The 72,089-nt window shown below is 37.0% G+C and overlaps 5 protein-coding genes across 5 annotated transcripts in view; 2 read left to right on the top strand and 3 right to left on the bottom strand.

The window, feature by feature from the left end:
• The window catches only part of LOC114371405 (transcription factor MYB1-like), a 3,278-nt gene extending 3,270 nt beyond the window's left edge, over positions 1-8 (bottom strand). The window contains exon 1 of the mRNA XM_028328864.1: positions 1-8. This exon is cut by the window's left edge and continues 606 nt beyond it. The gene's annotated coding sequence lies outside the window, so the exon portion shown is untranslated.
• A 26,488-nt stretch (positions 9-26,496) lies between these two features.
• On the bottom strand, positions 26,497-27,505 carry LOC114371404 (uncharacterized mitochondrial protein AtMg00860-like). Its single transcript, XM_028328863.1, has 2 exons — positions 27,322-27,505; positions 26,497-26,777 (listed from the first exon to the last, which is right to left on the bottom strand). Exons 1-2 carry the CDS (start codon positions 27,503-27,505, stop codon positions 26,497-26,499), a joined length of 465 nt encoding a protein of 154 aa, XP_028184664.1.
• Positions 27,506-33,035: 5,530 nt separating this feature from the next.
• LOC114371403 lies at positions 33,036-33,473 on the bottom strand. The gene has a single exon (XM_028328862.1). The coding sequence runs from the start codon at positions 33,471-33,473 to the stop codon at positions 33,036-33,038; it is 438 nt and encodes a 145-aa protein (XP_028184663.1).
• Positions 33,474-36,344: 2,871 nt separating this feature from the next.
• Positions 36,345-41,793, top strand: LOC114371402 (MATH domain and coiled-coil domain-containing protein At3g58270-like). The gene is made up of 6 exons (XM_028328861.1): positions 36,345-36,401; positions 37,586-37,631; positions 37,749-37,840; positions 39,037-39,107; positions 40,414-40,574; positions 41,045-41,793. The coding sequence occupies exons 1-6, from the start codon at positions 36,345-36,347 to the stop codon at positions 41,791-41,793; spliced, it is 1,176 nt and encodes a 391-aa protein (XP_028184662.1).
• A 3,238-nt stretch (positions 41,794-45,031) lies between these two features.
• Positions 45,032-69,833, top strand: LOC114371400 (the record flags this gene model as incomplete). Its single annotated transcript, XM_028328860.1, has 6 exons — positions 45,032-45,602; positions 47,211-47,644; positions 53,303-53,464; positions 64,494-65,093; positions 66,392-67,111; positions 67,818-69,833. Coding segments are annotated over exons 1-6 (4,503 nt in total), but the record flags the coding sequence as incomplete, so codon positions are not given.
• Between the last annotated feature and the right edge of the window lie 2,256 nt (positions 69,834-72,089).

Here is a 72,089-nt window from a genome sequence, read left to right as displayed (position 1 = left end):
GAGGTGCATGCAAGGGAGGAAAAGAAAGAGAAACGGAGAGAGAAGGTGTGAAGGAAAAGATTCAGAAATAGAAAGATAAAAGATAAAAGAAAAAGAGGAGAAGATTGAGAAAGAGAAAGAGAAAGAGGGAGAAAAAGAAGATTGAGGAATAGAGAGTAACGTGGAGAAGATTGAGGAAGAGAGAGTAACGTGGAGAAGATTCAGGAAGAGAGAGAGGAGAGTTTCGATTATTAAGTGAAATTAAATGAAGAGTTGAAAATCCGCCAATCAGGGAGTGACATATGTTTGAAACTCCACATGCAACGCGACACGTGGCGGGGGCAACAGAAAAAAGGTGCAAAAAAATAAAGGGGCAAAATGACCAAAAAACCGAGAAAATGGATAGGTGTCACAATCTTAGGTAAGGGCATTTTAGAATTTTCCAAACACTTCTCTTTTATAGATAATATATAGATATGATGATTTGGATCTCCTGCAATTGTTGTTCACAAGGTTTTTTAAATTGAGATCTTAATTAGGATTGGGTGAAAACTCGTAACTTAATTGGATAGTAAAATTCTATGTTCTCATACGTAAAATGTTTTTATTTTGTAATCATAATTGCAAAATATCTACTATTTTAACTAATGATTCATCTTCGATGAAACTTATAACTTAATTGTGAGCTATTTATTTTCAATTAATTTTTTTATATATAAGATTTAAATTTAAGTCTTTACTCACTATTGTAAAAAGATGATTCTACATCGGTTCTATGACACTTTTAAAGACGATTTTAAATCATTCGTGGAAAGTTAAAACTTTCTACAATGGTTCTTAAAAAATTGTCTTAGAAAAGTTACATATTCTAAGACAGTTTTTCAAAAACCATCTTAGAATATAATTTTTTTAAAAAAATAAAATAAATTTAGGATTTTAAGACGATTTTTTAAAGAATCATCTTAGAATCATTCTAAGACAGTTTTTCAGATAATCATCTTAGAATGTTTTTCTTTTTTAAAAAAATATATTAAAGATTCTAAGGATTTTATAAAAAAAAACTGTCTTAGAATGTTGACATTCTAAGATGATTCTATGATAGAACTGTCTTAGAATATTTTTTAAAAAAAATTAGAAAATGTTAAAAAAATTGAATTGAGATAACGTTGTTAAGCAAGGGTTTGGTGGTAGCAGTAATAAACACATCATAATCGTTAAAATAAAATTATATACAGAAGATAGATACAAACCAAAGAAGAGGATATATACAAACCACGTTAACATGCCTTTTATAGATCTCATGAAATTAACAAAAGATTATTATTCAATTGAAAAATATGTGAAAAATTAATTAAGATTCTTAAGCATAATAAAATTTATAACTTTCACCTTGGTAAATAAAATTTCCAAAAGGGATAACAAGGCAAATGAAATTTATAACTTTCACCTTGGTATAGCAGCGATTGATAACATAACTTCTAGCCACACGACATCATTATTAACAGTGTTTGCAGCAAAGGCAGTAAGTAAGTGAAGAGAAGATAGAGAGAGGTCATAGGTGTCTGTAGCAAGTTTAAATAGAGCTTATATGATTCGATTTCTCTAAAAAAAAAAGTATATACATGCATAGCCTTTGCCCACAAGTAAAGTACCTGAAGTCCAACAGTGACACTAAGCAAGCTTATAGTATTCGTTCCATGCTTCAACTTAATCTTCGAGTCAAATTTATCGTTGTGAATACCATATGTGGCCCAATGGGAATCTATTCATCAAACAGGTTATTGAAAATTTGTCACGAATATAGTAGATACAATATTGATTTAGAATATGGTTCTAAAATGTTACCAATATGTTCTCCATTGACGAATGCATGAATTACATGGTTGCCATTGTTAATCCTAAGAGTCACATTTTCACCCCAAACTGGATCATCGTGCTTGACATCAAGTCTTTCATAAAAGGAAAAAAGAAAATTAAAAAAAAAAGTATGATCAACAGAACAAAGAAACAAAAGGAATTTAATTAAAAACATAAGTTAAGTAGGGAGGATTACTTTGTCATGTACCAAAGATAGTCACTAGCATCATTAGCCACATCTTTTTTTTTTTTTTATCAAAAAGTCTGTGCGCAGAGACATTACTTTTACCATTTGTGGCATAAATAGTGGCCTTAAATTTAAAAGTATGTTATAATAAGAACTTTTACTCTTTAATAATAATAATAATAATAATAATAATAATAATAATAATAATAATAATAATAATAATAATAATAATAATAATAACACGAGCCATTAAATTTGTTAGTGTGTTTCAACTTTCTACCTTTCATTTACCTTAACAGAGTTGCCTACATCAGTCTCGGTTACGTTCCTACTTGTAAGAGCTTCCTCCATTGCCTTCAAAGCACTGTGAAGTTCATTGAGGTGACCCCATTTTGGTTGGACAATGTTACCTGCAAATAAAACAATAAAATATCAAAGGATTATATTCAATAACAAAAAAAATGTAATTCTAACCATTTAAATAAATTCAATTACCATATTCATCCAAAGGAGCATCATAATCATATGATGTGGTAATGTATGGACCCTTTTCTATCGAAGTTAGTGCCACCATGAGACTGAACCAAAAAATCGTATACATACATCTTAGTAAAAATTAACTAAGATCGGGAACATGACGATTAATATTTTGAACTATGAATTGTTTATCATATAATAATTTTGGAATGTGTCTCTGATTTGGAAAAATCTAGCCAATACAAAAGCAACATCTTCAACAGTTCTATGTGAATCTCTGTCACCCCAATTTTTGAACCTTGAATAATTCACCCAAAAAATAAAAGCTCAAATATAATATCTGTTAATAAAAAATATAAAGATAAAATTGTTTTTTATTTTAAAATTAAAAATTTAAATACACGAGTTAAAGAATATTAGACGTACCCGCCTACCCAATTTTTAGTCCACATTTTAGGACTATTAAAACTATTAGGTTCAAAGTTGTATCAATACCAACCATTGCAAGTATTGATCTATAACATTAAAAATTATGTATTTCTATACACTATTAAAAAAGTAGTATTTTAGGACGCACATTCTAAGACGGTTATTAATAACCATCTTAAAATGTGCCATGATGACATTTTTGTAATTAGATGTAATTTATTTTATTTTTACGACGATCGAGTTTAAACACCCGTTATAGATTATGGCACATTCTATGTTGGATTTCTAGACGCGACCGTCATAATATGCCCCACAATCTATGACGGGTTGTGAACCATCATCGTAAACTACGTTACAATCTACGATGCTCATTACGACGATGATTGAAGACCCATGTAGTATGCTCTACATAACTCATGTAGAATCGATGTAATAGTGATAAAAATTATCCCAATAGTTATATAAATAATGATTTCTAATAGTGTCCAAACAAAAGCTAATAGTGTCAACTCACGTCGCACGAATTTTGCATATAAAGCCTACCACTTTTGATTTCCATTAAAGTTTTTCTTTATTTTTTAATTTAATATTTGTCCACTAATACATAAACATGTGGATTTTGTATTCGCTACACTCAAAAAAAGGTTTCTTACGTATACCATCTTTTTTTTTTAATATGTACTATTTGTTGAACTATTTTTCTTCATAAAAAGCCTAAAAAAGCTAACAAAAATAAATGGTTACCGAACACAAAATTAAAAGCTATTGCACTAAACTGGTCGTATCATTTAAATGGTGGCTTGCTACTTTCGTTCATTGAGAGTCTCCAGTGAGACATGGACGGAGTCTCCAACTTCCTGCCAACAAATTTTATTTATTTCAGTCATAACAAATTATTATTATTATCATCGTCTTAGTTGCACGGAAGCATTTCTACAAATAACTTGTTAGAAGAAAAAGAGAAAAAAAAACCTGAAATTGATGGGCTCAGGGGAAGAACCCATTTTGGAGCGAACGACGAGACTGGTGGTCTGGAAGGTTGAATTGCTCACTGTCAAATAAGGGAAAAGGGGCTTTGGAAGACATAGAGGAGATGAATGAAGAAAAGAAGAAGAGAAAGAGAAGAGAGGGGTTGAAAGTACCATTAGAGAGTTTCAATTCGCGCTATCTCTATCTCTATGCTGCCGCTAAACCCTCAACTACCGAGGTTTTGAATTATTGAAATTGGCTACCAAATAAAGAAATCAAAATATTCTAACGGGATTATCCAAAACTAAAAAGGAAACGTGGCCTTACCAAGTCAATAATAAAATGTTAAATCAGATCAAGTGAGGTGCATATTAAGTGGCTAAGACTCACCGCTTAATTCACTATTTTTTCTATAACCTCAAAATACAAAATAATAAAACCCACTTTTTAATTAATATTTTATTAACAATTAATTTTTTCACTTATATTCTATTATTTTTAAGAGGAGTAACTAAATTGGTGCCTGGTACTGGACCTGGAGCTGCCTAATTTACTTTCGTGGAATCTATCATGTTGCATCAAACTTAAGAATTCATCATTTTTCACTTTAATAGTGCAATCATTAACATGCGTCCTGCATTTGCTTCTCATATTAAAAATATTACAAATTTATTTACTTCTCTCCTTCCAAAAAAAATAAAAATACTTCTCAATGATAAAAATTCATCTCACTGCGTTCAAAACATTCACCAACTCATTTTCTTTTCGTCAGCTCCATCTAACTTGCAACTTGCCACTTGCCACTAATAGGCAAACTATGACCCCCCTCCAAACTTTTCAATATATATTTATATTGCTAAAGATTTAAATTTTTTGAAAGAATATAAAAAGATAATTTTCAAATTTTAGTCATAGTATAAAGAATGTAATCATATATTATTATTTAGGCAATTTTATTTTAATGAGACATATTTTAAGTGACTATTTCTTCCATGATAATTGATAGACATTTAGCCCGCGGCCTTACCAAGTCAATAATAAGATAAAGATAAACTCTATAAAGTAATAGAAATGCAAAATTGAATAAATTTCAATTTCATTTTTAAATTTGTACATGCTGTATAAATCATCTAATCACAATGTGAGAATGGGAAAAAAGAGATTAGGATTCTCGACAGGTCTGTGGCCTGACTTCACTACATTAAACTAGAGACATATCACAAGTGTTAAGTGTACAAATTTCTAGAACATGTCAAGAGCCTTGAGATTCAACATGGATTTAGCAATTATCATCATATAAGCAGAGGCAATGGCCAAGATACCACGAGCTTCAAATTAAAAAAGCTATTGAACTATTTGTTATCCTAAAGATTAAGAGCTATATTGCACAAAATTAAATTTTTAATTAAAGTGGATAGCTACAGCCACATATCTAAATAAAAGTTCATTATGATTTTAGACACAACATAATTTTGGACAAAGAAGCCGAGTTAATACCTATGGTTCACCTGATTTATGATCGGAATAAAATCACACATATTGTTTCATTTCTCAACTCTACGTTTCCTTAATATTTCTTCCCTGGCATTTTCAGTTCTTGACTTGAAATCCTGCAGAGATTATTAAACTGGTTGGTGATTAAAACTTAAGGAAAATAGCAAACATGTCACCTGCAAGAACGTATAAGAATGACCTGTTTCAGCTCAATATTTAGTTCCTGGCAAAAGAATGACATGTTTCCTCTTTTCTTCATTATCATCAATTTCCTCTAAAGCACACCTTTTGTCCTCTTTAGCTGCCAGAAGAAAAAACCAGCACATACCCAACATTGATATAAGACAACAACATATATCAGAAAAACACAAGACTTATACTCTCGCAGTAATTTTAACAAACACTTATAACACAATATATCAGAAAGCTCATTATTGTTATTGTTGATATACAAGTAAGTAGTAAAAGATTAGTTTCATCATTGTTATTGTTGATATACAAAACAATTGATGAAGGAGGTACATGGAAAAGGAAGGTCCATCATCAGCACTAGGCCCCTTACTCATGTCCTCTGTTTTCTTCTCGTCGTTCATCTCAATAGTTTTTGCACTCTCAGTGCGGTAGACGGGTGGACGAACGTACATGAAACTAAGAACTTGCATGAGCTCCACCTACACATAACCCTAATTTCAAATTCCAGAAATGAGGAAAGACGTAGAGAGGGAGAGAGGAAGTGATTCAGACCTTTTCCTTCTCTTTTTTGGAGATGAGACTGGTTGGTCTCAAGAACTCTTCCTCTTGAGTGAACTGCAATTATAAGATGCAAAGAGAGAAGGATTAGCAGATGAGTTGCTGTTAAGGAAGGAAGAGAGAAGAAGAAGTTATAATATAGTACCTCGCGAGAAACCTCTTCTATGTAGACAAAGGATCAAGCTGAAAGGATTACATGAATCATATGCTTCTCAAAGATTTACTCAAGACAAAGCAATTAGAGTTAATCAAGATGGATGATCAAGACAGTCTATAGAGTCTTAGAAAGGATATTAAAATGGAAGGGAATTCCAATTGGATTAGCAAAAGGTTTGGCCAAGAATTTTAAGCTAAAAAGTGTTTTTCAACAAATTTACTCTCTGGTAATCGATTACCAGAGGATGTAATCGATTACCAGTGGCCAAAACTGATTTACAACAGCTATTAAAATTTGAATTCAAAATTTGCACTGTGTAATCGATTACACATATATGGTAATCGATTACCAGCAGTTTCTGAACGTTTTAATTCAAATTTTAAAGAGTGTAATCGATTACACACTTATTGTAATCGATTACCAGAGGAGTTTTTCAGAAAACATTCTCATCAGTCACATCCTTTCATGTGGTTATTGAATGGCTTTCATAAGGCCTATATATGTGTGACTTGAGACACGATTTTGACAGAGATTTTCAGAACAACAAGTGTTTATCCTCTCAAAGAGCAAATTCATTTTATCCTCTTAAGAATTCCTTGGCCAATTCAATTGCAATTCATTAAGGAATTATTTGAGTGCTCAATCTGTATAATCCATCTCTTTCTAGAGAGATTTGTTCTTCTTCTTCTTCTCATTCTCTAAGGGATTAAGAGACTGTGAGTCTCTTGTTGTAAAGGATCTCTAAACACAAAGGAAGGATTGTCCTTGTGTGTTTAGAACTTGTAAAAGGGATTTACAAGATAGTGGAACTCTCAAGCGGGTTGCTTGGGGACTGGACGTAGGCATAAGGGTGTGGCCGAACCAGTATAAAACTGAGTTTGCATTTTCTCTTCCCTTAATCTCCTTTATTTATTATTGCTTTATATTCATATTCAAATTGTTTCATTTGAATTAATATTTAAGAAGATTGTTTTTAAGGGAATTCATAACTTGAGTAAAAAGTGAAATAGATTTTCAATTAGGAGAAATAGTTTGGAATATCTTAATTCAACCCCCCCTTCTTAAGATATCTGAGGCCACTTGTCTAACATTCTATGTGGCATTGGTGATTTGTGTGGGTCTGTTTGGCGATCCACTTGCGACGTTGGCTGGGGTACGAAAGGGGGTGCCATGGCTTCTGGTTGGGAAAGGAGTGGCTCTAGGTGGGTGCAGGAGAGGAAGAGGAGGCCAAGGAAAAAGAGGGTGCAGAGGAAGAAGAAGTGAAGGAGAAAGAGAGAGGATGTGATGGATGTAGGGTTTGTCGAGAAGAAGGCACGCACGAGTGAGTTAGGGATTTGAAAGTTGAACTGGTGGTAATTTCGTAATTAGAGGGAATGAAAACTAAGACGATTTTACATAAAACCGTCATAATTTTCATTCCTTCTAATTATGAAATTGCCACTTCATGATATTCTAAGACGGTTTCGAATAACCGTCTTAGAATGTGCGTCATAAAAAACAATGTTTTTAGTAGTGTAATGATTAGAATCTAATACGTGCAACTTAGATCTAAATGTCGTTGGTACCTAAAATACTTGTAATATATATATATATATATATATATATATATATATATATATAATTTTTTAGTTTATTATTATTTTTATTGTTGTTTCCTTGAGGATCACCATGGATCACAAATAATACAATTTTACATGTAAAATATATTACAATTTCACTATGATCCTACCTTTGAGTGATCTTATACAAAATTCAGCACAGAAAGCCCTTCCATGACTCATAGTAAAATTGTGATTTTATTATTGGTATCAATTTGATTGATCAATTGTAAATTTGTGAACAAGCCACAAATTACTAAAATGGTAATTATATAATTGAATCCAAGGTGCTTTATGGTAGCACACATGATGATAATTCTCAGTTGTTTACTCTGCCATGACCATAAATAGAAGTCATGCCTAACGCTTTCTCTTGTTGGGTTATACAATCCAAAACCAAATTTCAGTCATAGGCCACATGGCATTATCAAATATGAAATGTTGCTTAAAAATTCTTGTTCTTTAAACAAAGTAAACAACCCCCTTAAGGTGAAGCAAGGTATCAAATGGTGCATGTGTGACTTAGCTATATTTATTGGCTATTGAAGGTAAAGGGTGGAATTTTATTTTCCTACTTAGTCCCTAAAATAATTCTAGCTCTTTTGGGTTCTAAAGTGTTGTATATTTACAGACGGTGGACAGGTTCATGACAAAGACACACTCATCCTATTTTTGAATTGAAAAAGACAATGGGTCGCTTAAGGGTGGTGTACTATTGTCCTTGCTTATGTGTTTTAAACTTCACGTGGTATGTTGGAATATTTTTATATGCATATTTAATTTTTGAATGCCACATTATGAAGTGTTAATCTAATAGAACAATTATAAGAATGTATTTGGTTTAATGTTTGGGCATTTTAATTGAGGTTCAACTCTCTTTGAATGTCCCATTTGCTTGTTTGACAAATTGTTTTTGTTGAGTTGAATGTAACTTTCATTTAAATTGAGATTTATTTCAAATTTACTCTTCTCTTGCTTCTATTGAATGTGGAAAAATCCAAACAAATTTACAAAGTTCAACCAAACTGTATTTTTAATACAACTTAAGTTTTCAAGTTTTTTTTTATAAACAAGTTTACAAAGTTAAGTTCAACCAAACAGTATTTTTTAACTATAATCCAAATACACACTAAAATCCTCCTACTTTCTTGTATAGTAAGAATTGAAAATATTGCCAATTAGATATGTAAAACGTTCAACATAAAAGTATACAAAGTTTATATTAAAGGACATATGTTGCTGCCAATTAATTTGAAAGAATGAGTTGAAAATATGATTGAAATTTTATATGCATAAGAAGAAAGGATTGTCAAAAGGAAAACGTATACAAGGAAAAACATAACTAAAATTTAAATTCGTTTATAAAAACAAGTGGTACAAATATATGCCAACATTTGGTGACAAACATTTCTCTCAATGGATTATCTTGCAAAATCAACTAAATGTTATTTTCCACTACTTAAAAATAGACTTTTAACATCAATTATTAATCAATGTTGAAACTATCAATGTTAAAAGTATCAAAGTTAACATCGGTTTTTGAAAACCAATGTTAAACTAAACTATAAAAAATCGGTTTTCTAAAAAATCGATGTTGTATAATAAGAAATAACCCAAAAAAAATGTAAAATATGTATAAACTAACATCGGTTTTTAGAAAAACATATGTTTTCTTCTCATCAACATCGATTATTTTGAAAATTGATGTTTTTTTTTGGACATTTTTAATATCTTGTCTATTTTTTAATTATCCCAAATTAACCTATAAATTGAATAATAGGACCAATTCAAACCGTTTTTATCAGGCAATTCAAATTTTGTCCATAATAATTGAATAATTACTATCAATTAAAAGAAATATTTAAAGTAATGAAAGTCAATACATAAAATCATTTGTAACCTAATCTAAATTAACATAACTCTACAATTCTAAAATTACTTAAACACCTAGTGTTTAATTTTTAACTTTTAGATAAAATCTTGCCCACTTAATTAAAATTGTCTTCATTCTCTTTAGTTCCAATGGTCTTGGATCAGTAAAATACTGCATGATATAATAAAACATAAGTCAATAAGTATAAATAATAACAATTATAAAAAATTGAGTTGGTTTACAAGTAAATAATTATCATTTTCCAATTATCCTTGAAACCTCTTACGACTATCATTGATATCGAATGCATTACGTAGTACCCGTACTTAGTGCTTCATTTTTGTTTATTACACTAAATTGAATAGAATATTCATATATTCAAAGTTAACTGAAAATTACTGCATAGAGTAATAAAATGTAATTTTAAGGCTTCAAACAATGTTTAAATCACATACTTTAACTAAAATACATTTAGTCGCAGCCTTGGATTTACTTCCTTGACTATCGTTAAATCCTTTCAAAGCACTGATTAAGAGAAACATGCATATGTATTGTACAATTAAAATATTGATGTCAAATACTAATTAGCAAGTAAGTGTATTAGAAAATACAACTCATCTGTTAATAATTCTTTTCAAGTAGCTATCAGCTTATTGTACAAGGAACAAAATCAAATGACAACATTGTCCTTATGACATATAATGACCATTTGTCAATGTGCACCGCATTAATATTGGAGAACATTAAGTTATTATAGTGCATACATTATTTAAATTAATTTATTCAATTTAACTTACCCATTCAAATAGGCTCCTAGGTAGACATCTCTATATGAATTCTGCATCTATTTCTTAATATATCTTCTGATTCAAATTGTGATTGTCCAGATTTCTGTATGGACTGTGTCTCGTGGAATCCATACACAGAGGCATTCCCCGCTCACATACTTGTCTCAGTCATATACCTATTGTTAAAATAAATTAAATTATGTATGAATTTAAAGCAATTAGTTAGCTAATATACAATAATGTAAAGTGACTTATAGAATCCACAATTGTATAACAGAGATGTTGAGATATTGACCACCGTGTGCTATTTCAGAAATATCTCAATGCTTTATGTAAACGGGGAAGTTATCATCATACACCCCAAATAGGGTAGCATCCCACAACACTTGCAAAGGCTCGAGGAAAAGCTGCGAGATGATCAATGTCATTAGATATAAGGGACTGACATTAGGATCTGACCTATATATAGGTTTCGCTGGTCCACCAGCTCCCTGTTTATCCTACACAGTTAATAAACATAAGTGAATTACAGTCAACACTTTATTTGTAACAAATCCTTTTTTAATAATTCTCAAAATCAACAAAATGAAATACATGTTCTGAAAAAGGCTTTACAAGATGTGTTGGCCAAGTAAGGATGGTTAAGTTCCTGCCCCACTAACTAAACCTCTTGAATGGGTACAGGAATGCAAGCATTAGCATCTTGAACTTCCTCAACACTGACATTGACTTGATCATTGCCCAAAGGGACATTGTGTACAATCATCAATCCCTCATAAACTCTTCCAAGGGCAACCAGGTGAGGATGATTGTCATTGACATAGAACCCACATTTCTCTAAGTCACCTGTGTATGGGTTCTGCCTCGAGGGATTGACACAACTTCCCTTTGTGTTGACATGAGCAGCAAAGGACCAACCTCAGGCTATAGAGGCATAGTGAGTTCCTGTGATTGCATCTGCAATTGCATTTGGGATTGCATTTGGTTGAAGGAAAAAATTAGTTTTCGAGTCACTTTTTCTGTGATCGACTCCTACAGTTAGTCCCTAATTTTTTATGTATGTTGCTCCAGGTCTTCGAGAAGTAAACGTGCAGGAGCTCCTTGAAGCCAGTCCAAAGTATTGTTTGATCGTGACACCAGCTCCAACAGCACGGACAAGCTAGGGTGCTCTGGTCGCCCAATGGCAGCAGTCAGTTCATCTTGACGTCCATGGCGCAAGCTTCCCTATGAGGCCTACTCTTCCAGGGAATCCTATAGTCAATAGATGAAAAAAAATTGGTTTACTGATCCAAGAATTATCATAAAAAATGACTACTGACAAATGAGAGTCACTTATAATCGTATCTATAATTTCCTTTGTTTCCTTAGATGTCATTTGACCAGATTTTTTTTGTGCAGGCCATTCATGTGTTGTCTAATAGGAGATGGAGGATCAACAATTGTGTTAGTGCTCCCACATTGGGTTTCTTCCTCCAATCATTTCTTTTTCTTGTCCTCCATCAACTTTTCTTCTAGAAAATTATAACCCCTACAAGACAACATGTGAGGGACAATGTTATGTTTCTGAATGGCCTACGCCTTTTTTTGAACATCCTGTAACAATTACTCATTAGGCTAACTTAATACGCTTGACAATAATGCGTAAATATGAAGTTTAAAAAAAGAGAATCAACTAACCTTCCATGAAGGGTCTCTACGGCTCTAACAAAATTGGTTTCACTTTTGTTTGCTTGTGTCATACTTTTCACATACTTTATCATCCTTGCCCTCCTAGCCGTTTGCCAGAGCCCATTTGGAGGTCAAATCTGACTTAAACTACCTTCATCGCTCTCCTACGGTCTGATGTATTTTTTCTTCATCCTCAAATTGGATGCCTCAGGAATATCAAATTCAGCCTGTGATACAATAAATACATTTTATAGCTAGTCAATTACAATATAAGATTTTTGGTACGACCAATTACAACAACATTCAACATTTAATTGAAATACCTGAATATCCTTCGACATCAAATCCTTTTGAGCTACAGGGACTTGTTTCCAATTATCAATTGTAACATCCCCCTTATTGCTAGCAACGGTCCCCAAATATGTTCTTAATTTCTTTCTGTAGGGACCATCAGTTTTCCCAGTGGCAGGATTCACGTGAACCACTGGTTTCTTCACCCCAACTGGTCTAGTAGCCAATGATCTAAGTCGTGTTGCTTTTCTTGTCTTCTTCGACTTAGACGACAAAGGTGTTGATGACTCAAGAAGAGGAGAAGGAGGAGAGTTGGGTGTTATAGCTATGTGTCTGCTACAAAACAACATTAATTAAAGTCAAATCAAAACTATATTAAGTTATGTAATGGAAATTATGAAAGCAAGTAAATATAAAATAAATTACATTATACAATGTTAATTAATTCTCTTTTATCATGATCATTCATCAACTTCTTCTTCTCCGTTGATGATAGGTGGCATTTGTGTCGAGAAAGGACTAACACAAGTATTAATAGTTGAATCATCATCTTCAACATTAACACCAAATGTTTTTCCATGTAGAACCATTGACCACCTTTCATCACAAGGATCTTTAACATAAAAAACTTATTTAGCTTGTTCTACCATGATGTAAGGCACATTCTGATAAGCAAGCTTCTTCAGATCTACCAAAGTAAATCCAACATCATCAGTTTGCATACCGATATTGCTATTAATCCACTTACACTTGAAAACACAAACAATGAATTTTACATAATTAAGCTCCCAAATTTCTTCAATGACTCCAAAGTAAGGCATGGAAGCTAGACGAGGATTGTCATCATGTACAGTAGCAAAGCGTTGAGATTCAACACTTATACTAACCCCATTGTTTTGCATTGTACACTTGTTGTCTTGTGATTTTGTGTAGAACAAATACTTGTTGATATCGTATCCTTGTCAGGTTATAACATTTCTTTTAGGTCCATCTGCTAACTTCCTTAACATTTTCAAAACATTATTGTCACCAAAGATTGTATCTTTATACCAATTTAGGAAAGTCTTGTTATGCTCTTTCAACACCTTATTCTTGGTCATTTTTGGGTTACTTTCCTTGACTAAAGCTTCGTGACGAACTATGTATGGCAGAACTTCATTGTTGTTATTCAACATATGGAAATGAGCTTTTTGTAATTCTTCTAGAGTTGAAGTGATAACATGTAGTACTCTTAAACCCTTACCTCCCATTCTTTTGTTATGTCGAGACTCGGGAAGCCCAACAAGTTTTGCCTTTTCAACATACTCTTAACAAAATTCAATAGCTTCTTCTGCAATGTACCTTTCAACAATTGATGTTGCATGGCAGTGTAGATTCTTTGTATACCATTTTTAGATCTTCATGTATCACTCAATCGGATACATCCACCGTAAATAAACAACACCACATAATTTAATTTCCCCCACCAGATGAACAATTAAGTGAATCATAATGTCAAAAAATGAAAGAGGAAAATACATCTCCAACTGACACAAGATAATAGCAGCCTCATTTTCTAACTCATATAACTTGATAGGATCAATCACTTTGCTACATATGGCGTTGAAGAAAAAGCACGTGCAAGTTATGGTCACAACTAACAGTTGTTGCATCTAGACATGACTACCATGAGACTTTAAGCCAACTAACTTTAGATCTTTAAACTACACAAAGCTATTCATATTTGAAGAGTATCCCTGTGGCACTTTGACACGGTGCAAACACTGACAAAACCTTATCTTCTCCTTTTTGGAGAAAGTCTGACAAGTTAGAAACAAGTATATTTTCTTACCATCGGACCTTAGATGTAACTGGTCTTGTATACCTATCTCAATTAGATCTTGACGAGTATTTGTGGAAGCAATGACTTCCAAGATTATTTTGATGATGCCAAAGAATCAAGAGTTAAGCAAATTCCAAGGATTTAAGAATCAAGTTTCAAGGATCAAGATTCAAGAATCAAGATTCAAGAACAATCAAGATCAAGATTCAAGAATCAAGAGAAGACTCAATCAAGATAAGTACTAAAAATTTTTTTAAAACATTGAGTAGCACAAGAATTTTTCACAAAATCTTTTATCAAAGAGTTTTACTCTCTGGTAATCGATTACCATAAGGTAGTAATCGATTACCAGTAGCCAACATTGTTTTCAAAACTGATTTACAAAGCTGTAATCGATTACCATGAGCATGTAATCGATTACCAATATTTTAAAACGTTAGAATTCAAATTTCAAGAGTCACAACAAGTGATAAAACATTTTCAAATCATTTTTAACTTGTGTAATCGATTACACAATACTTGTAATCGATTACCAGTGTTTCTAAACGTTTTGATTTTCAAATTTAAACATGAAAAGTCACATTTGTTGATGTGTAATCGATTACACTTTAATGGTAATCGATTACCAGTGACTGATTTCAAAAAATAAATTATCAAAAGTCACAATTCTTAAAGTGACTTGTTTCTGAAGAATTTTTCAAAGGTCACAACCTTTAAGTGACTAGTTTTCAAAAGAGTCACAATCTCTTAAAGTGATTAGTTTTAAAGAAATTGCCAAGAGTAAAAAAATTTAACTTGAGTCATCAAATGACTATAAATATGTGACCATGGCATGAATTTAAAGAACAACCTTTTCATAGAACAAGTTTTTACATAATTTTTTGATTCATTTTCTCAAAGAGTTTTTGTTCAAAACTTTCTATTCCAAGAAAAGTTCATTGTTCAAAAACTTGTGCTATTCTTCTTCTTCATTCACTTCTCCATTTGCCAAAAGAATAGAATGACTAACCGCCTGAATTCTTTTGTGTCTCCCTTCTCTCTTTCCAAGAAGATTCAAAGGACTAACCGCCTTAGAATTCTTTTGATTCTTCCATTCCCCTTAAACAAAAGATTTCAAAGGACTAACTGCCTGAGAATTCTTTGTCTTAACACATTGGAGGGTACATCCTTTGTGGTACAAGTAGAGAGTACATCTACTTGGGTTGTTGTACTGAGAACAAGAGAGGGTACATCTCTTGTGGATCAGTTCAAGTGGAGGATACATCCACTTGGTTGTTCAAAGAGAACAAGGGAGGGTACATCCCTTGTGGATCTTTGGCTTGTAAAGGATTTTACAAGGTTGAAAGAAATCTCAAGAACCGGTGGTTGCTTGGGGACTGGATGTAGGCACAGGTTGTTGCCAAACCAGTATAAATCTTATGTTTGTCTTTTCCTTCCCTACACTCTTTAATTTCCGCTATGTACTTTTAATTTCTGCTTTTACTTTTGTTAAGTTATTATTTATGTTCTTTACTTTCTTAACTTAGTAGTAAAAGCCTAGCTGAATCTAGTAACATTAAGAAGGATAAGTTTTTAATTAGTCAAGTCACATTAATAATTAACTCAATCCCCCCTTCTTAATTATTCTGAGGCCACTTGATCCAACAGTATTCAAACCATTATTTATCTTTCCTTGAATGTTAAGAAGTGTGTCAATGACACTATCATACACATTTTTCTGCACATGCAGAACATCAATACAATGTCTGACATCTAGATCGGATCAGTATGGAAGACCAAACAATATCGACCTCTTCTTCCATATGCAAGTTTTACTTTTTTCCTTCTTTTGGGTCTTTCCAAATATAGTATTGATGTCCTTAACCCGATCAAGAACCTGCTGATTAGTTAATGGTATTAGCAGACTTTCATGCTCTTAACTTCCATTAAAAGTTTTTTTAATCGCCGGTAAGGGTGATAAGCTTTTAGAAAACATCGATGCCAAGTGTATATTGTTTTTCTTCCATGTTTCAATTGTACGTAGCTTGTGTCTTCTTCACAGGTAGGGCATGCATGATGACCCTTAACACTGTATCCACTCAAATTCCCGTATGCTGGAAAGTCATTAATGATACAAAATAGTATTGCACGCAACTTGAATGTCTCATTTTGATACCCCATTAAACACGACAACCCCCTCGACCCACAACTTTGTCAAGTCTTCAATCAAGGGATTGAGATAAACATTGATGTCATTTCTTGGTTGTCTTTCGCTCAATATCATCATAGACAACATCATATATTTTTGCTTCATGCACAACCTAGGAGGCAAGTTGTAAATTACTAGCAAAACAAGCCACGGATTGTGCTGAGTGCTTAAACTATCGTAGGGATTCATTCCATCAGTGGTAGGTCTAAGCCTAAGATTTCTTGTCTCTTTTCCAAAATCCAGATACAAATGATCAATCTTCTTTCACTTGGAGGAATTTGCCAGATGGCGAAGCATTCAATCGCAGTTTCTCCCATTTGCATGTCATGTAAGGTCTTTTTCATCATTTCCATTTGCCGATAGACGCTTAAACCTTGAAATGATCGGAAGATACCATAACACATTCGTTGGGGGGTATTTCTTTGTGCTTTCATCATTGTTACACTCATCATCATCCTTCACTTTGTACTGTGATACTCCACACCTCGAGAATTTATGCATTTCTTCAAATCCTTGCCTATACAGTATGCAATCATTAGGGCATGCATGTATTTTCTGATACTGCATATCCATCTAACATAATATCTTCTTAATTCGATAGTAACTTTTTGGCAACATGTTATCCTTTGGAAGCATATCATGAACTAGTTGAAGCAGGGAAGCAAAACTTTTGTCACTCCACCCATATTTGGCCTTGACATTGACCAGACTTAACACCGCTGATAACAACGTCAATGACTTTTTGCACCCCGGATACAAAGTTTTTTGGAATCACTTTCCAATGTATTATACATAGGGGCATGTGCTTGTTGAAAATACTCTTGTCCTAGATCACAAATCATATCCTCTAAGCGATCTTCCATTTCTACATCAACTGGTTTAGTTTGGAACCTCATCTGCATGTCGTCAATTCACCATGACATATATATGTTGTATAATTTTTCTTAATCTCATCACATAGTAGATTCTCCCGTATGTTGTCTAGTACTTGTTGTCTCCCATTCAAACAATTTATACAAGGACAAAAATATTCTCCATCCTCATTCGGTCGACTTCTTTTGTAAATAAATTCCAAGAACTATTCAATCCCTTCCTCATACGCAGGGCTCATGCGACTTGCATTCATCCAACTTTGATCCATTTAATTAATAACTCTGTGACACTCAAAAAGTTATTCCATGTATGAAAACCTCACTTTTTCATTAAAGGTGTGGCTTGATCGCATTAAGGAAGACATTTATTTATAGTAGACTCATACTAAAGGTTAAATTTCAGCAAAATTTCGCATTAAACTCCAAATACATGACATGAATTCCACTGCAATCAAGTATACACCCATACAACAAAGTGAAATGCACTGACCAAAATTTCATCAAATTTAAGAAAAAAAGTTAACCTTTACATATCAATCTACTATATATAAATGACTTTTCCCAAACTGTCCAAAGGATAAGTCAATATTCAAAACAACGATTAATGCAAATTGTCCACAAGAATCATTGTATTGAATCTCAAATGGGAATCTAAGGTTAACTCATGATGAACACAAATAGCATATAAAGCAATAGTCACTAATCACAATCAAAAACTTATAAAAATATTGGTAACAAAAAAAGAGCATCAAAAGTTTATGAAAAAAATTGTACCTGCGATGATGTATGGTCACCATAATGTCCAACAAGGAATATCATGATCCCGATGCAAACTGTGACACCCTCTACCCCTCACATATATATTAATAAAGGAATAAAAATTCAAATATTAATTAAAAGTATTTTTAAAACATTTTTAAATACAAGCTTTTGAAATGGGTAAAAGACTCACATTCACTTTCTTCTACATCATATTCAAACTTGTCCAAATAAATAATAAAGTCATCTCGACTCAAAGAAAGTCATATAAGTCTCATACAATTAATATAGAACCTATATCCTAATGTCACATCCTATCAGAGCGTGGTGTTCCCGTGTCCTCTAGCATGAGGTTCTTCATAGTCATCCACCTATTCATCTGCTCCCCCGAACACAAAGTTCAAGATCATCACAGGATCCAAACACAAACAGCAAACCGGAAGTGAGTTATTACATTGCTAACTACTAGAGAGAAACAACACAACATATAGTAGCCAAATATAATTTCCTTAGCATATCTCACATTATTTCATCACTTTGTCATTCATCAATCACACCTTTCAATCATCAATCATTATACACAGGAATCACACACTCCGATCAAGACATAATAACACATCAATTTCATAATAAACAATTAGCAAGCGTATGCGACAGTTATGCTAAGACTCAAGCCTATATGCAATGTGGTACCATGTCAGTGAAAAACCACACTGGGGCGCTTAGGAGTACATAACAAGACACACCACACAATGGGTTTGTCAGGTCACTCTCACTAAGTAAGATCATAGGGAGACCAGTCAGGGTCACGATGTTTTGCGAGAATGCTCCAACCATATGGGATCAACATAGGCTTAAAGGAGCACTCAAACCCGGTGACCCCCAAGGCCTACACTCCGAAGAGTCCGTCAGGGCCTCTCCCTCCTGATTCAGGTCCAACCCCTAAAATTATTTTAGCACACAGACTCTATCTATGAACTGTACAAAACACACGACTCCTCAATTGTTCTCAAAATAATTTTAACTCGTCACCCTTTAAGGGTCTTATCATTAACTCGTCGCCCTTAAAGGGACTTAACATTAACTCGTCGCCCAAAAAGGGACTTAGCATCAACTCGTCGCCCTAAAAGGGACTTAACATCAACTCGTCGCCCTAAAAGGGACTTATGATCGTGTGATTGTACAATTCATAGTTCACAACTCGATGCACATATATATCTCAATCATATACATACTCAATTTATCACATATACTTAATCCCAATCACAATGGTATAATCTCAATTTAACATGTTATCACACCTCATGAATCATGTACACTTTACCTATGAACTATGCAATACACACATCTACTCAATTGTTTTCAAAATCATTTTAACTCGTCGGATTCCCACAGTGGATCCCATCACAATACTCGTCACCCTTAAAGGGTCTTACAATTGTGTGATTGCACAGTTCATAGTTCACAACTCAATATACACATCTCATCTCAATACACATGTATTTCATCATCCGTCACATGTTCAATTTATCACATACTCACAGTTTGAATCATCATTTCATAACCTCAACATAACAATTTATACAAAAGATTTTATCACAACATGGGGTGTAAAATCCCTGAAATAGTTTCTCACAATTATATCACAATCAATTAATCGAATTCATGGGTTAAACACAAAGACATCAAGAGCACTCAAGTTTATCAATCAATTATCATCAGGACATCAATTGGTACATAGAACAAAATAATATTATATTTATAATCATAAAGAGAAAATTATAATTCAATAAACATCCCAAAATAAACCCAAATTTAGTTCTCTAAGGATCCCTACACATGTTCATTCTAATCCCCAATTGTGATAAACTTATCCCTTACCTCTAAGCGGGCTCACGTGTCTTCAGCCAGTGATAGCAACATCTCTAGCGGTTCCCGGAAATTCTTTCAATTATTCATCCGACTGCTCCGATAGAATTCCCAAACGTCAGAGAGACGGAGAAGAGATCGAAACCTCCACTTGTACTGTCTTCATACGATTCCTTTTTCTCCCTCCACGAATATTATCTCGCAAATCCCAACGGTGGAAGCGTGCGGAATTGAATTTCGAACAACATATCCAAATTTCACAATAATCCAACGGTTAACGAAACTGGGATCGTAGTTTTACCAAGATAGCTCTGGGTTTCTGCGGGAAAGAAAAAGGCTACAATGCAAAGGGTGTTTCTCTCACTTCAGACATGATATTGAAATTCCCAACGGTGAGAATGCTTGTAATTGTGTTGCGAACATGATACTCAAATTTCACGACGATCCAACGGTGAACGGGTTCGAGACCGTCGTTTTTCTGAGACTGGTTTGGTGGGCTGCAGGAAAAAGAAAGGGTTTTGAGAGGAGAAGGGGAAAAACGAAAATGAGGCCAAAATGAGACAGCTGACTTAACATAACTATTTATACCTAGGGTACTCAGCCTATTATTTGCTCTATATTTATTTATTTATTTATTTTTTACTAAAAAGTTTTTTAAATTTATTTACGAAAAATTGGAATGTTACACAAACAAGGAAACAAAAAGTGCCTACAAGTAAAAGATTTGAATGCCAAGTAACAGATATGAGAAACTTGGATATATAAAGTAAGACTTTACATGAAATGAAAATGACACTTGAAAATGAATGTATGTATCATGAATAATGTATTTCATATAATAAATTAATTTAGATTCATCTAACTATATTATGACTCAAGAAAATGTTAAAAAAGAAACGTATAATTTTTTTTCATATCCACCTTCCGTATTCCCAATTTGAATTACTTTATTTCAAAGTTCTATAATACTAGTAATTACTTCCTCTCGAATACTCATAAATGCGCGTAACAGGTGCAAATATTCTAAGAACCCAAAAATCAAAATCAGAATATATACAGATAATAATAAATAAAGAAATAAAATATTTATTGAAACTAAAATAATAAAAAATAATGTATATGCACTTATCAACCAGTCAAAAAAACTCCATAAATATCATAATATATAGAATTTTTGAAGCAATTATCAAGTAAATTAGTAAAACTGCCTTATATAACAATTTCTAATTGAATTGAACATATAACAATTTCTAATTGAATTGAATGATATAATATACTAAGTCAATATACAGGCCATTTACTCAAATCAAAATAAGGGATGTTATTTAAAAGTATATGATGGAGGACAATAGATTTGTGTCATTTACCGTATGTATTTTGTAATTTGTAAAATTGTTGATGAAGTATGTAGATGTGAATAGTTTGTTGATCAAATGAATGTAGACATTGATAATTCTATCGAAAAAAATGAATTCATTAAATTATAAATAACAACTTTTATTAGCTTAATACCATTTGTTTCAAACCTCATCTTCTCTACGGGCACGGTGGGCAATGCGAGCTTGGATAACAAACCTCTAGACAACAGCAGTGGCGACTGTGGTGTTAATTTGAAACGTATCAATATAGTTTTTCGATTATCAAACTGAATTCATATTGTTTAGAAATACTAGAACAAAATCCGTTAAAGAAAAGAATTTGACAAATAATAGAAGCAAGGCATGAACAATCTTTACGGAATAATGATAACATAACTCACTACGATCACCTGAAGTACAGACATATCAGAAAAGTATCTCAGAGAGAGAAAGGGAATATAATCAGAATTCCAGAGAATTTCAGAGAGGAAGAGGCATTAGAGAGAAGATCACTTTCATGGCCCCCTAATGCGCGAAGTCCTTCAGCAATATGTTCTCTCTCCTCAACCGTGTGCTTTTCCTGACTCCCATGTGATGCGGATCGTCTGACATGTGTCCTTCCTTCTTAATAGAATTTCACGCCAAAACTTCTTCAGACTTTACACATGTTACATTACCCTTCTCATCAAAAACAACCTTGTCCTTAAGGTTGAACTGAGGATAAGAGTTCACGATGTCTTGCAAATCTTCCCTAGCATCTTTAACTTCAGTAGCTTCCCATTGAATCAATACTTGAGAGATTTCCTTCTCCAATCTCCTAACAACACGCACGTCCAACACCTTCAAAGGATTGAGGATTGGACCCATAACACTGGAATTAAGGGGCAAGGGAACATAAGGTTAATAAACCATGCCATGGAATTGTTTAAGCTGAGCAACATGAAAAATAGGATGTATTATTGCTAATTCTGGAAGTTTAAGCTTGTATGTGACATTTCCATTCTTCTCCAGCACTGGAAAAGGACCAAAAAAAATACATTCCTAGTTTCTGATGTTTCCTTAAAGTGATAGAATGTTGTCAATATGGTTGAAGCTTCACAAGAACCAAATCACCTTCTTTGAATTGCAAATTTCTCCTCTTCTTATCTGTCTTCCATAAATTCACTTTAAGCTTGGAAAGGAGTTGGTCTCTTTGCTGCAAGGACTCCTTAAGCTGATTGGGATCTATCAGATCAGCTTCATAATGACTCACAGAGGGTGGGGCTCTACCAAATACAGCTTGGAAAGGGGTCATTCCCAAACTTTGATGAAAAGAAGTGTTGTACCAAAATTGAGCCCAAGGAAGCATTGAAACCCAATTTTTTGGATGTTCAAATACAAATACATCTCTAATGTCTTATTAAGATTCTCAGTCTGTCCATCGGATTGTGAATGGTAAGAAGAGCTCATGGACAATATTATACCTTGAGACTTAAATAATTGTTGCCAAAATGAACTGATGAAAACTCTGTCTCTAACCGATACTATGGACTTTGGAAATCCATGACCTTCACAATGTTGTTAATAAAAGCCTCAACAACCACTTTAGCATCGTAATTAGCTTTTAAAGGATGAAATAAACAAATTTTGAAAGCCTATCCACAATCACAAGGATAGTGGAAAACCCCTAAGAAGTTGGTAACTGAACAATGAAATCCATTGCTATATCCTCCCAAATTTGTTGAGGAATTGGAAGATGCTGTAATAAACCAGTAGGCAACATATTACCAACTTTGGCCTGTTGACAAATGGAACATTCCCTGACAAACTTACTAAAATCATTCCTCATTCCACTCTAGTAAAATTGAGCCCTAATGCGAGCTATTGTTTTATTGACCCCTATATGCCCACCAATTTTAGTACTATGAAACTTCTGCATGATCTGATTCAATAGTGCAGAATCACTAGGTAATACAATTTTATCCTTGAACATCAATAATCCATTTTGAATGTTGTAATCATTATAAGGAGGTTTGCCTTGTAGGAAACTTTGATATATTTTCACCAATTGAGGATCAGTTTGAGTCCTATCAATTACTTGATTTATCCATGAATGAATCAGTCAGTATGTTCTCTTTCCCAGGCTTGTACTGAATAGTAAAGTCATCTGCTAAGAACTTAAGAAGCCACTGTTGTTGTGATGCCCTTTACCCCTCACATATATGTACTAATAATAAAAGAAGTAAGAAATCAAAATTAGTTAAAAGTTTTTATAATGCATTTAAATACAAGTCTTTCAAAAAGGTAAAATGCTCATATTAACTTTTCTAACATCATAATAAAACTTGTCCAAATAAATAATAAATCATCTCGGCTTAAAACAAGGTCGTCCAAGACTTCATGCAATTAATATAGAAACCTATACCCTAATGTCACATCCTATCAGAGCATTGTGTTCCCGTGTCCTTTAGCATGAGGTTTTTCATAGTCATCCACCTAATCATCTGCTCCTACAAATACAGAGTTCGAGATCATTATAGGATCTAAACACAAATAGCACACGGGGAGTGAGTTATCACATTCTTAACTAATAGAGAGAAACCAGACAGCATATAGGTATAAATATCATATAAACAAAATACAACTTACTTAATCATAACTCACGTTATTTCACCACTTTGCCGCACAACATCACATCACAACACCACACATGTCTCATTCATTTTCATGATATTCACGTACTCAATGATCAAAACACAATATCATTAAATCAATCCATATCGATCAATACACAGGTGTTATGCAACAGATACAGTAAGACTCAATCCTATATGCAATGTGGTATCATGTTAGTGAAAAACCTCATTGGGCGCCTAGGAGTACATGACAAGACAAACTACACACTAGCAAGTTAGGTCACTTTTGCTAGGTAAAATCATAGGGAGACCAGTCAGGGTCATGCTATTTTGTGAGAATGCTCCAACTATATGGGATCAACATAGGCTTAAAGGAGCACTCAAATCGGATGTATTTATCCTTAAGGCCTACACTCTGAAGAATCCGTCAGGGCCTCTCCCTCCTGATTCAGGTCCAACCCAGAAAACATTTTAGCACACAGACTCTATCTATGAACTGTACAAAACACATGACTCCTCAATTGTTCTCAAAATAGTATTATCTCATTGCGCTTGTGATTAAACTTGTCGGGTCCCCATAGTGGTTCCCATCACAATACTCGTCGTGCATTAACTCGTTGCGCTTAAAGGGTCTTAACATTAACTCGTCGCCCTTGAAGGGTCTTATAGTCGTGTGATTGTACAATTCATAGCTCATAACTCAATGCACATAACATCTCAATGCACACATATGTATTTCAAGTCAATATATACTCAATTTATCACATATATTCAGTCTCAATCACAATGGAATGGTATAATCTCAAAGTAGCATGTTATCACACCTCATGAATCATTTACACTTTACCTATGAACTATGCAATACATACAACTACTCAATTGTTTTCAAATTCATTTTAACTCGTCACACTTGTGATTAAACTCATCGGGTTCCCACAGTGGATTCCATCACAATACTCATCGCCCTTAAAGGGTCTTACAATTATGTGATTGCACAGTTCATAACTCATAACCCGATACACACATCTTATCTCAATACACATGTATTTCACCATTAATCATAGGTTCAATTTATCACATACTCATAATTTGAATCACCATTTCATAATCTCAACATAACAATTTATACAAAAGGTTTATCACAACATGGGGAGTAAAACCCCTCAAATAATTTCACACAATTATATCAAAATCATGGGTCAAAATACAAAAACATCAAGAACACTCAAATTTATCAATCAATTCTTATTAGAACATCAATTGGTGCATAAAAAAAACAATATTGTATTTATAATCATAAATGAAAAATTATAATTCAATAAACATCCCAAAATAAACCTCAATTTAATCCTCCAAGAATCCCTACACATGTTCATTCTATCCCCAATTGCGATAAACTCATCCCTTACCTCTAAGCGGACTCACGTGTGTATTGTGACAGCAATAGCGATATCTCTAGCAGTTTCCTGAGATTCCTCAAGTTTTTCCTCTGACTGCTCTGATAAGGTTCCCAAACTTAGAGAGAAGGAGAAGGGATTAAAGCCTCCATTCCACTGTCTACGTGCGATGAGTACTGCTCCCTCCACAGATATTATTTTGTGAATCCCAACGGTGAAGATATGCGTAAGTGAAACAATAACCATATATCAAAAGTTCACAACAACCCAACGGTTAATGAGTCTGGGATCGTGGTTTTACTGAGACAGTTTTGAGTTTCTGCGGAAAAAGGAAAAACTAAGATGCAAAGGGTATTTCTCTCATCTCAGACATTTGTTAGTAGTTCCCAATGGTGGCATTGTTCGGAAATGAGTTCCAAACTTGGTGCTCAAATTTCATGACGATCCAATGGTGAATGAGTCTGAGATCGTCATATTTCTGAGACAGGTTTGGTGATATGCAGGAAAGAAAGAGAGTTTTGGGAGGAGAAGGAAAAACGAAATTGAGAGGAAGAGGTAGCGTAGAGAGTATCGTCAATCTGAAAATTGACCTAAGATGCCTTTATTTATAGATAGGGTACTCATAGCCTATTATTTACTCTATTTATTTATTTTTATTATTTTATAAAAAGGAACTCTATTTTATTTTCTATCAAATGAATAAATCAAATATATTTTTTTTCTTCAAATTATTATTTTAGTACAGTTATTTCTCTTTATTTATTTAATTATAAAACCTCACCATTTTCTAAAACTTTATTTTTTTTTACTAAAAAGCTTTTTTAATTTATTTACGAAAAATGGGATGTTGCAGTTGTTGCTCAAGGTTTTGCAACTTTTGCTCCATTAACTCTTTTAAACTTTTTTTATTAGTCTTAATGATAAATTTATGACCAAGAAGATAATGTCCGAATTTAGCTAAAGCTTTAGTAATAACATAGAATTCCCGAGTATATACATATTGTTTCTGCATTCTACTAGACAACTTTTTTGAGAAATAAGCAATAGGATGCTTGTTTTGGCTTAACACAACACCAACTCCACTCCTTGAAGCATCAGTTTATAATACAAAAATTTCATTGAAATTAGGAATAGCAAGGACAAGTGCAGAAGTCACGGCTATCTTAAGTTGTTGGAAAGCCTGAGCAATAGCTTGACTCCATCTGAAAGAGTCCTTCTTCAATAGATCAATCAAAGGTGCTGCAATGGTAGCATAGGACTGAACAAATCTTCTATAATAACTTGTAAGTCCTAGGAAGCCCCTTAATTGCTTTAGCTTCATAGGCTCTACCCAATTTTGAACTACCTCTAATTTGTTTGCATCCATAGCTATGCCTGATCCTGATAAGGTATGTCCCAAATAATCAATTTGTTGAACCCCAAAATAGCACTTAGAGAATCTTGCAAATAGCTTATGCTTTTGTATAATATTTAAAACAACCTCCAAATGGTACAAATGGTCTTTCCAATTAGCACTATAAACCAATATGTCATCAAAAAACCCCAGGACAAATTTCCTTAACAATCTAGCAAAAATATCATTCATGAGACTCTAGAAGGTTGTAGGTGCATTGGTCAAGCCAAAAGGCATAACCAACCACTCATAATGGCCATGATGAGTCATAAATGCAGTTTTATGCCTATCCTCCAGATTCAACAATATCTGGTGATAACTAGAGATCTAGTTTAGAGAAGAATGTTTCTCCAAACAGTTTCATCAATGAGCTCATCCATCGTAGGTATTGGAAAAAAAATCCTTAATTGTGATAGCATTCAAGGCTCTATAGCCAGTACAAACCCTCCAAGAGCCATCCTTTTTATTTACCAAAATAATTAGGGAAGAAAAGACTTTTTCTAGGCTGTATAATTCCTTCATCCAACATACCAGAGACTAGTTTCTCAATTTCTTCCTTCTGACTATGTGGATACCTGTAAGGTTTAACCTTGACAGGTTGTGACCTTTCCAACAAGGGAATTGAGTGATCATGAGATCGTCGAGGAGGTAGATTGATAGGTGTGGCAAAGACAACACTATAAGTGTGCAGCAATAGAGCTAACTCAGGCTCCATGCTTGTAGGTAGGTCCAAGAAGGACTTAGGTGTGACATTCTCCTTAAGCAACTACATGCTATAAACCTCAGCAATCAAATTAGTAGTTATCATCCTCTTGATATGGTGTAACTGAGCCTACTCAAGAATCAAATTATGATGTCCTTGTAGAGTAGTTAATTTGCTATTCATTAGAAATTTCAATTGTAATGCATCACAATCTACAATATAGGGTCCAATTGTTTTCAACTAGCTTGCTCCCAAGATGAGATATGCACCAGATATAGGAAGCAAAAACACTAGCAAGTGAAAAACATTACCCTGAGCCTGAACCTTAAGTTGTTTAACTAATCCTTCTGCAGTCATATAATTACCATTACCAACCATTACTCTAAATTGAGTAGTTGGTTCAACCGATAATTTTTTAAACTTAGCCACTCTAGGCTATAAGAAATTGTCTGAACTTCCTCCATCAATTAGCACATTCATAGGAAGTTTATCAATATAGGCCATAAATTTGATAGTACCGACTCCTACACCACCCTTTGAAGCATTCAGAGACAAGTGATGATCATTAGGTTTTGTCGTTTTGACTTCCTGAACAACCGAAGGCACAACCAGACTAGAAGAATCCTCAACATCCTCGTCTTCCAACTATAGAAACAGAAATTGCCTATTAGGACATTTATGACTAAAATAAAACTTCTCATCATAGAAATAACAAAGGCCTTTCTCCCTTCTCAACTGCATTTCCGTGGGACTAATCTTCTTAACATTAGAGGATTTCAAAGGAGGTCCTTGAGGAGTAGGTAAAAGTCCGGGTAAACTATTTTTATTTGAATTTTTGGTTGGGAACTAACAGAAACATGAGTAGTGGAGATCTGAGAGTATTTTTGTATATAAGAGCTACAAGTGGATTTAGGGACTGAATTGTATTTTTCTTCAAAAATATTAGCTAAGGCTACTCCGCGAAGTAAAGTAGGAGGAGTCATAGCAACAACATCTCTTCGTATATCAAGATTTAAACCACTAATGAAACAATTAAGGAAAGCCTCATCACTCAATCTAAGAGATCTATTAGTTAGGGACATGGATTTCAGGTAATAATCAGAAACAGAACCTGTTTGCTGCAACTTAAACAACTCAGCCATAGAACAATTGAATGGAGAAGGACCAAATTGTGACTTCAAAGCACGAGTCAGTTCCGGTCAGGTAGACACCATAGATAGCTTTTGAGACATTTGAAACCAAGCCACAACATCTTTATCGAAGTGCATCACAACAATGTCAACCCGAGCTGCATCAGGAGTGTTGTGGTATGAGAAAAAAATTTCTGCCTTGAAAATCCATTCCATAACCGGGGTAGTCCCATCAAAATGTGGAAATCCAAGAGAGATCTCCTTTGTTGACAATGCTACACTAATCAACGTCACAATAGGAGTGTCATTGTTCACAGGACTTCCATGAGGTTGAGAAACAATTTTCAACAATTGATTCATCGTCAATTGAATATGATCCATCGAAGTCTGCATGAGATCCATCATGGTACCAGTACAACGGATATTGTCAGCGTGAGTACGAATTTTAGTTTGCAATTCTTTTAAATGAGTGTTCTCAGCCATGGAAGCCAATGAAAGCACCAATGAAACGTATCAATATAGTTTTTCGATTATCAAATTGAATTCATATTGTTTAGAAACATTAGAACAAAATCCGTTAAGGAAAAGAATTTGACAAATAACAGAAGCAAGGCACGAACAATCTTCATGGAATAATGACAACACAACTCACTACAGTAGTACAAACAAATCAAAAAAGTATCTCAAAAAAAGAAGGAAATATAATCAAAATTTCAGAGAGGAAGAGGTATCAGAGAGAAGATCACCTTCATCACCCCCTAATGTGCGAAGTCCTTTAGCAATATGTTCTCTCTCCTCAACCGTGTGCTTTTCCTAACTTCCATATGATGCAGATCGTCTGACACGTGTCCTTACTTTTCAACAGAATTTTGCGCCAAAACTTCTTCAGACTTTACGCATGTTACATAATGATGATAGTCCCACTAACAAAATGGTTTTCTTAGCTTAAATAATTTGTCCTACATTACATATGGCGATTTTATTATGCTAGTATAATTATGTTTTGACTTGTTACAGATTCTTTGTGCGTTCATGAGGTGTTATAGTTGAATAATCTTCGTTAACATGAGTCCTGATGAAATATCTGGGTGCCAATATTTCTATTAATCATCGATGAGAATATTCTGCAATATACCTAATCCTGTGGCTTGGATCACAACTGCACTATTGAGAACCTGGGTCCAATTAAATGGCAATTGTCACTGGGTAACTGAACATGTAGAACCCAAATAGTGTAACTTCACTATTTATCATTGTTGGTGTAACAATGAGTGTACGCAACCATGGGTTATATATATATATATATATATATATATAATGTAAATTACCAGATTCTAATAGTAACCATTACACACTTTAGTCACGGTTAAAGGATAAATGAGAAATTTTATCATGTTTAACATATATTTTTACATTTATTTAATACTTTCTAAAAAAAAGTGTGACAACAAAATCGGAACTGATCCAATTCATTTTTTTTTTTGTTTTACTCTCTAATTTCTATATAAGCCTCCTACTCTTTACGTTGCCACAATATCTCTGTTTCTCATATTAATCGGAAGGTACGTTGCTCTTTGCTTCAATCTCTTCCACCTTGCATTCGAACTCACAAAATTCTCTGTTTTGCATTCATTTTTATTGTTGCTGTGCTGGGTTGTGAAAATTATGTGTGGTATATGTATCACAAGTAATATTCATAGATTTGTCTCATTACAAAAAAAAAAAAAATCGTAGTTTTGTCCAATTTAAAGCTATCTTTTGGCGTATTTGGGACTCCACTGTTGCCTTATTGTCACATTAATATTTGTTTTTGATAATCAGATTTCATTTGCACATTATTCTGATATTGAGAAGTGACAACACTTTTTATACATATGATTTTATTCAAGTTCTTTGTGAATTCAACCACCCAAAATAATCAAGGTTGAAGCTTACAAGATTTTGAAATGGGGAATCAGAAAAAAAAAAGGATAAAACGTTAGAGAAGTTTACATGGACAATTAGGAACTTCTCTACAATAGACTCCAAGGAACTGTACTCTGACAATTTTTCCTTGATAACCATACATGGTGCTTAATTGAATTCTTGTGTATTTATTATATATATTGCACTTTGAATTGATTATCCTTTATTTGTTTAATAAAGTTTTGTAACTTCAATTTTAGGAGGATTCTTATATTTCCAAAAGGGAACAACGTGGACTATTTGTCAATTTATTTAGATGCCGGTGGGGATCCTTCTAATTTGCCACATGACTGGAATAAATATGCATATTTCAAGTTGGCTTTGATTAATCAAGTCAATGAAAGAATGAATAAAATAAAAGGTATATTTCATACTATTTTCAAATTGAGCTTTTGGCTATTATTTTCTTAACGAATGGAACTATATCTGCTAGCAATTTCACATACAGGCCATTGTTTAGGATGAAGAAGAATCAGATTATTTAGCTGCTAACGTCCTCTTTTACTTTTTTTATCCTTTGGCTTTTCCTTAAGTCTTCAAATTTCATCCTTTCTGGTTCCAGCTATTAGATCAATTGTGTAAGTTGGAAGTCATTTGCTTAACTGGATTTTTATAGATTGGGTAAAGCTGATACAAAAGTTTCCACCCTCCAATGATATTATGGGTTCTATTCTATATCATCTTATCTATAGTAATTACAAGTAATATCCTACTTCCAATTTTGTATATAAAATATGTGCGTATCCATTGGATAATTATATATCATTTGATTTTAAATCTGATACACAACTAACTCTTGATATATGAATTTGCCATAAACTAGCCACATGTTCAATGCAAGTGAGATTGATTTTTCACAACATTCATACCTTTAGATGAACTTTGTGACTCTAGCCGTGGTTTCATCGTAAATGATATATACTTGTATAATTCAAGTTGAGATTTTGGCTAACAAGTCAGAACATGAGAACCAAGTTGATAAATCAGTTAGTAAGATTGATGATGGTAAGCTTATTGAATGCATTGATAATCCTTTACCCAAGGAAATGATCTCACCCTCATTTGACAAGCTAGTGGATTTCAGGGGTATAGGGAAAGTAGAACAAGATTTTGTTCCACTACTTGAAGAAGTTTGTTCAAGACATCCCTCACTTATTGATAGTTAGCAGAAGAAAAGTCAAAGATTTATTGAATGGGCATTTACAGCTTTGGGTCGAGTTCTACATTTTCTCAAGACAAAAAGGGTAAAAGACATGGATTATGAAGATGGTTGTAATCATCTCCAAAATTTATGGGATGAACTTAAGGTATTTAGATTTGATCGAACCCCATGTTCAATCTGCATTGAGCATGAAAAATTATAAGGAGAAAGATGCTCTGGTGAAAAGATTAGAGGAGAGGAGAATGTGACGGTAGACATGGCAACAGGGTGGGGCGGAGACGGGTATTGCCTCCCAAGTTCCCGATCCCGACTCCCCAACATATACCCGATCCCGATACCTGACTGGTTATGTTACCCCATTTCCGTACCCGTCGGGTATTGGGGATCCCCGTTCTCACCTCGTCCTCGATTTAGATTTGTAATTTTTTTTTTTTGTAAAAAAATTGTATCGAAAAGCTTATTTAAAAAAATTGATTGTTACACATTTATTTTTAACTACTTGTATTTGGGATGGGTAGTGACATCCCCGTTCTCGACCCCGATTAAAAAGTCGGATAATCCCCAAACCCGTACCCGGTCAACTCGGATATTCCCTGTCAAAATCGGGACGGATACCCACGGGTACGAATTTCATTGTCATGCCTATGTGACTGCTTTAGAGATTGAAACAAAGAGGTTGAAAACTGTTAAGATATATGTGAATATATTTTGTTATTGTATTTTAGGTAAGCATATATTTAGTTTGTTAAACATATAATTAGTTTCCTAAATATATACCTTGTATTATTAGTTTCCGAGTTTCCTGTATTATTAGTTTTCGAGTTTTCTAAGATTACGCCTTGTACATTGTATATATTCCAAGTCGGTGAATGAAATCGATTGAGGAAAATATTCTTTTATGGTATCATATTTCTAGGGCAATTATGATCCTTCTTCTTCATTCCGCAAGCGCCCTTGTAGTTCCCCTTCATCTCTCTTATTTCTTCTTCTTCTCACCATCATGGCGGACAACAAGAGTTCTTTTCATCCGGCTCTTGCGGTTTCCAATATACGGAACCATATCTCCATCACTCTTGAAATGGAGAATGTCCAATACTCTACATTGGTGGAGCTTTTTAAAATTACCGCATGTTCTCATAAGGTCCTTCATCACATTATCCCTCCTGCCAATGACAAAGAGAAGGTACCTGTGACTGAGGACTCTGAACCCGTGGCAGCCTCCTTTGCCAATCCGGCTTCCTCAAGTGTGAGCATCGACCGAGCCTGATAAAATGGAGGTAGAGGATCACTCTGCCGAATTAATGTCCCTACACCTCGATATGCACTTGTGAGACCCGAAACAAGTTAAAGGACAAGGCGGCTCTCCGACATCGGTGCTCCAACATTTTTTCAACTGATCAGCAAGGGACTTGAGACATTGATAATATGCTGAACCATTTGAAAAATTCTCCATCTTAGTATTGGAGAATTCGGCCTCAAGAGTTACCACACGGGAATGTTTGTTGTCTTGGAAAATATCTCTCAACCTATTCCAAGCATCCATGGCCGTGGCATCGGGTTCAATAATTGTATGCAACAAGTCAATGGAGATGGTTGCATAAAGCCAGGAAAGAACCGTAGCATCAAGAGTCGACCATAATTCCTTTTCAAGAGTGATGGAGATATGGTTCCGTATATTGGAAACCACAAGAGCTAGATGGAAAAAACTCTTGTTGTTCGTCATGGCACTGAGAAGAAGAAGAAATAAGAGAGACGAAGGGGAACTGCGAGGGCGCTTGCGAAATGAAGAAGAAGGTTCGTAATTGCCCTAGAAATCTGATACCATAAAAGAATATTTTCCTCAACCGATTTCATTCACTGACTTGGAATATATACAATGTACAAGGCATAATCTTAGGAAACTAGGAAACTAATCATACAGGAAACTCGGAAACTAATAATACAAGGCATATATTTAGGAAACTAATTATATGCTTAACAAACTAAATATATGCTTACCTAAAATACAATAACAAAATATATTCACATATATCTTAACACACCCCCGCAGTCGAAGCAGGAGGACGACGAACACTGAGAATATCCCTAAAATCATCAAACAACACACCCGGAAGACCCTTAGTAAATATGTCAGCGATATGATATTGTGAAGGCACATGAAAAACTCGAACTTGACCACGTACAACCTTTTCCCGTACAAAATGTATGTCCATCTCAATATGTTTGGTACGCTGATGTTGCACCGGGTTGCTCGACAAATAGATAGCACTAACATTGTCACAATACACAATAGTAGCCTTGATAACCGGACAATGCAATTCCAATAACAAATTTCGAAGCCAACATGACTCAAAGATCACATTAGCAACACCCTTATACTCGGCCTCTGCACTAGACCGAGAGAGTGTAGGTTGACGCTTGGAGGACCATGACAATGGTGGCTGCCTCACAATGATGATTGAAGCAGAGGTAGATGTTGAAATAACAAGAAGAAACTTGGTGAAAGCAAAAGAAGGCTTTGAAGTGTGTGATTTGGATGCTGAACTAGGATATGGAGGACCATAATTTATAATTATGTCACTTATTGAAGAATTTAGTATAGGTAGCCGTCGTGCTTTTTATGAACCTTTTTTCTGAACATTTGGATGTTCTCCTAATCATCAATAATTGTTTTTGTTGAAATGATTTATCCTAAATTGCATATGATAATTTTATTCGCTAGTACAATTTTGTTTTGATGCATTGTAGATTCTGTGTCCATGAGCTGCTACTATTTTACTAGTCTTCATCATTAACATGACGGGCCCTCAATATTTTGGGGCCAATATTTTTTATTTGTAGTAAATAAATGAGAAGATAATGCACTGTACCTAATCGTGTCTAGGACCACAAGTCAAAGCTGCTATGTCCCCGTTTGAGGACCCGGGTCTAATTGAAATGCAATTGTCACCCATTCGAATCAAATCAAAATGCATGTCAAATCATTTGGTTAAGAGGTATATGAGTATATTATGAACATTACAAGATTCTAATGTAGTTAAAGGTACTACAAAGTTTTTACTCGCATATTACCGAGTTTTATATCATTTCAACAAAAACTACCATACTTAACATGACAAACAAGATATAACTACCATACTAAACATGAGAAACAAGATAGCATCCTACAAAGATAAAGAGCCCAATAAAGTGTATGAAGATGCAAATGAATGATGCACAATGAGTGGCAATCCATGCACAATCCATGCACCCACAAATTAAGAACATGCATACATATACATTTTTTTTTCATTATTATGTATAATGCAAACCTAATATAGAATAAAATACTTAGGCCAAGCTTAGGACGAGGAAGTAATTTTTCTAGTGTACAATACAATACAAAAACATTGACTTTTAGATTAATATAATTTCATAGTATTATATGCATCCTTCATATCTTATCTCCATTTCTTTTTCAGTTGCATTGTAATACCCGTCATCCTCGGTCATGAGCACCACCTACCTCCTCCGAGTGCCGCCACCTCCACCACGTCATAGATCTGAGTGAGTGCATTAACATCTACCCCACCATATCTGCGCTTGCGGCATCACCACCGACCTCATCAATGCCGCGCTACCCAACCAGGTCCCTGTGCGTGGGACCATCTCCGACCATGTACCCCCATCTGTTGTGCACGCGCTCCAGCTCCACAGCATGCTACACCGTCACACGCGACTCCACCAGCAACTCCTCTTCTCTGATTGCGACTGTTAAATGTTAATGACACCCACGCAAGCACCAAACTTGTTGTTCAGATCTGGAACCCACTTTTTACTATTGATGTTGATGATGTTGTCATCCATTAATGAGCACCACCATGCGCAGGGGCTGTATTAATTGTTGATGATGTTACTCTTGTTTTTTTTTTTCACGGCAAAAGTGAATTCATTAGTTGAACTGGTGTTTCTATATCATAAGCTATGAAAATATGGCAAACCAACAATCAAAGTTACCAAAAGAATAACTTCCCCTGTTAGTGCCCATTTGGATACTTAGAAATGGAATTATTTTCAGCAATGCCCATTTGGATACTAAGAAATGGAATTATTTTCAGCAATGACAAACGCGAGGTGAATTCAAGAGCTGGCAATTTCATTTGGTCTACCATATTTGTCTGTGAAGCTCGGATACGTGAAAAAAGGAAAAGTATCGGTGTTGCAACACCCGTATCCGACACCGATACTCCATGGATACGGCCCGATACGTATCCTAGGAGTATCCAATTTTTTTATTTTTTTTATTTTTTAAAATACAAGATATAGCTGGGATACAGCTTCCTAAGGCTAGACACGGCTTCAATACGACTCCAATACGACTACAACGTTTAACCCCTTTTTTTATGATTTTTTAAACGCCGAAGTTTTATTATTTTACAAAACCCATTTGCTTCTCTTCTTCTCCACGCTTACGAAGCTCAAACCCATTTTCTTCTCTTTTTCTCCACCTCGTACCTCGATTCCATTGATGAAAGCGTAGGAGTTTGGTTGCGAGGGAGTGAAGCTGAGGATGAGAATCTCACCATCGTTGACGTTGACCACATATTCCCTGAAGATGGTTTTGATGGCTTCCGCGTCAGCGTTTGGAGAGGCGTTGAAACCTTTTAAGAAGGTGAATCTGTTAGATTGAACGGAGAAAGAGGCATCAGTGCGGGAAAAGGAAGGGTAATAAGCTGGGTAGAAGAAGAGGCGAACGAATTTGGGGCCCGCAGAAACGGGGAAGAAGTAATTGAACTGAGAACGGGATAACCATGTTGTGGTGTAGGGAACTTGATTGACAGAAGGATCTTGTGTTGCTGCTTCAGTTTAAATGGTTCTGCCTTGACCACCAGATAAGTATTTTGTGTCTGCGTCCCTTGTCCATGTCCTTTCGCCGTCAAATACTATCCCGGAGAGAAAGAGAAGAATGAAGAATAGTGTTAAGGAGGTGGTCATGATGCTAAGGAGCCTCATGGCTTATGGTGAAAAACTACAACTCTAATAGTCAGTGAAAGGCAACATTGATATTATGTCCTCATGATTTTTCATGTTTTATTTTTTAATATGAATTTGAAGCTATTCCAATGAAAAATTTAACTCTTCTAGAAAAAAAAATTGAAACTATATATAATTTTTTATATATTTTATTAACGTATTCAAAATGTATCGTATCTTTAATTTTAAAAATTTGTCGTATCTCCATATTTGTGTCGTATCGTATCCGTATCTGATGAGAATCATGAAACTGGCCAAATACAGGCTAAAGACCCAAGTGGAGAAGGACAAAGCCCCCGAGTAGAGAAGGATGAAGGCCCAAGTAGAGAAGGATGAAGGCCCAGAGGCAGAGACACTATCAAGACAATTAATTGTTGCTGAAGGCCCAAACTAATTTGAAGGCCCAAGTTAAATATGTTTTTAGTTATAATTTTTATTTATTGTAATTTTGGCCCAACACTATTCTTCATTCTTTTCTTTCTCCACTTAGGCCTTCGTCCTTCTCTACTTGGGCCTTTAGCCTGTATTTGGTCAGTTTCATGATTCTCATCAGTATCATATCTCGTATCTAGGCTTCATAGATATTTGTTCTTGAAACAGCTGAAATAACAGATGGAATCGTTGGAGACAATTCTGCAGAATTATTTGTCATAGTGGTTTTCGTGCTTTGCTCATCCAAGAAAATTTCATTTGGGTTTCATCCTCAGCTAAATGCTGGGTAAGTTTATCTTTGCTCTCTTTCTTTTTATTTTAATTTTCTAACTAAATATTTGTAACTATTGTATTGGAACTTTGACGTGGCATCGTTTTTGTGTGTTTTAGAAATTGGATGAAGCTGATGACAATCACGGCTCTGACCCCGTTCCTGGCAAGTTTCTCACTCTTCATTTGAACAAACTTGTGCGAGGAGAATTTTATTTATTTAATCGATCCTTTTGTTTTTCATTTTAAAGAAAATTTTTGTTTCTTGAGTTTTCTGCAGCAGATTTGATTGACCTTATTACACCCGAGGATTTGGAGCTCACCAAACAGCTGAATGAATTGGGGCTCCCTCTTTCCTTCCAGACAAACAAAGAGGTAAGCACACATATAAATAAGTATTTTGTTGAAATGCTTTAATTGAATTTGGCTTCTGTATGTAAAAGTAAGAAAAATAGAGTAAGTGTCAAGCTTGAAAGGCATTGATTCTTGCTCAATCAATTAATTCATATCCTAATGATGTACAGTCCCTTGAATGTTAAGTTTGAAATAAATGGAGCAAATGCTTGCTCGGTTAACCTTTCATTTTCTTTAACATTTTACATGCAACTTACCAAGATAGAATCATTTCCCAATTAGTCGATAATTTTGAGTACCATTTAATTTAATTTTCAAAATTATAATAATATCATTTAATTTTGAAACTATTGAACAAAAATTAACTTAATTAATCTCTAATGCAATTAGATCGTAATCTCGTCCACTTTTGTCTATTCTTTTAATTTCCTCTTTTTTGTCTTAAAAAAGCCTAGATCACAATTATTTTAGTCATTAAAATTAAAAATATAAAGCTGAAATGGCTTCATTTCAAAGTAATTTTAAAAAATGAAATGATATTTTAAAAATTAAATTGAATGACTTTCATGAATTAGTTTAGTATCTTAATATATAAAAGGAAGAAAGTCTATAATAGATATTTTCCGTCTAAACTTGTGGTATAATTGACATTGACAATTAGCTATAAAAGTAGTAACTAATTAAATTAAAAAAGGTTAGTTTAAGTACTTAAATAGGTATGTACATGTATAGGAAATTGGAAACAAATGTATTCTTCTCCTAAATAATTGTGCGGCTTTTCATTTTTCATATTACATTGATGGTGAACTTTAATAACACCCACAATTATAGGGAATGAAAGATAAAAATATTAATAAGACCTTCTTTAATTTCTGCCTATTTAAATTCACTACTAATAATAATTGAAAATTACTACTTTAAATTCCTTCAAACTTTAAATTTTTGTCTTTCCACCTTGCAAATTGGCTATGTTCACGAGTTCGTCTTCTCTCAATAGAAACTTCTTCGTAGTTTGAGATTTTTGGTAATGGTCATAAGGCATTTCGTATTGACTTTTGATTCATCTTCTGTTTAGATTATTTAACAGGGTTTATTTTTAATTTGGGGTTAAAGGGGTTTTTAGTGTATTTTTTATTTTTCTTTTAGCTCCTGGGTTAGGGATTTAATTACTGTGTTATGCTTTATTGTATAATTTTTTGTTATTCAAAATATTCAAGGCAACTGCCTTACAGGATTGCAAGTGTGCCATGTTCACTGCACCCTTTCCCGAGAAGGATATAGGTAGACTGTATGCACAATAGCAAATGTCTTCTTTCTTCTTTTTTCACCTTTATTTGGGCTCTTCAATATGATTATGATGGAAAAATACGAATGTTAGACAGATCTTAACGCTGATCATAATAAAAAAAAGTGTAAACTTGGAGTATTTCTATTAATTAACAGTTGTTTGAGATTTTTATATTTAAGAATCTAATATGGTATATATGTTAGAAATGCTATTTTGTGCGGTAAAAAAAAATACTTATTTGTAGTGTATCTAAAGTTCTAGCTGACAACATGACTTTTATTTAGAAAAGTTCTAGTAGGGAATTTTGTTGAGAGTATGCATGTTACTTTTTGAAGGCTTAAATTTGTGACCCAATAAATTTCACTTTTTCTCTTACATATTTAATTTTGTTGCAAGTTTAGTCATGCCATAATAAAAACCAAGTGCTTATTAAGTCATTAGCTTGTGAACCTAGTTTATTAAAATGTTAGCAAATGAAATTTGACTGGCTCACTCATTGTCAACCCTAGATCTGATTAAGAAATAGTGAAGTCTAAATTGAATTATAAAAGACAATAGGTGCGATTTAAAGCTATATAGTTGATACTTGTCTTTGCAGTAAATTCAATAATAGTTGTTGATACAGTGGCAATCTGAATAGGTTCTATAATGGACATGATTTTGATTTTCTTTCTGTTTTGAATGAGAGAGCATCGTTACTTGTTCTCTTCTATCATTCGTGTTTTGGTCTGTATACACAATTAGATTTTTTTATTTTCAAGATCGCTATTAATCATGTTTTGAATCTATCTTGATCTAGAAAAATGGACCAGTAAAAGGAAAAAAAAAGGGTAAACTTTCGAATCATCCAAATACTTATCACAACCCTGTAGATGAAACTCTATATGAAGTGAGTGGGGAGAAGATTACATCTCCTGCTAAATTTCATGATAAAACTAGCAGTCCTTTATTTTGTATATCAATGCTGTGCCAAAGTGAATCTTCTTACCTTGAAGGTGCAATGGATATTGATATGACCCAAGCTTGTAAGTTAAAATCAATGTTGTTTATTTTTTCAGTGCTTAGGTTGAAGCTTACAAGTTTTTGAAATGCGGAATCAGAACACAAAGGATAAAATGTTAGAGAAGTTTACATGGACAATAAGGAACTTCTCTACAATAGACTCCAACGAACTGTACTCTGACAGTTTTTTCCTCGATAACCATACATGGTGCTTAATTGAATTCTTGTGTATTTATTATATATGTTGCACTTTGAATTGATTATCCTTTATTTGTTTAATAAAGTTTTGTAACTTCAATTTTAGGAGGATTCTTATGTTTCCAAAAGGGGACAACGTGGACTATTTGTCAATTTATGTAGATGCCGGTGGGGATCCTGCTTATTTGCCTCGTCACTGGAAAAAACATGCATATTTCAAGTTGGCTTTGATTAATCAAGTCAATGAAAAAATGAATAAAATAAAAGGTATCTTTCATACTGTTTTCAAATTGAGCTTTTGGCTATTATTTTCTTAACGAATGGAACTATATCTGCTAGCAATTTCACATACAGGCTATTGCTTAGGATGAGTTTTAAATTTTGGAAGACGAATCAGATTATTTAGCTGCTAACGTCCTCTTTTACTTTTTTTATCCTTTGGCTTTTCCTTAATTCTTCAAATTTCAACCTTTCTGGTTCCAGCTATTAGATCAATTGTGTAAGTTGGAAGTCATTTGCTTAACTAGATTTTTATAGATTGGGTAAAGCTGATACAAAAGTTTCCACCCTCCAATCATATTATGGTTTCTATTCTATATCATCTCATCTATAGTAATTACAAGTAATATCCTACTTCCAATTTTGTATATAAAATATGTACGTATCCATTTGATAATTATATATCATTTGATTTTAAATCTGATACATAACTAACTCTTGATATATGAATTTGCCAGAATTTAGCCACATGTTCAATGCAAGTAAGATTGAGTTGGGTTTCTCAAGATTCATACCTTCAGATGAACTTTGTGACTCTAGCCGTGGTTTCATCGTAAATGATACTTGTATAATTCAAGTTGAGATTTTGGCTAACAAGTCAGAACATGAGAACCAAGTTGATAAATCAGTTAGTAAGATTGATGATGATAAGCATGTTGAATGCACTGATAATCGTTTACCCAAGGAAATGATCTCAGCCTCATCTGACAAGCTAGTGGATTTCAGGGGTATAGGGAAAGTAGAACAAGATTTTGTTCCACTACTAGAAGAAGTTTGTTCTAGACATCCCTCACTTATTGATAGTAAGCAGAAGAAAAGTCAAAGATTTATTGAATGGGCATTTACAGCTCTGTGTCGAGTTTTACATTTTCTCAAGACAAAAAGGGTAAAAGACATGGATGATGATGATGCATGTAAGCATCTCCAAAATTTATGGGAGGAACTTGAGGTATTTAGATTTGATCTGACTTGGCTAGAACCCCATGTGCAATCTGCATTGAGCATGAAAAACTATATGGAGAAAGTTGCTCTGGTGAAAAGATTAGAGGAGAATGTGACTGCTTTAGAGATTGAAACAAAGAGGTTGAAAACAAACCTGATTGAAGCAGAGGTAGATCTTGAAATAACAAGAAGAGACTTGGTGAAAGCAAAAGAAGGCTTTGAAGTGGGTGATTTGGATGCTGAACTAGGATATGGAGGCCCATAATTTATAATTATGTCACTTATTGAAGAATTTAGTATAGGTAGCCGTCGTGTTTTTTATGAGCTTTTTTTCTGAACATTTGGATGTTCTCCTAAGCATCAATAACTGTTTTTGTTGAAATGATTTTTCCTAAATTGAATATTATAAGTTTATTCGATAGTACAGTTTTGTTTTGATGCATTGTAGATTTTGTGTTCATGAGCTGCTACTACTTAACTAATCTTCATCATTAACATGACGAGCCCCCAATATTTTGGAGCGAATATTTTTTATTTATAGTAAAGAAATGAGAAGATTATGTACTGTACGTAATCCAGTGTCGAGGACCACAAGTTAAAGCTGCTATGTCTTTGAGGACCCGGGTCAAATTGATCGAAATGCAATTGTCACCTAATCGAATCATGTCAAATCATTTGGTTAAGAGGTATATGAGTATATTATGAACATTATAAGATTCTAATGTCGTGAAGGTACTGCGTAGTTTTAGTCGCATATCATACCGAGTTTTATAACATTTTAACACAAACCATACCTAAACATGACAAACAAGATATAACTACCATACTTAACATGAGAAACAAGATAGCATCCTACAAAGATAAAGAACCCAATAAAGTGTATGAAGATGCAAATGAATGATGCACAATGAGTGGCAATCCATGCACAGGCAAAGAACATGCATACATATACATATATTTTACATTACTATGTATAGTGCAAACCTAATAAAGAATGAAATACTTAGACCCAGTCTAGGGTGAAAAAGTAAATTTTCTAATGTATAATGCAAATAAAATAATACTTTTAGATTGATATAATTTCAAAGTATTATGTTACACCCTTCATATCTTATCATCACCTCTCTTCAGTTTCATTGTCAGTGATGCCCGTCATCCTCAACCGTGAGCACTACCTGCCTCCTCCGCATGCCGCCACCTCCACCACGTCATAGATATGAGCGAGTGCATTAACACCGACGCCATCAGATCTAAGCTTGTGGCGTCACCTCGACCTCATCAATGTCGGGCAACCCAACCAGGTCCCTGTGCGTGGGACCATCTTCGGCCATGTACCCCTACATGTGCACGCGCACCAGCACCACCGCATGCTACACTGTCACACGCGACTGTTAGGAATTTTATAATTCCTAACTAATTAATATGGGCTACATATTATATTATAACATTTATATTAATTATTTACATTTAGATAAGTTTAATATAAAGTGATCTAATTCAATGAGCCTATTAGACTGCCAACAATAGAAAATTGATATGGGCTTAATGAGCAGAAACCAATTTGGCCCATTAGGGGATAATGGGAATCCTAATAGGTTAAAACCTAAGGCATGATTATGATCCCCAAGACAGCAAATCAAGAAATAGTTTCTCCTCTCCCCATCTGAAGAGAAAACGAAGGTCCTATAAGGAAGAAGGTGATTTGGTTGAGAAAGGTCATTAAATCAATTGTTCGTGACCGCTGTAAGATTCCACTGCATGTTGATCAAGCTCTATGGATCCAGGTATTCCTTAAAACCTCTTGATAATCTGACGTAATGTGTTTTGGTGCTCATTTGGTATTTTATAAGGTTTATTAAATTACAACAAGTGGTATCAGAGTCACCATTGTTGTTAGATTATTGAGATTTAAAGTTGTTTGATATGTATTATCTCTGGATCATTTTAGTTATATGAACCCTAATTTTATTTTGGGGAGAAACTATTTCGATCAATAAAATTGTAAAACTCGTAAATTTTTGTGTTATGATCGTAAAGTTTTTCTTTTCTTTTTCAAATGAATAAAAGGCCTCTGCATTTGATTTACGGGTTTGTACACAGTTTTTGTTTGTGTCGCATGTGCTTACATATTATTCTATTTGGGATAAAGGTTCTACGTATCCGGCATTAGTTTTCTTGAACAATATATATATTTCGTGAGCAAGAAAGTTTTTTTTTGTTTTTATACATATAAGGTTTTCAAAAACTCTTTACGTCGAATACAAAGCCACATGGACCATTTGTATTCGACGTAAAGAGTTTTTGAAAACCTTATATGTATAAAAACAAAAAAAAACTTTCTTGCTCACGAAATATATATATTGTTCAAGAAAACTAATGCCGGATACGTAGAACCTTTATCCCAAATAGAATAATATGTAAGCACATGCGACACAAACAAAAACTGTGTACAAACCCGTAAATCAAATGCAAAGGCCTTTTATTCAAAAACCACAGGCCTTTCAAAAACTCTTTACGTCGAATACAAAGCCACAGGGACTTATATATATATATATATATATATATATATATATATATATGAATCAGTACTAAGGCAATGGTTTTTTGTCTTATATGAATAATTTATTGTTTTTTTTTTCAACTATTTTTCCTTCATGAATCGGTGATAGGCTGATAGTTTATGATATTCATGTGGTTAGTATAAATTTATGATAGTACATGGTATGTTCGTTTCGAATGCGTAATTAGTTTACCATGATGTTGTTTTCAAATATTTACTGCTATCATAACTGGGTGCAAATTTAACCATTACAGATCCTTTACATTTATTTGCGTGTCCAGTAATTTCAATTAAATTGATTGAACCATTATGTTGCCAAAGTAACCTCTATTGTGTAAATTGATTTAATTAAATTGTATGAATGTTAGTATGGAATTATTTATGTGAATTGTGCTCGGCCCAAAGAAAGACACAATTTGGCCAAATAATAGCATACATGCGATGATAAATATGTGACAATTATAAATTTTTCTTTTCATGAGAATAATAGTCAGTCTAAAGAAAGGCTATTATTTGATAGAACTAATTGTCAATATTTGATCATTGCGTTGAGAGTACCAATTACAAATTAATTTCTCTGTCCAAAGACTAGAATTAATGTTGTGCTGGGTATTTTGTGATGGATCTGTTATGGAAAATATTTGCATGTCTTGTTATATATACTTTATATGACTTGCTTGATTATTTGTGAACATGTTATTAGTTTTTGTTCTCTCTTTAGTTAATATTGCCAGTGCTGCAAATGTTACTGCCTAAGTGAATTCTATCCCAATGTTGAATGGGACAAATTTTAAGGTCTGAAAGGAAGCCGTAGAAATTGTTCTTGGCTGTATGGATTTGGACTTGGCACTGAGGACGGAATGACCCATTTTCCACTCTGGAAACCTCTAATAAGGTAAAAATTGAGAAGTGGGATCGGTCCAACCGAATGTACCTTATGATCATGAAGCGCTCTTTTCGAGAGGCATTTCGGGGCTCTATTTCTGAGGGTCAAAGTGCAAAGAAATTCCTTGAGGAAATTGAGCAATACTTTGCCAAAAATGAAAAAGCAGAGACGAATAACATTTTGGCTAAACTCATCTCCATGAAGTATAAAGGCAAAGGGAACATAAGGGAGTACATTATGGAGATGTCCAATCTCGCATCCAAACTCAAGTCACTTAAGTTAGAGCCTGGTGAAGACTTGCTCGTGCACTTGGTTTTGATCTTTCTTCTTGCACACTTTGGGCAATTCAAAGTGAGCTATAACACTCAGAAGGACAAATGGTCCCTCAATGAGCTTATATCTCGCTGTGTGCAAGAGGAGGAGAGGCTGCAGAGAGATAGGACTGAAAGTGGTTATTTAACTTTGACCTCTCAGAATAAGAAAAGGAAGGAGACTAAGGGTGCTATGGAAGGGACTTCTCAGCAAAAGAAACAAAAGAAGAATGAGGAATTTACCTGTTACTTCTGCAAGAAGTCGGGACACATGAAGAAAAAGTGTCCTAAGTATGTCGCATGGCGTGTGAAGAAAGGTAAATTTCTTACTCTATTTTGTTATGAAGTTAATTTGGCTTTTGTACCTAAAGATACTTAGTGGGTAGATTCTGGTGCTACTACTCACATAAGTATGACAATGCAGGGTTGCCTGTGGAGCCGATCGCCAAGTGATGATGAAAGGTTCATCTTTGTGGGTGATGGCATGAAGGTTGTAGTGGAAGCTATTGGAACTTTTAGATTACAGTTAAAAATTGGATTTTATTTGAATTTATTTGAGACTTTTGTTGTACCGTCTTTTAGATGAAATTTGATTTCTATTTCTAGTTTGGACAAATTTGGATTTTCTTGTTCATTTGGAAATAATAAAGTTAGTCTTTACCAAAATTCAAATATGGTTGGTTCTGGTTCTTTAATTGATAATCTTTACATGCTTGATGTTGTTAGTTCCTATAATGAAATACTGCAAATAAGTTCACATGGTACAAAATGAAAGTTGAACAAGAATTCAACCACCTTATGGCATAAGCATTTAGGCCATATCTCTAAATAGAGAATTCAGAGATTTTTGTGTTGAATGAAATTCTTGACCCTTTGGATTTATCAAACTTAGAGGTCTGTGTTGAATGCATAAAGGGAAAACAAACAAACATAAAGAAATTAGGTGCCGAAAGAGCTAAAAACGTCTTAGAACTAGTACATATAGACATTTGTGGTCCTTTTCCTACAACTTCTTGGAATAGACAACAATATTTCATTACGTTCATAGATGGCTACTCTAGATACGGTTACCTATATTTGATACATGAAAAGTCCCAATCCCTAGACATTTTTAAGACTTTCAAGGCTGAAGTTGAACTTCAACTTGGAAAGAAAATTAAGGCTGTCAAGTCTTACCATGGTGGTGAGTACTATGGCTGATATGATGGATCAGGAGAACAACATCAAGGACATTTTACGCTTTTTCTCAAAGAGTGTGGAATGAAGAAACCAAACTCTTAAGGATATGGTGAGAAGTATGATTAGTCATTCTTCTTTGCCAGAGTCACTTTGGGGAGAAGCCTTAAAGACCGCAGTTTACATCCTTAATAAAGTGTCAAGTAAAGCAGTTAACAAAACCCCTTATGAACTTTGGACTGGTAAAAGGCCAAGCATTAAACATTTTCACATTTTGGGTTGTCCGACTAAGGCACAGCCTTATAGGCCACATGAAAGAAAGCTGGACTCAAGAATAATTAGCTGCTATTTTGTTGGCTATGCTGAACGCTCTCGGGGCAATAAATTTTACAATCCCACCTTAAGATCCTTTTTCGAGAAGGGAAATGCGAGATTTCTTGAGGAAGTTGAGTTTGGGAAGGAAGAGAACATAAAGAATGTTGTCTTTGAGGAAGAACTTGTTATTTACAGTGATCAAGTCCTCGTACCTATTACTATTCAAGACACAACTCCAATAATAGAAGACAATGTTCAAACTATTGACATTGTTCCAGAACAAGACAACAATGAGGTTCTCCCTCAAATACCTTTAGAGCAACCTCAACAACCTCAAGAAGTGCCATTAAGGAGATCCATTAGAGAGAAGAGAAGTTCAATCTCAAATGATTATATTATATTTCTCCAACATGAGGATGGTGTTGGTTTAACAGAGGATGATCCAATCAACTTCTGTCAAGCTATACCCAGTTCTAACTCTCAAAAATGGATTGATGCCATGAAGGATGAGATGAAGTCTATGAAAGACAATGAAGTTTGGGATCTAGTCGAATTGCTTGAAGGTGTCAAACCTATTGGTTCTAAATGGATATTTAAAACCAAGAAGGATTCAAAGGTTAATATCGAGAGATATAACGCTTGTCTAGTTGCTAAAGGCTTTACTCAGAAGGAAGACATTGACTATAAAGAAACCTTTTCTCCAGTATCTTCAAAGGGTTCTTTTAGAACTATAATGGCATTGGTAGCTCATTTTGACTTAGAGATACATCAGATGGATGTCAAGACCGCATTTCTAAATGGTGACATTGAAGAAACGATTTATATGGTGCAACCAGAAAACTTTGTGTTAGGTGACTCAAAGTCCATGGTATGCAAACTAAAGAAATCCATCTATGGTCTCAAATAGGTTTCCCATCAAGGTATTACAAGTTCCATCAAGTCATTACGTCATATGGTTTCGAGGCAAATGTAGTTGATGATTGTGTATATCATAAGTTCAATGGGAGTAAATACATATTCTTGGTATTATATGTCGATGATATACTGCTTGCTAGCAGAGATATAGGCTTCTTACAGGAGACCAAGAGATTTCTAACGAAAAATTTCAAAAGTGAGCTATATCGATAAAGTACTTAATAGATCCGACATGAAAGAAAGATAGTAAACCAGGAGATACCCCAATAGCTAAAGGAGACAAATTCAGTCTCAAACTATGCCCCAATAATGACCTTGAAAGAACTGAGATGCAGAAGATTCCCTATGCGTCAACAGTAGAAAGTCTGATGTATGCTCAAGTTTGTACTCGTCCCAACATAGCATTTGTCGTAGGAGTTCTGGTCAGATACTTGAGTAATCCTGGATTGCAGCATTGGAAGGCAATTTAGCGATGAGTAAAATTGAATAAACATTTGATTGACTGTGTTTCAAATTAATAAATACTAAATACAAACATGCATGCGACCTTCTCTTATCTTTCTTAGAAGTTTTGTGAAGAGTGAGAGCCATTTGGCTTAATCTGTCAATTGAAAATCTTTTAAATATTTCTTGTCCTTGAAAATCCTCTTTTGAGAACCTGCATAGTTTCTTTCATTTCTTCTTTTCTTTTCATTTCTTCTTGCTACAAAGGTGTGACCAACGACAACAGCAAATGCCTCTGAACCTTACACCGATGGCAATGATAGACACCACGCAAGTTTGGGTATATATATAAAAAATATGAAAAAAGAAAAAAAATAATTAGGAGCGTGTTTATCAGAGGTTCTTTCCTGAAATCCAAACTGTAAGAGTCTCCAGTCAAGAATTGAGATGGCACATGATTGTGTTTCTTCATCCCAAACACTAACTTATCCTTCGCTACCTACTTTGAGGCATAGTATAATTGTTTTCTTAAAAAAATAAAAAATAATATATATATACTAGAGTAGGAGCCATCGCTAAACTGGCAGGTAAAGCAATACAAGCAACTTATGCATGAGGTTTACTAAGCTCTAGGCTGGGCCCCAATGATGTTAAAGAAGTCAAGTCTGCCAAAGGCAAGCAAAGCAAAAAGAGATAAAAGTTCTCCAAATTTCACAAGGAAGGCACAAAAAGTACAATGATGGTTAATGTATAAGACAAATGGAGTAGAGCCCAACCCAAAAAGTTGAAATGAATAAAGTGCAAGTAAAGTGCTCAAGGTTCTTACTCTATGTAACCCTTAAACACTTTTTAAGCCAATCTGACCTTTTCTATCATAGCCCTCTTAACATCTGGCCACGCTACAAGCCCAATAAGGGCCATGTGGATCAAGGAAGAACTAATTTTGCTTTTGAGTTTGAATTCTGGAATGGAACGCGCACACATTTGTGATTTTTAAGATAAATAAAAAAAGAATCCCCACGGTTTACACTAGCACATTTGAGAAGAAAACTCATTCAACAATAAGCTAGTGGAAGATGCCCGAAGGCAATTGTGATGGTGGTGTCCATTCAATGTCAGTCGCTCACCTAGAGTCCTTAGGGTTCCTTTCGAATCCAAGGGTAGTCTTTGTTACATAAATCCTTTTGGGATCAACCCATGTCATCAAGCTTCAATAGGATAGATGGACCTATGGCATCCCTCTATGACCTTAAATCAGGAAAGTTTCACTCGGTCATATACCAAAGTGTAACAATCCATTTCCATCCTTCAATGGTTTATGCAGTTAGTCTCAAAGCCTTATATTTCCTTATTGTGCAAACTATAGGGGTGTTCATGGGTCGGCTCGAACCGGTTTTGGCCAAATTCAAGACTCAACCCAATCAAATTTGATCGGTTTGGTTTGGTTCAGTTTTCACAATTTGTTTTTGAAACCCAACCCATTCATTAACGGTTCGATTCGATTCGGGCCAACAGATTACCCATTTAAATTTGATCTCATTGTCAATATCATGATTCATCCAAATATCCAATATAATTAACACAATATTGTCAAATGTCTTAAATTAGTAAAATTGATTCATTTAATACAATCAACATAATATTCTAAAATAGACTAATACAAATTAAAACAAAATATTCTTTAATGAGATTTACTATAATAGTCTGAATCATAACTGTTTCCTACAAATTAATTTTTTGCAATAAGTTTTGTTGCAACCTGATTTACTACAACCAAATTTGTTGCAACCAGATTTGCTGAAACAAATGAACAAAATATGATCCATTAATATTATAAATATGACAAAAAAATAAATATGAAAAAAGATGAAAACAAATAACAATGTACCTAAAAGTAATACCGTAAGAATTTCCAATACTAGTAGTCCCAACACTTGCAATTCCATCACTTGAAGTTGATAAGTGCTATGCATACATCATTTGTATACTGAAATCACATAGAAATTATCTCATTGTCTTCTTTTTTATTTCTTATTTTATGTTAAAACAATAGGAACTTAAATTCTTCTAAGTTTTAACCCAGAAGATGCTAAAGTTAATGATTTTATAGTGATTTTGGTTGAATTTTGTGTAAAGTTGTAGTAAAGGCATGAAAGAGGATTGAAGAACTAAAGTGTCATGCTTAGCGTGACCTCCTCACTTAGTGAGTCACAACCACTCCACCCAAGAAAACTACTTAGCGCAAGAAGGCACGTTGGAAGACAACTATCATGAGCAAGTGCACTAAGCGCGTATCTTGCAGCGTAGCGCGTGGCCACTTGATCCAGCTGGACATGCGCGCTCAGCACGAGTGTTGCACCAAGTGCACACGAAAGTTTTGATTGATCCACCAGTTGGTGAAGCATATAAAAAGAAAGAAAATATTTGATTTTCTAAGCACGAAGTAACCATAGAAGAAGCATAGGAACAAAGAAGCAGAGAAAAACAAATAAACCAATGCAAGGAAAATCCATTTTCGGAGCTCTGGCCGATTTGTTTCAATCCATTTCTATTCCATTTTCTTTCCTTTCATCCCACTTTTATATTTGTAAGTCTCTCATGACAATGAGAGGCTAAAACCACTCATTGTTGGGAGCTCTACAAACTAGATTCTCTTTGATGTAATTGTAGAAGCAAGATATTTTGATGTTTTGATGATGCCAAAGGATCAAGTACTTCTCAAGTTTTATTCAAGACAAGAATCCAAGAATCCAAGAAAATCAAGATATATGATCAAGTTGATCTCTAGAATCTTAGGAAGAAGTTTCCAAATTGATAAAGCAAAAGGTTTGGCCAAAGAATTTTATCTAAATCATTTTAAATTGAGATTTACTCTCTGGTAATCGATTAGCAGAGGATGTAATCGATTACCAGTGGCCAATATGCTTTCTGAAAAGGTTTTAAATATTTTAGAAAGCATGTAATCGATTACACATGGCTTGTAATCGATTACCAGAAGTTTGGAACGTTTTAAAACAGCCATAAGAAATTTGAATTTAAATTTCAAAGTTGTGTAATCGATTACAGTAAGTTGGTAATCGATTACCAGTGTTTAAATATTCAAATTTCAAATGAGAAGAGTCATAACTCTTCAGAAGTAACTGTGTAATCGATTACTCCATTATTGTAATCGATTACCAGTGAGGATTTTTTAATATAACTCCCAACAGTCACATATTTTCAAATGTTTTTGAATGGCCATCAAAGGTCTATATATAAATGACTTGGGATACGAAAATTTTTGAGAGTTTTTATTGCCCAAAAAGTCTTATCCTCTCAAAAGATTAAGAGAGTTTTTCTGAACTGAAATGTCTTATCCTCTCAAAAAGGATTCTTTGGTCAAACACTTTTATATTCAATAAGGAATCTTGATTGATCTTTAATTGTAATATCTTTCTCTTTCAAGAGAGATTTCTTCTTCTCTTCTTCTTACTTCTGAAAAGGGATTAAGAGACTGAGGGTCTCTTGTTGTAAAGGATTCCTAAACACAAGGGAAGGGTTGTCCCTGTGTGGTTCAGACTTTGTAAAAGGAGTTTTACAAAGAGAGTGGAAAATCTCAAGTGGGTTGCTTGAGAACTAGACGTATGCATGGGAAGTGGCCGAACCAGTATAAATCAAGTTTGCATTTCTCTCTTCCCTTAAACTTCTTTTATTTATTGCTATTTATCTTTTTCTTTAAAGAAGTTTATTTTGAATTGTCTTTTGAGTAATTCATGTTAAGGGTGCATTGTTAATCCAAAAAGAGAGAGTGAAATTTTAACTGGGGAATAGTCTTTGTATCTTAATTCAACCCCCATCTTCTTAAGATAACTAAGGCCATTTGTCTAACAGTAATGATTCTAAACTGTCTATTAATATGATGTTGATATTATTGTTCATCTTTGTGCTCATTCACATGTCTTTAGTTTGATCATCCATTTTCGTAAATTGTTTTAGGATTTAGGCATTGGGAAATATTTAGATGCTAAGAACTGGGGAAGAACATCTAGGTAATCCATGTCTAGGGATAAAGTGATATTGTCTAGCCTATGTATGCATCTTTGCTCGTAATGCAAATTATATAATATATCTTAAGGGATTAGGAGCGATATTAGGTGATTTAGGCTCTCCCACTTGAGGGGTCATGGTTAGAGTATGTTATAAGGTGCGGGTAATAATCATATTCATGTTGAAAAGAGAAAAATCTATTAAGACTAGATCAAGAGTAGTTCTGGCAAGCGGAGCACCCAACACGTTCCTTAACTCATCACAACACCATCTCACATCATTCAAGTGTTTGTTTTCTTAACCTTTCATGTTCCTTGCTTTGTAGTAAATTCACTTAGTTATATTTGTAGTTAATTAATGAACAAGATACGATTTGAGTCGCTAATTGCTTAATCATTAGATATATAACTCTGGATACAAACATAGTCCCTGTGGAATTTGATACTTGGTCTTACCATTTTAATATTACTTGAACAAATTGGTATGCTTGCCAAGGAGTCAACAGGAGTCCCAATATTAGTCGTATTTAAAGTCAAACTAAACATCTGTTAGGACTTTTTGGCAAGCGTACCAATTGTTGTTGTAGGTTTCACATTTATAAAAAGAGTTTGTCTCCACAGGGACTTGAGTTACTTAATTCATTCGGATAAAGGTCATCAATTTAATAGTTATATACAAATTTAATCGAATGTCATTGGTTTTGGTTTAACTAACTAAAGATAATTGAAAGTAAAAGAATAGTAAAAATAACAGATTTACAGAAATAACGGAATTCATCGTTCAGATAGTTATTTAGCCAGTTGTCCAACTTGAACTTCTAGATTTTTAATAGAAGCATCAGTGTTCTTCTGGTTTACGTTGGATACCTGCATAAACTGTGTTAAAGTATCTTCCATCTTTAACATTATATCTGATTGAGCTTGTTGTTGTTATGGACCCCTATTTGAAAAACCTCTATAAGAGTTGTTAGAAGGACCTACAAAAGAAGTGTTAGTGGGACCAGAATTTTGTGGTCTCTAGCCATAAGGCTGATTTGAACCTGAGCCACCTCTATAGCCTTGGTAGCTTCCTTGAAAGTTTTGTTGAGGTCTGGCTTGGTTCTGTAGATAATAGGCCTCCTCTACTTATTTTCCATCACCAGGTGTTGAATAATGGTCATTATGATGGCTACCACCACAGAAATCACATCTCAAAATTTGTTGAACTTGGTGAGCTTGATGTGTTTTTTGTGGTCCACCTTGGTGATATTGCTGAGGAAGTTGGCCTATCTGCTTTGTTAAGGCCTCAATTTGTTGCATCAAGAGTTTGTTTTGAGCTAGAATTGTGTGGAAGCAATGCTTTCCAAGTTTATTTTGATGATGCCAAAGACTCAAGTCAAGAATCAAGAGTCAAGCAAGTTTCAAGAATCAAAGAGTCGTTCAATCAAAGCAAGTTTCAAGAATCAAAGAGTCGTTCAATCAAGAATCAAGATCCAAGTAAAGAATCAAGAGAAGACTCAATTAAGATAAGTATTAAAAGAGTTTTTCAAAATATTGAATAGCACAATTTTGTTCAAGAGAATTTTTCAAAGAAAAATCTTTTACCAAGAGTTTTACTCTCTGGTAATCGATTACCAGAAGGCAGTAATCGATTACCAATAGCCAACATTCTTTTCAAATTGATTTACAAAGCTGTAATCGATTACCATGAGCATGTAATCGATTATAAATGTTTTAAAACGTTAGATTTCAAATTTCAAGAGTCACAACTTGTGATAAAACAGTTTCAAACTTGTGTAATCGATCACACAATACTTGTAATCGATTACTAGTGTTTCTAAACGTTTTGATTTTTAAATTTAAACATGAAGAGTCATATCTGTTGATGTGCAATCGGTTACACTATAATGGTAATCTGTAACACCCTGATATATATATCTATATATTAATAATTATGTTTGATGTTTGATTATATTTGTTGTGTTATTTTATCCGTAATTATTTTCAAGGAGGTTAATTTAGTTAATAAAGGGGTGTGGGTAGATAAGGATCTAGCTTTTCAATGAAGCCTCATGAGAAAGCTTCTCAAAGAAGCCACGAGGAAGCTTCTTGAGGAAGCCTCTTAATGAAGCTTCTTGAGGAAGCTACATGAGCTGCCTTGGTAAAAACGTTGCCCAGCCTTCGATAACCGTTGGATCTTCGTGAATTTTGGTTTGCAGCTTCACAAGACAATTGTACACGATCTGCCTGTTGGGATCTTTGAGAAGATGTCTGGAGTGTGTGTGAAGCTTCCGTTCCCGAGAGAATTTCTCATTTAAGCATTTCAGCCTTTGCTTTCGTGTAGCTTAGGAATTCCTTCTCCTTTCTTTCTTCCAAAGTCATTTCTAACGCCCCAAGCATTTTCTCCATCACCCACAACCACCATTAGCCATCACAAACCGCCATTGTTCTCCATTGAGACCCACATTGAAAGGAACCCTTCAACCGAAGCGGAATTTTCCAACTTGGCTCGCGATTTCGGTAGAGAATGAAACCCTAGTCTGACCTTTCATTTTCCTTCGAGGTAACCATGGTTCTATGCTTGTTTCTTGTTAGTTTCAGCTTGTCTTTGCATCTTTTCTGACTTTGGAACCTCCATTGCATGTCTTATGCTTCCTTTGAAAAACCCTAGAGAAAGAGACTTTGTAAAAGTTATCCTTTCATGAAATGCATGTTATTTTCGTAACCTACACTGAAACCTGGTCACATTGGCGTGGTCGGAATTCCCAAATGATATCCCTTTGTAAAACTCGAAATGCTCCTAGCTCTTTCATGAAGTAGCGTGGGTGTTTGACCCAGAGCATTGGTGTTAGCTTTGTTTTCTGAAATCCATATTAAGTCTCCTTCGTTTTGGCATGGTAGAGGCTTGCGTGGAATCGATGAGCAAGGGCGAAAAGGGATCTTCAAGTGACGTGACGAGGAACCCGCGGGTAGCTCACAATAGGTGAGGGGAGTTTATTATAAAATTTACCGTTTTAACACTATAGTTAGGGTCAGGGAACCTAGCTATGAGGATAATTGTCTGTCCCTATTGCATGCTGAATTTTTCTTTCAAGAAATTTATGTTTTTAACTAATGGGATGCGATAAAATTGTTATTGATATGCATGCTGGTTTTTCAGGAGAAAATTATGTGTGTGTATATATATATGTGTGTGTGTGTGTGTGTGTGTGTGTGTGTGTGTGTGTGTGTGTGTGTGCGCGTGCAAAATGCGATTTGTTATTGATGTTGCTATTGAGGATTTTAATTGATATGTGATGATAATGATGATTACGATGATATTGATTTGTGACGACGTCATTAATAAAGACCATGTCAACATGAATTGTTATTATTAATGAATATGAGAATATAAAATGAGGTTGTTGTTGTTGTTGATGACGTCATTGAGACGAGATAATATTTATGTTGAGAATGACATGGAAATGGAATGTTGATTGATGTTGGAAATGCATTGGCATGTGCATGTTGTGTATGTTCATGGGGGCCATTGTGCACTGACCTTCCAGGGTGTTTGGCACTAGCTTTTGGCCACGTTCATATGTTGGATGTTGTGTATGTTCGTGGGGGGCACTGTGCACTGACCTTCCAGGGTCTTTGGCACTAGCTTTTGGCCACGATCATACGCCGTATGGAGTGTATGTCATGGGGGGTAGAGTGCATTGACCTTGTCGGATGGCCCAGATGTGGGTAACTAGCATGGTTAGAGAATCTAAGCATTTTCTGAGGGGATGCTTAGGCGCTTTAATTGGTCCGTGGTCTTTGGCACTTACTTTTGGCCATGATCGTAGCTCATACGACACAGGAAATAGAGTAACTGTGGCCAAGTGTACTTTGTACTAGGGGGCTGTCACCTGGTAGGGAACACCTTTGGGCTCCCAGACTGATCACCTATGGGAGAGGGGCTATTACGTGCACAACCGGGTGGTCTCGACAAACTCAGCACAATTCCCTAAGTGAGAGTGTCGTGTGGACACACTTAGGCTATTTCTTAAGATTTGGTTGTTGTTGGTACGTACCACATTGCATCTGAGTGTTGGGTCAGGTGCATGCATCATTCTGTGCAGTCTTGATTGGGTCCATGAATGGATGATGAGTAATTGTTGGATGTGGATGATGAATATTTGTTGGATATGAGTGTTGAATGATGAATGTTGTGTATGTTCATCATGTTTGCCTATGTTCCTTGATAATTGTGGTTGTTTGGTTTTGGTATTGGTTCTTTTTATAATGAACTCAACCTTGCAATTTTGTATCGTGTGGTTGATACCTGTGATGATCACGAACCTTGTTTGTGGGAGCAGAATGAAAGTGGCAGCGTGTAGGGAGTAAGATTCTGATGAGGAGTCGCCGAGCCGACGTGATGACGTTGGCGTTATTTTGGGAGAAAGTTGTGTTTTGTAATCAACTCCTCCGTAGTTGGTTTTGAAGTTTTATTTTATTGAATCAAAGATGTAAAACTTGGATTTTAATTATACTTATGAGCATATTTAATTTTCGTTTATGTGTATAACGTGTATCGAGTTACTATTTCTATATAATTATGTATATTCACTTAAGTAATGGCGTGTTGTTGGATGAATGCATGTTGTGACAAAAATTACTTCGGTTTTCATAAGCAAAATTAAGGGAGTTTTTTTTATAAAAATTAAAATTATCGGGTATTAGAGTGTTGCTATCATAGCGACGAGGCGGGTCGTTACATAATCGATTACCAGTGACTTATTTTGAAAATTAAATTACCAAAAGTCTCAATTCTTAAAGTGACTAGTTTCTAAAGATTTTTTAAAGAGTCACAACTTTTAAAGTGACAAGTTTTAAAGAAATTGCCAAGAGTTACAAACTTTAACTGGAGTCATCAAACGATTATAAATATGTGATCATGGCACGAATTTTAATATAGAGAACTTTGAGATTCCTTTCATTCAAAAAGTGAGATTTTCTTTCATTCATTCAAAGCATTTTTCTAAGAGTTTTTGTTCAATACTTTCTTTATTCAAGAAAAGTTCATTGGCCAAAAACTTGTGCTATTCTTCTTCTTCATTCCTTCTCCCTTTTGCCAAAAGAATTCAAAGAACTAACCGTCTCAGAATTCTTTTGATTCTTTCCTTCTCCCTCTTGCCAAAAGAATTCAAAGAACTAACCGTCTGAGAATTCTTTGCCCAAACACTGAATTCAAAGAACTAACTGTCTGAGAATTATGTGTAAGAAGCGGGTAACTTCTTGGTTGTAATAGTGAACACAAGGGAGGGTACATCCTTTGTGGTTCGCTTCAAGTAGAGGGTGCATCTACTTGGTTGTTCAAAGAGAACAAGGGAGGGTACATCCCTTGTGAATCTTTGCTTGTAAAGAATTTTACAAGGTTATTGGAAATCTCAAGAATCGTGGGTTGCTTGGGGACTGGACGTAGGCACGGGTTGTGGCCGAACCAGTATAAATCTTGTGTTTGCTTTCTTCTTCCCTAAACTCTTTACTTTTCCGCTGTGCACTTTTTATTTCCGCTTTACTTTTGTCTAAGTTATTGTTTTTGTTCTGTCGCAACCTACCCTTCGGCGGGAGGGCGACGTGTGACTCGCGGGTGCATGATCCAAGAAAGGAATACGCGCGGAGTCGCCACCAACGTTTATTTGAGGAAAACGTTGGAAAAACCGGAAAAGACATGATCTACGAACTTTAAGTGAAAGGTTCGGGAGTTGTATTTACGCACGGGGAAGGTATAAGCACCCCACGCGTCCGTCACAAGAGACGGCAGCCTTTAGTTAAATGTGCAAACATGACTTCAATTTTTATGTTCCCTTTTGCGTCTTTATTTCTTCTTCTTTTTTTGTACTTTTTATATTTTTTATCTTTTTTGCAGTCGACGAGGGTGCTTCCCTTGCTCCTACGTATTCCTTAATTGCGATAAGGAAATCAGACCTACGTAGTTCTTTGTGAACAAAGTGTTTGGTTAAGTTGTTTTTATCCTTTTTTGCAGGCGAGCTAGGTTGCTACCTCGAAAGCAACCGCCTTCTGGAGGAATTTTCTGGAAGGCCCAAGTGGGCCTGGTTGCTATTTGAACCTCCATTTTTACTAAATACACCCCTTGCTCTTTTTTGGTGATTCTTTTTCCGTAACGTTACAAAATTTTACGAATTTCGTAACGATGCTTGTTTTCTTTCCGTAATGTTACGAAACCTTACGGATTACGTAATTATCCCTTTTTTGCCTTCTAGAACGTTATAGAACTTTACGGATTGCGCACTAACACTTCCTTTTAATTTCCGGCATGTCACAGAACTTCACGGATTGTGCTACAACGCTTTTCTTTTGGCTTCCGGCATGTCTCGAAACTTCACGAATTGCCTAACGATGGGTGCCAAGTACCTCGAAGTGGTCAAACGAGGGTCACATCCCAACAACGGATGATCCCCGGACGAAATTAGGGTATGACAGTTGCCCCTCTTTACTTGTCTTTTATTGGAGATAAAAGGGAAGTAAAGATAATACATTAATTTCGTTCGAGCGAAACACCATTCGGCCAGTGAATCTCCTTGCCAGCAGAACCTGCAAAAATTTGAAAATGAGCAGTACCGACACATCATCCTGATACTGTCGAATTTGTTCCTCTCGGTTGATACAAGACGCGGAATGACCATAATTTGTCTCTGTGCTTTGTTGGAAACGACTGAGCCTGGGCGGCGAGACACAGAATGACCATAATTTGTCTCTGTGTACCACTGAACACGATCGCCTCTGGACGGTGAAAAAGTGCGCGGAATGACCATAATTTGTCTCCGCCCACCTCTCGACTTACTGTTTTTGAATGACAAAGGGCGCATAATTTGTCTGTGCGTGTTTATCACCCAACTTGCGAAATCTGAATGACAAAGGGCGCATAATTTGTCTCTGCGCGTTTATCAGCCGCCTCGCTACTCCTGAATGATAAAGGGCGTATAATCTGTCTCTGCGCGTTTACCCACTCAGCTTGTTGTTCCTGAATAATAAAAGGCTCAGAATCTGTCTCTGCGCGTTTACCAACTCAGTTTGTTGTCCCCGAATGATAAAGGGTGCAGAATTTGTCTCTGTGCATTTACCCACTCAGGTTATTGTTCCTGAATGATAAAGGGCGCAGAATCTGTCTCTGCGCGTTTACCCACTCAGTTTGTTGTCCCCTGTCATACCCTAATTTCGTCCGGGGACCTTTGCTCGATGACGTGCGACCATTCTTTGGTCCTCGTGAGGTGCTTGGCACCCCTCATTAGGCAATTTGTGAAATTCCAGGACATGCCGAAAAATCAAAAAAATATTGATGCACAATCCGTAAGTTTCCGTGACACACCGGAAATCAAATGGAAGCATCGTTGCATAATTAAGTGAGGTTCCGTAACATTCCGTAAGTCAAAAAGGGGATGATTATGTAATCCGCAAGGTTCCGTAACATTACGGAAAGAAAACAAGTATCGTTACGAGATTCGTAAGTTTCCGTAACTTTACGGAAAAAGAATCACCAAAAAACAGCAGATGGGGGTGTATTTAGTAAAAATGGGGGTGCAAATAGCACCCAGGCCCACTTGGGCCCTCTGGAATATTCCTCCAGAAGGCGGTTGCTTCTGGAGGAAGCAACCCTGCTCGCCTGGGCGAGCTGAGCTCGCCTGGGCGAGCTGGGCGGCAACCACCTCCCCTATTTTGCTATAAATAGGGGAGGAAGGCAAGAAGGAAGGGGTTCAGCCCCTTAGGCACTTCTCTCTCTTTCGAATTTGCTTGGAAAAATTGTTTCCGTGAAGAAAATCTAAGCCGAGGCGCTTCCGAAACGTTTCCGTAACGTTTTCCGTGAGGAATTTCGCAAAGGTTTCGACCGTTCTTCGACGTTCTTCATTCGTTCTTCATCGTTCTTCGATCTTCAACGGGTAAGTACCTCGAACCAAGCTTTTCGATTCATTCTATGTACCCATAGTGGTCCACATTGTGTTTCGTGCATTTTTATTCTCGTTTTGTTTACTTTTTATACCCCCTCTTGACATGCTTAAGCCATTTTACTTAAGTCATTTCTCGCTTAACTTAAAAATAAAATAAATTTCCACCGAACGTTTGAATTGTATTGTCCGTTAACTTCGGTTAAAATGAATTCCGACCGTTCGGTCGTGCCGTAACCACATTGGAAATCAAAAAAAGAGGTAAAAAATAATATAATAATCAAAAAAACATCTTTTAGTAAAATAAAGCGGAAAATCAATCGGACGTTTTCTCTTTGGGATTTCTCATTCTTAATCGAATTGATTAATAACTAAAGTGAAACTAAGGCTAAAATCAACTCGCCTAGTCAAGCTCGTCCACAAAAATAGGCTTTTGAAGTTTGTCATTCCAATTTCTCACTAAGTAAAATGGATCATTTTTAAGGTCCAACGCCTTAAAGTGATCACTACTTAAGTAAAAAAGAATCACTTGATAAGAAAGAACTACGTAGGTCTGATTTCCTCATCGCAAATTGAGGAATACGTAGGAGCAAAGGGAAACGCCCTTGTCGACCACAAAAAGAGAAAAAAATATAAAGGGTATAAAGGATATAGAGACATAAAAAGGGAACATAAAAAATCAAAGTCATGTTTGCACATTCGATTAAAGGCTGCCGTCCCTTGGGGCGGACGTGTGGGGTGCTAATACCTTCCCCGTGCGTAAATACAACTCCCGAACCTTTCACTTAAAAGTTCGTAGATCGCGTCTTTTCCGGTTTTTCCGACGTTTTCCTCAAATAAACGTTGGTGGCGACTCCGCGCGTATTCCTTTCGTGGAACACGCATCCCGCGAGTCTCGCGTCGCCCTCCCGCCGAAGGGTAGGTTGCGACAGTTGGCGACTCCACTGGGGAATGTTTTTAGAGAGTTAGGCCATTTAATTTTGTGCAATGTTTTACCGTGACTTACCCCTTTGTTGGTTTCCTTTCATTATGTTCTTGTGTATATAAACTCTTTGTTGCTTTTAGTGCGTTTTAAATGTATGCATGAAGTAAATATTTATTCATTTGATGCACACAAACACTAACACTGTTTGCACACACTATGAGTGAAAAAGGGCCCTATACCCGGGTTCATGGGAACATAAGGAGTGGAGGTGAATCTGTGATCATGCTAGGTCTCCGACTTGCTTGATTACAGTGAACCCTCATCTAGAGCTTTTCTCTTTGAAAACTTATTGTTGCTAGTAGTCCCTACTGCTGCAATATGTTCTTCGAAGGGGATGATACCTCTAGAAACCATCAAGAGAGATATGACTACCTTGGGGATTATTGCTAAAAGCCTAGTTAGTTCTCTCCCTTATAGGTCCCATAAGATAGGGGCACGAAGCAAACACGCTGCGTGCCATTTTTCACACTGCCATGCATGAGTATCATATACCCTTTTGCTTATGTTCGGTAAATATTGTCATACTGTGCACATTCCCGCATTGTGTCTTTTGCATAGGCATTGCATATGGGTTTTGTCTTGATCCCTACTGTAAACAAACCAATGGAGGGTCCGTGTCGCCTTCTTAAAAACGTGCGTTGGGGCATTCCGCTACCCCTAGACGTCGTATCTAAGAAGGGGACAAATTCCCCGGACCCCCGCATTCCTAGATTGCATCTGTGTCATATGCATTCCATCATGCATTCATCCCACCCATGAGATATCGGAGTTTTGATTTGCACCAGCTTTTGTCTCACTTTAGTAAGCATGGGAACAAATCAAACCGGCAAGAGGTTCTACCAAGTCAAGGTCAAAAGCCTAGATACCACCAGCATCAAGGAATTAGGGCGGTTGATGGAACCCCTCCAAATGCAAGCCTTCCGCAAGACTTACGGAAAGATCTTAGAGTTGACCATAGCAGAGGTGTCCATAGAAGCCATTGCATCACTTACCCAATACTACGACCAGCCTTTGAGGTGCTTCACATTCGGAGACTTCCAATTAGTACCAACCATTGAAGAATTTGAGGAAATTCTAGGATGTCCTCTCGGGGGAAGAAAACCATATCTTTCCTCCGGGTGTCTCCCCTCTTTGAGCAGAATTGCAACCGTGGTCAAGGATTCAGCAAGAGGTTTGGACCGCATAAAACAGACTAGGAACGGCATAGCGGGCCTACCACAGAAGTACCTAGAAGACAAGGCGAGGGGTATGGCCGATCAAGGAGACTGGGTCCCGTTTATGGATGTGTTAGCTTTGCTAATTTTTGGGGTCGTCCTCTTTCCAAACGTGGATGGTTTGGTAGACCTAGCAGCAATCGACGCTTTCCTTGCCTACCACCATAGCAAGGAAAGTCCGGTGGTAGCTGTCTTGGCAGATCTATTTGATACATTTGACCGAAGATGCGAAAAGAGTAGCGCACGGATCATCTGTTGCTTACCCGCCCTCTGTGTTTGGTTGGTTTCACACTTATTCCAACAAGACACAAGACATCCATGTCCGCTCCTGAGCCATCGCTCGTGTACTGAAAAGAGGAGAATAGATTGGGACCAGCTTTTGGCCGGGATAGGAGGTAGAACAATCAGTTGGTTCCCCCGATGGAAGGAAGGAAAAGAAGGAGTCCTTTTCTCATGTGGAAGATACCCAAACATTCCGCTGGTAGGAACGAGGGGTTGTATTAACTACAATCCCACGCTCGCTATAAGACAACTAGGGTACCCCATGAGGGGAGCACCGACGGAAGAAAGCATGTCTCCTTTCCTTGTGAGGGATCTCGGCGCACAAAATTCCAAGACTATACAAAGAATCCATAAGGCATGGGAAACCCCGTTAAGGAAAGATCAAGAGTTTAGAGGCATTCGTAATGGCATCATTGGTGGGTACCACGAATGGCTGAAAGTTCATATACGAGGTTTAGATTGGCTCGCCAAGTTAAAAGTCATCAGCGAAGAGAATTTTGAAGCACCGGAAGAGGACGAAGAAGTCCAAGCTCTCAAAAGCGAGTTAGGAAAGGCAAAACTTGCCAAGGAGAAGTTCAAGTTGGCCGCTACACACGTTCGGAAGGAGTGCGCCGGGTTACGGGAAGAGAATGCAATTACCGCAAGAGCCCTTGAACAAGAGACCAAGAGGGCTCGCAAGGAAGAGTATGGCCGGAACAAATTTCGCGGAGCTCTATGGGGTAGCAATAATGAACTCAAGTTGCGAAGGGAAGAAAGGGACCAGTCGCGAGCACATAGCATGGTTCTGAAAGAGGAGTTGATTGCTTGTTCAAGGTCCAAAAGAAGCTTGTCTCAGCGTTTATGCGAGACAGAGACCAACATGTTAGCTATCATCGCCAAGTACCAAGAAGAGTTGGGTCTAGCCACGGCCCACGAGCATAGAATCGCGGATGAGTATGCCCAAGTATATGCGGAAAAAGAGGCTAGAGGAAGGGTGATCGACTCTTTACACCAAGAGGCAACCATGTGGATGGATCGGTTTGCTCTTACCTTGAACGGGAGTCAAGAACTTCCCCGATTGTTAGCCAAGGCCAAAGCGATGGCAGACACCTACTCCGCCCCCGAAGAGATTCACGGGCTTCTCGGCTATTGTCAGCATATGATAGACTTAATGGCCCACATAATTAGAAATCGTTAGGAAACTTGTATGGTCTCTCAGACCTTGACTAGATATGACTTCCTTTTTGAAATAAAATGAGTTGGTCCCAGGTTTCTACTCCAAAAAGCTTGTGCAAATCAAATCACTCCTACATCTCATCTCTAGTATGCATTTTTCTTTCTTTACCCACTCCTCACGTTTGGTTTTTTAGGGAAAAACACCATAACTAAACGCGCCGCAAGGGATCCCTATCGCACCAGATCCAAATCTAGAACGATGGGTGATCAAGAGGAGACACAGGAACAGATGAAAGCCGACATGTCGGCTCTGAAAGAACAAATGGCCTCCATGATGGAGGCCATGTTAGGTATGAAGCAGATCATGGAGAAGAACGCGGCCACCGCCGCCGCTGTCAGTTCGGCTGCCGAAGCAGACCCGACTCTCCTGGCAACTACGCACCATCCTCCCTCAAACATAGTAGGACGGGGAAGGGACACACTGGGGCACGATGGCAGCCCTCACCTGGGATACAACCGAGCGGCTTACCCTTATGGATTGCCGCCCAACTATTCACCACCCATCTTGCAAGAAGATGCGGGCCACATTGCTTCTCCCGTCCATGAAAAAGAGCCTCCTCAGCAGCCCGACGAAGTCCATAAAGACCCTCAAGATTATGCTCGGAGGGATGTTGAGTTTTATCCCCCGATCCCCGAAGGGCCGGCACCAGGCACGTTGCCTCAACCCAACATCGCAGCATCGCCAATAGTTTTGTCTATGGAGGGGCCGCCCCCGGCAACTGAAGAAAGGAGGAAGCTCGATCTCCTTGAGGAAAGATTGAGGGCTGTGGAAGGATTTGGGGATTATCCGTTTGCAGACATGACGGATCTTTGCTTAGTACCCGATGTTGTTATTCCCCCGAAGTTCAAAGTGCCGGACTTCGACAAGTATAAAGGGACGACTTGTCCCAAAAACCATCTCAAGATGTACTGCCGGAAGATGGGCGCTCATTCTAAAGATGAAAAGCTGTTGATACACTTCTTTCAGGATAGCTTGGCCGGAGCTGCGGTAGTGTGGTACACTAATTTGGAAGCTTCCCGTATCCGTACTTGGAAGGATCTGATTACCGCCTTCCTAAGGCAGTATCAGTACAATTCTGATATGGCTCCTGACCGTACTCAACTGCAGAATATGTTTAAGAAAGAGGGTGAAACCTTTAAAGAATATGCGCAGCGATGGAGGGATTTGGCGGCACAAGTAGCTCCTCCCATGGTTGAGAGAGAGATGATCACCATGATGGTAGACACTCTGCCAGTGTTCTACTATGAGAAGCTAGTGGGTTACATGCCGTCCAGCTTTGCGGATCTGGTGTTTGCCGGGGAAAGAATCGAGGTTGGATTGAAGAGAGGAAAGTTTGATTACGTTTCCTCCACAAACGTGAACGCCAAAAGAATCGGGGCAACAGGGGCAAAAAGGAAGGAAGGAGATGCCCATGCCGTCTCTTCAACACCCGCGTGGGTCAAACCCCAGCAAACACCTCATGGTACCCATCAGTACGCGCAACATCACCCAAGCTTCTCGGCTCATGCTGGGAACGCCTCTAGTTCAACACCCGTGCAGCCTAAGGCACCCACCCAGAGGGAAGCTCCCCAAGTTCCGACTCCGAACACGACTCGACCGGCCGGTAATTCCAACACGACAAGGAACTTCCCTCCGAGGCCATTGCCGGAATTCACCCCGCTCCCAATGACGTACGAAGATCTTCTACCATCCCTCATCGCCAATCATTTGGCCGTGGTAACTCCCGGAAGGGTCCTCGAACCCCCTTTCCCGAAGTGGTATGACCCTAATGCAACTTGCAAGTACCATGGGGGTGTCCCGGGGCATTCCGTCGAAAAATGCTTGGCCCTTAAATACAAGGTCCAACATTTAATGGATGCCGGATGGCTGACTTTCCAAGAGGATCGACCCAATGTGAGGACCAACCCGCTCGCCAATCATGGAGGGGGAGCAGTTAATGCAGTTGAATCCGATAGGCCCCACAGGTCTAAACCTTTAAGAGATGTGGCAACCCCTAGGAGGTTTATCTTTGAGGCCCTACAAAAGGGAGGTGTAATTCCCCATAGTGGGTGTAAGGAGGATTCCTGTCTGCTACATTCCGGCGAGATGCATGACATGGAGACGTGTTTGGAAGTAGAGAATTGTTACAGCGGATGATAGATCAAGGTCGACTGGAAGTCGGCATTGAAGGAAAAGAAGAGCATCATATATGTATGCAATCTACGGAGGGGAGCGGTGTTGCGAAGCCCAAACCCTTGGTGATATACTTCACTAAAAGCGCAGCTTCGCAAAAGCCCGGACACCCCTTAATGGCCAAACCTGTTCCTTTCCCGTACCAAAATAGTCACGCGGTCCCGTGGAGATATACACCTCCGGGGAAGAAGGAAGAAGAAGTTACTGACGTCAGCTCGCTGTCGGCCAAGATAACAAATATCACGGGACTGAGTGGTGTGACCCGTAGTGGTCGTGTGTTCGCGCCTCCGGACCTACCAGTCCAACCCGCCGACGTCAAGGGAAAAGGAAAAGTGGTGGAGGAACAAGATGGCGAAGCACCCCACGCTTCGAATAAAGATATTCCAGCAAAGGGGCCCCCGGAGAAAAAGGATGGTAGAAAGGAGGTGTCGCTAGAGGAAGCCAGCGAGTTCCTTCGGATAATTCAGCAGAGCGAATTCAAGGTTATCGAACAGCTCAACAAAACCCCGGCTAGGGTCTCGCTGTTGGAGTTACTTATGAGCTCCGAGCCTCATCGGGCTCTGCTAGTAAAAGTGCTGAACGAGGCTCACGTGGCCCAAGATATTTCGGTAGAAGGTTTCGGAGGGCTGGTCAACAATATCACTGCCAACAACTATCTTGCCTTCGCCGAAGAAGAAATCCCCGCCGAGGGGAGAGGGCATAATAAGGCTTTACACGTATCAGTCAAGTGTATGGACCATATCGTAGCCAAGGTACTCATTGATAATGGTTCCAGTTTAAACGTGACGCCTAAGAGCACTTTGGACAAGCTACCATTCAATGCTTCCCACTTAAAACCAAGTTCAATGGTGGTTCGGGCCTTCGACGGCACTCGCCGAGAGGTTAGGGGAGAGATCGATCTCCCAGTACAAATAGGCCCTCACACCTGTCAAGTCACCTTCCAAATAATGGATATTAACCCCCCCTACAGCTGCCTGTTGGGGCGCCCGTGGATCCACTCAGTGGGAGTCGTGCCGTCTACGCTCCACCAAAAGCTGAAATTCGTAGTGGAGGGGCACTTGGTCATCGTGTCAGGCGAGGAAGATATCTTGGTAAGCTGCCCATCCTCCATGCCTTATGTGGAAGCCGCAGAAGAATCGTTAGAAACCACTTTCCAGTCTTTTGAGGTGGTAAGCATTTCCTCCGTGGACTCCCTCTTTGGGCAACCTTGTCTGTCTGATGCAGCGGTAATGATGGCCCGAGTTATGTTGGGGAACGGTTTTGAACCCGGGATGGGTTTAGGCAAAGACAATGGCGGCATAACTAGCCTGATAAAAACCCAAGGAAATCGTGGGAAGTATGGTTTAGGCTATAAGCCCACCCAGGCGGACATGAAAAGAAGCATCGCGGGAAGGAAAAACAGTGGTCAGAGCTCGCATTGGAGACAAGAAAGTGAAGGAAGCCCGCCCTGCCACATAAGTAGAAGCTTTGTAAGTGCGGGTCTGGGAGACGAAGGTCAAGTGTTCGCGATATGCAAAGATGATGTTCCGAGTACTTTGGATTTGGTCCGACCATGCCCTCCTGATTTCCAGCTGGGAAATTGGCGAGTGGAGGAACGCCCCGGCATTTACGCAACAAGCATAATGTAAACCTTTACGGTTTTAAAAGCTCTATAGTTGGGCCTAGGCTTTAGAGTTTTCATTTTGTTAAGGCTCTGTGTCTTTTGTTTTTGAATTTATAATACAAGGATCTTTCTTCATCTGTTCCTGGTCTCTACCCATTCTCATTCATTTGCATGTTTACTTCTTTTTCTAAAACGGCAGATTCGATGACGAGTCCCCCGAAGGTACTAATACCTGGGACCCGTCTATCAACTTCGAGCAAGAAATGAATCAAGCGGAAGATGAAGGAGATGAGGATGGGGGACTTCCTTTGGAACTAGAAAGAATGGTCGCCCATGAGGACCAAGAAATGGGGCCTCATCAAGAAGAAACAGAGCTAGTAGACTTAGGAATTGGCAGTGGAAAGAGGGAAGTAAAGATAGGTACAGGCATTACCGCACCTATCCGTGAAGAATTAATAATCCTGCTAAAAGACTACCAAGACATCTTTGCTTGGTCATACCAAGATATGCCCGGTTTGAGTTCTGACATTGTGCAGCACCGATTACCTCTAAATCCCGGGTGTTCCCCAGTAAAACAGAAATTGAGGAGGATGAAGCCCGAAACATCCTTGAAGATAAAAGAAGAAGTGAAGAAGCAATTTGACGCTGGATTTCTGGCCGTCGCTCGGTATCCAGAATGGGTTGCCAACATCGTACCAGTTCCTAAAAAAGATGGGAAAGTACGAATGTGTGTAGATTACCGAGACCTGAATCAGGCCAGTCCCAAGGACAATTTTCCGTTACCACACATCGATATCCTCGTAGATAACACGGCCAATTTCGCTTTATTTTCCTTCATGGACGGTTTCTCTGGTTACAATCAGATAAAGATGGCGCCCGAGGATATGGAAAAGACTACTTTTGTCACCCTGTGGGGAACGTTCTGTTACAAGGTGATGTCCTTTGGACTCAAGAATGCCGGGGCAACTTATCAACGGGCCATGGTAGCTTTGTTCCATGATATGATGCATCAAGAGATCGAGGTCTACGTGGACGACATAATTGCTAAATCTAAATCTGAGGAAGAACACCTTGTCAACCTGCGGAAGTTGTTCGAAAGGCTTAAGAAATATCAATTAAGGTTGAACCCCGCTAAGTGTACCTTTGGGGTCAAATCAGGGAAATTGCTTGGTTTCGTTGTAAGCCAGAAAGGGATAGAGGTAGACCCCGAAAAAGTGAAGGCTATCCTTGAGATGCCGGAACCCCGTACAGAGAGGCAAGTCCGAGGTTTCCTGGGGCGCTTGAATTATATTGCCAGATTCATATCGCAGCTCACCGCCATTTGTGAGCCGTTGTTTAAACTCTTGCGCAAAAACCAAACTGATCGGTGGAATGAGGATTGCCAAGAGGCTTTTGGAAGGATCAAAAAGTGCCTAATGAATCCTCCCGTGCTTATGCCACCAGTACCTGGAAGGCCTCTCATTTTGTACATGACAATCTTGGACGAATCAATGGGGTGTATGCTGGGGCAACATGACGAATCCGGGAAGAAAGAGCGCGCTGTTTACTACCTAAGTAAGAAGTTCACGACCTGTGAGATGAATTACTCCTTGCTCGAAAGAACGTGTTGTGCTTTAGTATGGGCGTCCCATCGCTTAAGGCAGTACATGCTGAGCCATACTACCTGGTTGATATCCAAAATGGACCCGGTCAAGTACATCTTTGAAAAGCCAGCCCTCACAGGACGAATCGCCCGGTGGCAAGTCTTGCTATCTGAGTTTGATATAGTCTACGTCACCCAAAAGGCGATAAAAGGAAGCGCTTTGGCAGATTATTTGGCTCAACAGCCTCTTAACGACTACCAGCCCATGCATCCGGAATTCCCGGATGAGGACATCATGGCCTTGTTCGAGGAAAAGTTGGACGAAGATCGGGACAAATGGACCGTATGGTTTGACGGAGCGTCAAACATTCTAGGTCATGGCGTTGGGGCAGTGTTGGTCTCTCCGGACAATCAATGCGTACCTTTCACAGCCAGGCTAGGATTCGACTGCACCAACAACATGGCCGAATATGAAGCATGTGCCCTAGCCGTCCAGGCAGCAATTGACTCCGATGTCAAACTACTCAAGGTGTATGGCGACTCAGCGTTGGTAATCCATCAGCTGAGAGGGGAATGGGAAACTAGAGATCCCAAGCTGATACCCTACAAAGCCTACATCAAGGAATTGGCTAAGACTTTCGATGAGATCTCCTTCCATCATGTTCCCCGCGAGGAAAATCAAATGGCGGATGCACTTGCTACGTTGGCATCTATGTTCCAGCTAACACCGCACGGGGACCTACCCTACATTGAATTTCAGTGTCGTGGCAAACCCGCGCATTGTTGCCAAGTGGAAGAGGAACGGGACGGAAAGCCTTGGTATTACGACATCAAGCGATATGTCGAAAGCAAAGAATACCCGCCAGAGGTTGCCGACAACGATAAAAGGACCTTGAGGAGGTTGGCAGCCAGTTTCTTCATGAGCGGAGGCACACTGTATAAGAGAAATCACGACATGACACTCCTGCGATGTGTGGATGCCAAGGAGGCAAGTCACATGATCGAGGAAGTCCATGAGGGCTCGTTTGGAACGCACGCCAACGGGCATGCTATAGCCAGGAAGATCTTAAGAGCAGGTTATTACTGGCTTACCATGGAAAGTGATTGTTGTGTCCATGTGAGGAAGTGCCACAAATGTCAAGCATTCGCGGATAATGTCAATGCCCCACCGCATCCCCTGAATGTCATGTCCGCCCCTTGGCCTTTCTCCATGTGGGGAATAGATGTCATCGGGGCCATTGAGCCCAAGGCCTCGAATGGTCATCGCTTCATCCTCGTAGCAATAGATTATTTCACCAAGTGGGTCGAGGCGGCTTCATATACCAATGTCACGAGGAATGTGGTGGTCAGGTTCATTAAGAAGGAGATCATCTGCCGATATGGTTTGCCAAGAAAGATTATCACGGACAACGGCACCAACCTGAATAACAAGATGATGGGGGAAATGTGCGAGGAGTTTAAAATCCAGCATCACAATTCCACGCCCTACCGGCCAAAGATGAATGGAGCCGTGGAAGCAGCCAATAAGAATATCAAAAAGATTATCCAAAAGATGACCGTGTCATACAAGGATTGGCATGAGATGCTCCCATTCGCGTTACATGGTTACCGGACTTCAGTGCGAACGTCAACTGGGGCAACGCCGTTCTCCTTGGTATATGGGATGGAGGCTGTGTTACCGTTTGAGGTAGAGGTCCCGTCATTAAGGATCTTGGCAGAATCCGGATTAAAGGAATCAGAGTGGGCTCAAACACGCTACGATCAGCTCAACCTCATTGAGGGTAAGCGCTTAACGGCCATGAGTCATGGGCGCTTATACCAGCAAAGAATGAAGAGTGCATTCGACAAGAAGGTACGCTTACGCAAGTTCCATGAGGGAGACCTTGTGCTAAAGAAAATGTCCCATGCCGTCAAGGACCATCGAGGGAAATGGGCCCCGAACTACGAAGGGCCTTTTGTTGTGAAGAGGGCTTTTTCCGGAGGAGCCCTGGTGCTTACCAACATGGATGGCGAAGAGCTACCTTCACCCGTGAACTCTGATGTCGTCAAACAATATTATGCTTAGAAGCTGGGGCAATTAAGGATGTCGCTGCATGTTCTCTATCTTTATGCGTTTTCTAGATTTCCTCCCAGGGATTTCCGGTCCGTTGTATCTCTTGTTACGATCTTTCAAAGAAATGAACATGGATTTGAGGCTTTTAGTCCTCACGTTAGTTTCACGTTAATTTGTGATCGCCTGAGCCCTTCCGCTCAGTTCATGGGATCCCCCAAGCGCTTAATTAGAATTGAACCTGAACCGACTTTCCCTAAATTTTCTGCGTTTTGAAAACATTCATGCATACGCATACGCATACGCATGTATATTGTTGTGGTAAAACAGGGGCGGGATCACCTTGGGCTACCTTCTGGAGTGAAGACAAAACATGAAGGGCAGAAACCAATCAAGGTAGGGTAATGATGCGGCCAAGATTGGCCATACCTGGTTGTTTATTACTTGCAGGTACTTAAGGATGAACGCAAGCGGGGATGGGGTCACGACCGACCGATCGTTGCCCTTCTCTGTGCGAAACAAGCAGGGAATGTCGCTGCAAGGCGGTCCCGTATCCTTTGTATTTTGCAGCTTTCTTTTACTATTTGTTTGTTTTAAAAAGGAAAAGAGTAATAATAAAATAAGTAATCAACGCCTAATTCTAACCTAAGTAAGTTCAAGTTAGGCAAAATGCTAATCCATGAGAAGGGAGGGGACATGGTTAATGTTCCCCTCAAAAAAAAAAAAAAAAAAAAAGTGCAGGTTAGCTCGCCTGGGCGAGCCACCCCTGCACCAAATTATAAAAATGACGAAAGGGGGGGCGTTTTTACATTCAAAAACTTCTTTTCCCCCCTTTCAAAAGCCATACCCACGGGATTGACGAATTTGCAGCCCTAGGGTCATCCTTTTTCGCATTTTTTGATTCCGTTTTGCGCT

This window comes from Glycine soja, chromosome 10, assembly GCF_004193775.1.
Source record: "Glycine soja cultivar W05 chromosome 10, ASM419377v2, whole genome shotgun sequence".
In the NCBI taxonomy this organism is placed as follows: domain Eukaryota; kingdom Viridiplantae; phylum Streptophyta; class Magnoliopsida; order Fabales; family Fabaceae; genus Glycine; species Glycine soja.
This window is presented reverse-complemented; position numbering and strand designations above follow the sequence as displayed.

What these genes read in the sequence shown, in the direction of transcription:
- LOC114371404 (XM_028328863.1), bottom strand. Translation starts at nt 27,505, where the DNA reads ATGGAGCCTGAGTTAGCTCTATTGCTGCACACTTATAGTGTTGTCTTT. An exon ending in AATTGAGAAACTAGTCTCTG is followed by an intron (nt 26,778 to 27,321) that starts GTATGTTGGATG and finishes ATACCTTATCAG; the next exon opens with GATCAGGCATAGCTATGGAT.
- LOC114371403 (XM_028328862.1), bottom strand. Translation starts at nt 33,473, where the DNA reads ATGACGAACAACAAGAGTTTTTTCCATCTAGCTCTTGTGGTTTCCAAT.
- LOC114371402 (XM_028328861.1), top strand. Translation starts at nt 36,345, where the DNA reads ATGGTTTTGATGGCTTCCGCGTCAGCGTTTGGAGAGGCGTTGAAACCT. An exon ending in CGTTGAAACCTTTTAAGAAG is followed by an intron (nt 36,402 to 37,585) that starts GTGAATCTGTTA and finishes TGTGTGTTTTAG; the next exon opens with AAATTGGATGAAGCTGATGA. An exon ending in CGGCTCTGACCCCGTTCCTG is followed by an intron (nt 37,632 to 37,748) that starts GCAAGTTTCTCA and finishes TTTCTGCAGCAG; the next exon opens with ATTTGATTGACCTTATTACA.